This window comes from Onychomys torridus, chromosome 3, assembly GCF_903995425.1.
Source record: "Onychomys torridus chromosome 3, mOncTor1.1, whole genome shotgun sequence".
NCBI lineage: Eukaryota > Metazoa > Chordata > Mammalia > Rodentia > Cricetidae > Onychomys > Onychomys torridus.
The window spans coordinates 88,291,528-88,363,616 of NC_050445.1; the positions used below are offsets into that span (position 1 = coordinate 88,291,528).

The 72,089-nt window shown below is 40.5% G+C and overlaps 1 long non-coding RNA gene across 1 annotated transcript; it reads right to left on the reverse strand.

The window, feature by feature from the left end:
- Positions 1–4,986: 4,986 nt before the first annotated feature.
- Positions 4,987–25,208, reverse strand: LOC118579226. The gene is made up of 3 exons (XR_004944452.1): positions 24,991–25,208; positions 12,089–15,534; positions 4,987–6,456 (listed from the first exon to the last, which is right to left on the reverse strand). It is a non-coding gene; the product is annotated as an uncharacterized LOC118579226 (long non-coding RNA).
- Between the last annotated feature and the right edge of the window lie 46,881 nt (positions 25,209–72,089).

Here is a 72,089-nt window from a genome sequence, read left to right on the forward strand (position 1 = left end):
CAGTGTCTGATGGTAGGAGTGGGTTTTCAGCCCCTGTGGCATATGCCCTCAGAACGCTCGCTTTGCTCCCCCACCCCACCCCCACCCTCCAAAGGAAAGGGGTGGCGGGGGGTGGGGGGGACAACGACTGTAAAACACTTGGCACAGGTGCAAGAAAGCTGAAGACGTCTGGCGGAGCTCACAGGCGTCGTTTCCCACTAGGCACCAAATGTTTTACAGTCTTCATGAGCCCATATAGATTCTGGCTTCTGCCCAGTCGTTTGTTTGAAACTGTGGGCTCCGAGAAAAGGCTCCACACTGCAGCTGGCCTTTAAACCACATTTTATGGGGGAGAGTGTTCGGGGTACAGTTGGAATGAAGAGAGCTCGCCTTCGCGTTTGGACTTAAAAAAAATATAGAGATTGAAGCAGACGCTCAACAATTGTTGGTCAGTCTGTTTTCTCCAGTGAAGACTGCATTTTGGAAAGTTCACCCCCATCTCAATAATTTCATAGGATACTTTATAGTGAGCCTCTCCTCCCAACCTGCTCAAATATGACTTTAACCAATTTAGTTTAGTGTTATTCAAATACAAATCTGAGAATTCTTAGTAATGGGGACTACAGAGCCTTCTCTCCGAGGTTAAGTCTCTGGCTAATTTAAGGTAATGGTGGCTCAGCTCTCACCTACAGGCATGTTCATTATGAATGAACTGGTAATAGTCAATGCTTCTGCTTTCCTTCTCTTGGGAGCTCACCTGGTTCCCGTCATGCTCATGGCCCCCCGCTTCAAAGGATGAAGGACTGAGTAGATTTTGTTTTGGTTGTCCATTGTTCATCATGCCAAAGAGAATGGCATCAACTAGAAAGCTAATCAAAACTGAAATTTGAACTACTGAAAAGGCTCCCTTACCCCGACAGTTTAGAAAGAAGTGGGCACTTGAATTGTCCACTGACCTTTAGATTGAAGTAATGGCTGTCTGTAGAGGGTCAGAGGGTACATGCCTATAATCCCAGCACGAGAGAATGAGGGCACATGAGGCAGGAGAATCCTGGAGGCCAGCCTAAGCCACATAGTGAGACCCTATTTAAGAAACCAACGACAAAAACCATTCACGAAATGTGTTTCTACTGTGCTCTCTGCCTCTCCCTCCCCGCTTTGCCTGCCCCCTCTCTTGAGTCAGGATCTTGTGGCAGCCAAGGCTGTCCTAGAAATCACCATGTAATATAAACTGGACTCCAGATGGTCATCCTCCTGCCTCGGCTTCCAAGCACTGTGATTAGAGGTGTGCACTACAGCACCTGGCTCTCCTCTTCAATATAATTGAAGTTGGAATGTACTCTATGTTCCAGGGAAGGAAACTGAGGCTTAGAAATTATGACTTAGATGAAGAATTTATTATGAACATGCAGTATGATATTATTCTCTGTTTTCAGGAGCCACAAAGAACAAAACATCTCACAATTCCCAGAGCAGATGTTATTGCCACTTCTCTCCATGACTCCTGTGCAATATTTTATCCTGAAATGTAAAGATAATCCCAATACCCCACCCCAAGGAAAGAGAGGAGGCAAACAGTTCTTTGCATTGGGGGAAAAAGTCTCTTTTTTACACCGAGAAACCACTGACTTATCAAATGTAACCTTTGACTTAATGCATTTGTCAATATCTAAATTGGAAACTTTTTATTTATTTATTTATTTATTTTTATTTTTATTTTTTTACTTTGGGGCACAGCTTTGTTGGAAAGTGTTAGCCTCCAAGGGGTGCTTGGATTTTCACTTAAAAAAATAGCTTCAGGTTGAACTGTTACTCATCTCATACCCAGCATAATGTGATGCCCTCTCCCCAAATCTGGAACTACATTCCACCGCCAGGAGCAAATTCAACAAATAAGCAAGCACTTTCTCAGTTCCCAAATTGAAAGCAGCTAAGAGTAAAAAATAATGAGAGCACAAATACATATGTAGAGGAACAGTGAGACAGAGGAAAGAGACAGTAGCACACCATGGGATGGAGAGATTAGAGGGAGCATGTCACTCCTTCCCCATGGCACATTCACAGTCTTCTTTTGGATGTCATGTTGAAAAGATTCCCAGTCCTTGCTTCTGTGAGCTGAAGCAGATGGGTGCACCATGCTGGTGCAGTTTCTTATTGGAAGCAGTGTGGTTGGAAAGATGGGGTTTCGGTCATTTGGTTTTCTCTGAAAACTGTCTTGTGTAACTGTCTAAAAGAATTTATAATATCAAGTAAAGTGCATCAGCTAGGATGCTTTGGAAATGTTAAATAAATGCCGAAACCAATGTTTCAAATATGTTTGCCCAGATTAATAGACAGTGTTCTTTGGTTAGCATATGTTTGGAAAATGCTGAGTTAACACAAAAATGAGAGATTTTTTTTTTTTTTTCCCTTTCAACTACAGGACTTCTCAGAGCCTTTACTATACCATTTGGTCATAGAATGTGTTCTTCACAATGAGTCTGTCTGGGATAACTGTGCTGCCCAATACACTTAAGGAAATGATAAAAACAGCATTGCTTAATGAGTTACTCTTAAGCTCTATTTAGGGTGATTCTGTGTGAGTCTCCCCTACAGATTAGTTCATATATGAATATATTTTTAAAGAGAGGCAAATACCTCTCTTTAAGTTGTCTTTGGTTCCTTGTACTTACAGCACATAATTCCTGCGAGTTAATTAGATAATCATATAATAAGATGCGAAAGACTAAAATAGAAGTGTAAGGTAAAGCTGAATTCTGATGTCAAGCTCCCACTGAATACTTCAGTCATAAGCCTTGCTTGGGTAAGTACACCTGATGTCTGCTTGACGTCAAGGTCCCAAGAGGAAGCAGAAGTGGAGCCTAGCATACCATACCTCTTGCACCATTAGATAAGACCAGGGGGGTTGTGATGGTTACATTGACCCATCAATTTAATGGAATCTAGAATCACCTGAAAAATTGTCTGTATCAAGTCAGCCTGCAGGATGGCTATGATGGACGGTGTGGGAAAACCCACCCTGATATGGGTGGTATTGTTTCATGTTCTGGACCCTGGAATAAGGCAGAGCTGGGTGCTAGCATGTTTGCTTTCCTCTCTGTCCTGATTCTGTCCACATTCCTGATCATGTATGTATGTAAGCAGCTGCCCCAGGCATCGCTGCTATGGACTGTAACCTGGAGTTGTGAGTACAGTAGCCCTTTCTCCCCTGAGTTGCCTCTGTCAGGGTAATTTTTCTAAGTGACTGGAAAGGATAGTATACTATCTTAAGACACGATGCGCCAGGCTTGCTTCTGCCTTTCTTCCATAAGATAGAACTGTCTCCTCCAAGGAAAATTAGCATATGCAAATCTTCTGCTGGGGCCTTTTGGATCAGGTGCAAAATTGCTTGTGCTTTGGCATGGAGAATTCCATCAACTGTTTCCAGGGAAACTTACTTTATTATACCCCCCCAAAGTAGTAACTTCACCTTAAAGCTAGCGAACGTAAGTTTCAGGAACCCTCTTTTTCCTGGTTCCTTTTGACTTGTTAACATGGCTTTGTCACAGTGCAAAATTAAGGAAATTTGTGGTCTTACCTCTTAAGCATAGTCTTTCAAGTCCTAAGTGTTGGGATGAAACAAGAAGATTTAAATGTATGGTTTTCTTAACTTTGACCATATGTATATATGTATATGAAAATATATACCCAAATCCCCAAGAGAGTCTTAATTGGATTTTTCCACAGTGAGGAAGCCATTTAAACTTAAATCAAGGCACATGTCTTATCCATACACAACAATAAGAAACCCCAGAACTCATATTTTTGGTTGTGAGCCTAGCCACATATACACCATGGAGTATTGCTCACCTGTAAAAACCAATGACATCATGAAATTTGCAAGCAAATGGATAGAACTAGAAAATATCATCCTGAGTGAATTAACCCAGACTCAGAAAGACAAACATGGTATGTACTCACTCATAAGTGGATACTAGATGTAAAGCAAAGGATAATCAGACTGCAACCCACAGCTCCAGAGAAGCTAGGAAACAAGGAGGACCCACAGAGGGACACATGGGTCACCTTGGGAAGGAGAAACAGAGATCTCATTGGGTAAATTGGGTATGGGGGTGGCAATAGAGGGGAGGGGATAGGGGATGAGAACATGAGGGAACAGGATGGTCGAGCTAGGGGAGGACAGAGTGAGAGAGCAATGAAAGAGATACCTTAATAGAGGGAGACATTGTGGGGTAAGGGAGAAACCCAGTGCTAGGGAAACTCCTAGGAACCCACAAGAACAACTCCAGATTAGACTACTAGCAATAGTGGCGAGGGTGCCTGAACTGGCCTACCTGGTAATCAGACTGGTGAATGCCCTAACTGCCATCATAGAGCCTTCATCCAGTAACTGATGGAAGCACATGCAGAGATCCACAACTAAGTAACAGGCCAAGCTCCAGGAGTCCAGTCAAAGAGAGGGAAGAGGAATTCTATGAGCAAGGGGAGTCAAGATCATGATGGAGAGATCTTCAGAGACAACTGAACCAAGCTCATAGGAACTCACGAACTTTATACCAACAGGGGTAGAACCTGCATGGGACCAAACTAGACCCTCTGCGTACAGGAGACAGTTGTTTAGCTGAGTCTGTTTGAGGGCCCCCGGCAGTGAGATCAGGATCTATCCCTGGTTCATGAGCTGACTTTCTGGAGCCCATTACCTATGGTCAGACATCTTGCTCACCCTTGATACAGGGGAGAGGGGCTTGGTCTAGCTTCAACTGGATGTTCCAGGCTTAGCTCTCCCCCCATGGGAAAACTTACCCTTTTGGAGGAGGGGATGAAGGGTGATAGGAAAAGGCAGGAGTCGGGGAGTGGGAGGAGAGATGAGAGGGGGATCCGTGATTGGTATGTAAAATGGATTTAAAAAAAAAATGAAACGAAAACCCAGAACACTGTTCACTGGGAAATCTTCATACAAGTACTCAACACTGTCAGAGTAGCAGTTGTATCTTTATTTCCATCACACAACACAGTCCTATTGTCTCTGAGGCTAAACACTACCCAGTTACTGAATTTTCCCATGAGCTTCTAGGAAGATGCTTGCAAACTTTGCACAGACTATCTGAATGTTGCTAAGACCATGCACGACAACAAGGAGTCAATCTTGGGTTGTTACTATCCATTGCTTTCTGGAAACTCCTTTCTTATAGTGAGAGAACCAACCAATCAAACAAACACACAAATAAATAAATCAATACATAATATTACTTCCCAGCATGGCAAATCCAGAATGTACCCATAAGTCAACTTCTACCTTTTACTCAGCAGCCTCACAGACATTTAAAGTGATCATGGTTCTCTAGTCTTGGCCCACTCTTGCCAGGGGATTACAGTGTGTCCTATACAGACCTCCTTACCTGCTATTGCCTCACGGGCTGAGAGACCCTGTCTTTATTCCTATGCAATTCACTCTCAACTTTGCCTGCTCTTCCAAGAACCAGAAGATTTATTAACATGATGGCTTTTTAAACTTTGTATGACCATGTATGTATTCATCCATTCTCAGAAATCAAATCCTAATAATATTCTCTTTATTTTTAATCATGGAAGTTTTGTTTTCAAAGAAAGATTTGTTTTTAATTGTTAGGAGGGTTGGGGTTGATATTGTGAGTTGAGGAGTAGCTCAGGACCAAACTTCTCAGATGTCCTGTGTTTCCAAGGAGACCCTCCAAGAAACTTCCAAGAGACACATAAGTCAAGTGGATCTTGTTTAATTTTCTGCTTATTCCTATCAGTGACCCAGTAGGGTAGGATCCAAATATCACACTTCATAACAGTTCTGTGTTATTCCTTAGTAAATGGTGGTGTCAGGATTTGAAGACATTTATATGTATAGACTGTAACCTTCTTACCCTACTTTCTATAGTTAACTGGAAACCTTGGGTTAAAACATTCCCACAGAATAAGAAAACATTCTAGATCAGGAATCTCCTAACAGCTAAATAATACCAGAGACTGGAAGGGAGGGTATTTGGGACTGTGAACCTAGAGGATGCATCTTGGATCTAGAGTCCTGGGGAGTCATCTGCTTCATCTGCAGGAAAGTGCAACGTTGTAAGCATGATTTCAACACCTCTAGTTCCCCCAGTTCTTAGGAGGAATGGCATTCCTAATAATGACTGTGTTTACATTGGATAAAACCAGAAGAGTCAACATGGATGTTTCTGCATCAGAGTACTTTTTTACAGATGTTCTGCTTGCCTTTACAGTTTCACAGGCATCCTGACCATGAGGTAGCTGCCTGTCATGTGGAAAGACCCAGCAAGGGTGGAAAGATGAAACTGTTAGGCCTGAACAATAATATACACACAGTATTGTAGGCTGGAGTAAATGCTCAGGTTCGTTAGCTGAACAGCTGCTGATTATCCCTCTGGGATCTGTCTAGCTTTGGAGAAGCCATTTCCCTCTTCTTCACGCAACAGAACTTGATGGAGCCTGGAATACAATTGAAGAGCACAGTCAGATGGGATTTGCACTTTGTCCACCCCAGCAAAGTCATTCCTTGGCCATTACTTTTCACTCTATTGTAAATAGCAAGAGGCAGATGAAAAGGTAAAAAAAAAAAATATGTTGGTTGGAAGATACTTGTCCTTGCCTACCTAGGGTAATCAAGGGGAGACATCAGCTTTGGATTTGGTAGGTAATAACTCACATTTGACTTTAATATACCATGATAAACTTTGAGGAATATATCTTTTAAAACATAAAATGCTTTACCTCTGATTTAAAGTTTGGGGGATTGGTCCTGCACCATAGGCAGGTTAGATTTAGCATCTCTGGAAATTCCAGAGTAATTTTAAAATCCCCTTTTTGATCACTAGCTGCAGCTCCAGCTTTCAAAGAGAATGAGATGTTTTGGGAATGAATTGTGATGGACTTATATGAAAATTTATATGACCAAGAATTGGATTTGTTCCCCTGGAATATTATAGATTATGTTTTATGTTGGAATTACATCAGTGCTCAGAGCAGCAGAAGGCTGGCTTAATGTAGCTAAAAATATACCTTGGCTTTCCACTTGGAATAGAGGCCCCCGCCCTCCCCAATCCGTTTCTCCCCTAATGAAAATAATGCCTTCATGACTCATATATGTGATAGACAGTAGGGAATATTTGAGTCTTAAAATAAGAACTTTGAGAAAGGACTAATGGTCCTTTTCTAATTTCTTTCCCATCCATCTCTTCCCTTCTGTTTGCTCTGTCAGCTTCCTACTTCAGGCTTTCAGCACCCAGTGCCTTACGGTAATGGCTCCTTTCTCTGTCTCCGGTTTCCCTTGTTTTGATGTGTCCTGCACACCTCTGCATAGCCAGTCTTCCTTCTCTAGTATATTACTCTCTCTCTCTCTCTGCCATTCATTAGTGGTGTGTTATTGGCTCCCCAATAAATTGTAAATGTAGCATATGACTGCCATCTAAAACATGTTACCTAGAATTGGGCAGTAAGTTTCTTTAAAGGATCACATAATTGGCCTTGCTCTTGCTCTCTCTGTCTCTGTCTAGCTGTCTCACTGTATCTGTCTCATCTCTGTCTATGTCTCTCTCTCTGTCTGTCTGTCTGTCTGTCTGTCTCTGACTCTTGCTCTGTGTATGTGTCAGTGCATATGCGTGTGTGTGCATAAATTTGTAGTGGTGTATGCACACACATGTTTGTGCATTTGCATTCATATGTGTGGGTGTTTGTAGAGGCCAGAAGCCCACCTTGGATGTCTTTCCTAAAATGCTGTCCACCTTGCTTTATTGATTTGGAGCTCTCCAATTCACCTAGGCTGTCAGGCCAGTGAACCCCAGGGAGCCACCTTTCTGTGCCTCCCCAGTTCTGAGATTTCAAGAACTCTCTACCATGCCTGCTTTTGTTTGTTTATTTTTCTCTTTTGTGTGCAACTTGGGAATTGAACTAGAATTCTCAAAGCAATAATAGATGTATATGTAGTATTGTTTAAATGAAAGTTATTAAAGAAATGAGTTAAGTGATAACTTTGCAGGGTATGTGGATCTGTTGAGGGCTTTTAGAATATTGGAATCCAATTTCCATTTCCTCTTCCAGTGGACAGTTCCACAAACTCACCTTATGAGTCAGGGGTAGTTCTCTTATGCCCACATGGGAAACCATAGGACCATGACAAAACCATGGAGGTGACCCTGGCATTGTCCAGGCTTCTTGCCTTCTTAACAGTTGCAGGAACTAATGCCTTACATTGCAAAGCTATGCTGTCATTTGAAACATTAAAGTGTATCTCTGAAGAGCCTCAGTGACAAATGATGAGTAGCTTAGCTACTGAATCTTGTTCAATATCCTTATTTTATTTTTAAAAAAAATTTACGGGAACTTGCTATTAAGTGAGGATCCACTGGCAGAAAGTGCTGAAAGAAGAAACAAGGGGGATGTAGGGAGGGCTGAACCCAATGAAAGCTTTGTATCCACAAAATAAGTTGTGGCTTTGTAAATTCACTCTAAGTACATTTGAGGAACAATAAGCCATAAAAGATGTTGCCATGACCTTGGAATCTGCACAGCTTTGGAGATAAAAGGTCTAAGATTCAGAATACATTTGGTTGACCATAGTGTTGTTGACTGATTAAAATCCATTCATGATCCTAGAACCCTCCAGTGGAATGCTGATGAGGGATTGGCCTGGATGCAGTGTGCACAATGGAGTCTCCTGAAGCAGAGTTCAAAGTTATTTCGCGAAAATGGAACACTAAAAGGTATGTCTTCATAACCCTAGAGGAATGAGGCAAAGCTATGGCATGAGTATTAAATTGGAATACATTGACTTTGCATTTATTACTTATTGGGCACATATCAGAAAAGCATTTTGAAAACGCTCCAAGCTTTAATCTTTGCATAACATAACAACTTTTAAGTCATTTATTGTCAAGGAGTGTTTTTTTTCTTTTGAATAGAGAGTAATTATAATTATCTGATTGCTTACAAAGCAAGAATGGGAGCTTTGACTCAATTTCATCTTCTCTTTTATTTTTAATCCTGTAGAAATTGTAGGGTGAGTAATTACAATCATGGACTTTGGAAAGAGTAGGTTTGTGTTGAAACCACGACAATTGCTTTATGGGAAGTTAAGGAGTTTCTGTTGAGTCTCCCTAAAAGCATTGAAGATTTTTCAGATTAGAAAGTGTTTCACAGGGGCTGGTCAATGAAACTGATAGGATTGAGAAAATACTTCAGTATTTTCAATACTGCAGCATCTTCATATCCAAAATGAATCCTAATAAAATAATGAAGTAGGGAACAAAGAAAACCCACTGTTATAAAAGAAATACCCTATGAAGCTTAGATGTTCGCTGTTAGAACTGAACCCATGACCAGGAAGTGTCTCCATCTCATCTTCCCATCCAGTCCTCTTCACAGAGATATATGGAAAGAAACTAGGTAGATAGGGGAGAACATTCCCTCATAGCCATGCAAGCCACTCTCAAAATGGGTTTTCTGGTTCAACACTGACACAAAAAGCTAGTGTTAGACCTCAAGACTTGAGAACTCCAGTTTTTCCATTCGTTAGCTTTACATCACTATATACCTAAAATACTCAGCTTCTGAAAAGGATGGGTTTACACTGGTTTACAGTCTTTAAGACCCCAGCTCGTGATTGATCAAGTCTACTTCATTAGAAACTGTGGACAGACAGATAGGACATTTCCGGTGTAGCCCATGACAGAGCAAATCCTCTCACCTTAGGAAGGGAAACAGACTAGAGTCCAGCTACTGTGTGTGTGTGTGTGTGTGTGTGTGTGTGTGTGTGTGTGTGTGTGTGTGTGCATGCACATACACATAAGTATTCATGTACGTGTTGGCATGCATGTAGAGTCAAGAACACAACCTGAGGTTTTATTACTCATTTATAGTTACTTTGTCTGTGAGGTTAGGTCTCTCAGTGGCTGGATTTCACTGAATAGTCCAGGCTGCCTGGCCAGGGAGCTCAAGGGATCTGTCTCTACTCCCATAGCATTGGGCTAACAAGTATGTGCCTGCCACAACCGACTTGCTTTAAAAAAAAAAGTGTTTGTGAGATCAAATCAGGTCATCATGCTTACAAGCAAACACTTTACTGACTAAGCTGTCTCCTGGACACCCTCCCTTTCCCTTTTCTGAGGATATTTCCCTACTGACTCAAAGACCTCCTACTATGTGCTACCTCTTACACTCTACTAGCTTCAAGAGTATCATGCTGAGGAGCATGATTCTAATATAAGACCTTTTAAAGGAAACTTAATATCCAATCTATACTAGCTCCTCACTCCTTGAGTAAAGAAAGCCGTAGGCTGAGGTGCTTCGAAGTTAATGGTAGAGATGAAGAACAGAAACTATAGCTTGGTGACTTCTATCTAGGATAGTGGCCCTTTGGAGGCAGAAAATAAAACACAGAACTTCTTTAAACCAGAGTCCCATGATCATTCTTAATTACACAGAATAGAAGATATGACTCAGTGAATGACCTGGGATGGAACCAAAGCGATGACCAGTTCTTGTTCTTCTGGAAAAAGAGCTGGGAACAGGTCTCTCTCTAGAGCGAAGGACTTTTGAACCATTGTTCCAGATTTAATAATCATTTTTATTTAGTATAAATAGGTTACATACAGTAGTTTGTATATTCATACGAAGATATTTGAATTGTTCTAAAATTCAAAGTTAGCAAGGTATCCCGTGTTTTATTTGGCAACTCTGATTTTAGCAGTGTTTTGGGTGAAGATTATTAATTGAGATGGCCAAAAGCATCCTGAGCAGGGTCGCTTAAACTAGACAACTGACGTTTAGATATTTCTTTGTTTCAAGGGGGCTGTATTAGTTAATTTTCTAATTGTCATATCAAATATATGCCTAAAAAATAAAGGGAGAAGTACTTATTTTGGCTTATGGCTTCAGTCTGACATAATGAAGAAGTGTCGGTGCTGAGCTCAATCCTCTGTAATGGGGATGTGTTGCAGCTTCCTATTTTATGGCAGCTGCCTGGATGCCGATAACTAGGCTTAGTCTAGAACCTGCAAAAGCCAACCCTCACACCTCCCTTCCTAATGGTTTCACAACCCCCACCCCCTAAAAAATGTCATTCACTGGGGCTAAGTATTTAAATACCTGAGCCTGGGGGAAATATTCCACAGTACCACATAATGGGTTGCCATTGGATCTTCAACAGCGTGCCTGGCTTCTATCCCTTAGGTACCCAGACTCAGAACCTTCCTCTCTATTATTTGACAATAAATTATGCTTCCAAGCATTGCCACATGGGAAAAGGAGGGCAATTCACTCTCTTGGTTGGTAACCCTGATTCAGATAGTACCAAAAGTGAAAGCAGGGATGGTAGATCTAAGGTGGTGCTTTCATTTTAATAACACACGCTGTCCCCTGTTCCTCACTGGTCTCCACATCCTCTGCTCCTTCTTTATAATGGAAGGGGCTGTTTGGACTTCGCTCTGGACAGTAACAAGCACAGAGTTAATTTTATGTAGTTTCTAATTCCAAGGATAGCCTCCAATTCTCAGTTCCCTTCAACTTTTATGTTGTCCATCTGAAGGCAAATGGCAAATGCCAGGCCATTACTCATATTTGTTCTTCACAAAGTACCCAACAAATCCTTAATCCAAGTGTGCAAATTTCTTTGGAAGCCCTCAATCCACACAGTCTGAAGAAACTTCACAGTTGAGTGGCAATGCTCATGATTCCCTTAATTAAGTGCTGTCCCTGGGATCTTGAGTGATTTCCCAGCAGCCCAAGTGTGAGACTCTTTGTCCATATTGTGGCTGTCTTTGAGAAGTTGTATCTAGTGAAACGCCTCCTGGGCATTGGAAGCATGCTCTTGAAAGACATTGTGGGACCCAGTCCTTCCCTGAGTCTGCCTCCAGGCCATGCTCTGAACATATATGTGCTGCTATAAAGGATACTGAAACCCATAGAAATACAACTACCAAACTATTGAGCAGCACCTGCAGAACAACAAGCCATAATATACCTTTCTTTTGCTAATAAATGCAATAAATTACATATATATCATAGTGAGAAAGGCTATCACAGGACACATTTTTCTCCCTTCCCCTTTTGTAGAGGGAGACATTACCTGTCCTGAGTGATGAAATTCCTTCTTCAAACATCTTCTACCTGTGTGTTTATCCTTGAAAGCAATTCTGAAGGATCTCCTTGAGGATTCCTATTGGTAAAGTTTCCCTGCATGGATATGTTTTTTTGATCATCTTGGAAGAAAATCTGAAGTACTTTTCACTCTATTAACTTTGATTGTCCAGCATTGCAGTTAATTTTGTAGGCCTCTCAGCTCAGGTAGTGGGGTGATTTCATTAGCAAGTGAAATATAACTTCATTTCTTCATTGCTTTCCATATTTTGGTGGCTTTTTAGCAGAGTAATGGTTTTATAAAAATCCATGGAGCAAAGCAAAGACATTGTAACTGTATGGTTACAGGCCTGGGTGGGGGTATCTCTTTTCTCCATTCTCCAAAAAGGACTGTATGTATATTCAATAATCTCTTTGATTCTAGTGTGCTTCCTTAAAGTAGAATGCTGCATTCCCTAAGAAGGCCTACCTTGAAGTACAGCATTATCTCAATTTGTAATCACAGACCTTCATTATTGGTGTAGAATACCCATGCCTTCTCAGATCCTAATATTTGTGTTTAATCATTAACTGTGTTCGGCTTTGATATGGCTTACTGCTGCAATTGTGTTTTCCCAGCTGCCCATGTTTTATTGCGTAGGAATTCAATTGAAATCACCATTCAAGTTTGAAAAAAAAAGGATGATATTTTATTATTGGCTGTAAAGAAAAGAAATTTCACACTTTGTCTAACTGACCCTTTTTTGTTGAGCATGGTGAATTCTCAGAGTGAGGAACAAGTTAGCCAACTGTGGAAAGCAAGGCCGTGGGAGGGTTCTAAAGGGTTCTGACAGGGCTGTCAAGGAAGAGCTGCTGAAGTGTGTGTCTCGAAACAACAATCATTGAATTTATATGTGAAATGCACAGTCTTTTTTTAAATTGAAGGTATGTGGTTGAGAAAGAATGAGGGGCTGATGGCAAAACATTGAACACAAATATAACAGACTGAGCAATGAGACCAGATACATAAATAAGTACTGTTGGGGTGGAGTTCCAAAGACCTCTATGGGTCCTTCTTTGGTGACTAGGATGTGAGTTGAGAGCTGGGTGCTTGGAGAAGAGACAGAGTGTTGGGGGTTGGAAGCATAAGGGGTTCAAGGTTGTCATTGTTTGTCATCAGGGGGCAGTGTTCTAATGTTTTCGATGTTAATGAGTGAAGAACTGTCATGTAAGGAAGCAGAGTTAAACCCCGAGTTAGGATCCTGATCATGAACTCACCATGTTATCTTGGATCTACTCATTCATGGGGCTTGCTTTGTGTTTTCATAATTTTAATGACACTCTTTGTGTAGACCAGGTTGGTCTCCAACTTGCTACGTATCTGATGAGACATTGAATTTCTGATACCCCTGATTTGATTTTCCAAGTGCTGAAATTCAGGTGGGTACCACCATGCCCTTCCACATTATTTTTAATGATCTGTGAATTATATACACAGAGTTGAGAGTTGTAACTTTGAGCTTCTGAAAGGGAGAGAAAAAGAAATATTGGGGACTAGGGATGGCATAATCTTATTCTTTGTGGTCCATGAATAACACAACAGCCACACAAGAAGAAAGCCAGCATTAACCATAGATATACCCTGCTTTCAGGAGCAAGCCAAGAGGGGTTGAATACAATCTCAAGGCAGCTCAGCATCAGTTTTTAAGGATTAATTCTGTCCCATCTTTGAAAATTACTACAGAGTAGAAAAATCAGGGTGGTTTACTATACAGACATTGCTTCTGTCTAAAATTACCCAAAGCAGGAGAGCGAAACAATGTAAAAATCAAACAATTATTGGGGGGGCTGTCATAATGCTTATTCCTTCCACCCACATCAGTATCTCTCAGCCCCCACTTTCCATTGTCTGCTCTGTTTGTTTGCTGCTATGTCATGCTTTGTCTGTTCATATGAAACCCACTGTGTTCCATCAATGGTGATACATGCATGCATGCCTATGAACAAAGTCTTTCCCTCACTGGTCCCCACCTACAGAGTATGGAGACTTCCAAGTTACTTCAACCTAGATGTGCCTTTCCTGCCAGGTGTGTGTTTTGATTTATTTCATTTGAAAGTAACTTCATAGCACACAGCATGCCTTTTGCAGCAGTTTAAGGGTAAAGAGGTTTCAATGCAGTCATCAGTTACTTTATTAACAGAAAAATAAATACAAATTTGGTTTTAGAATTGTGGTTTCCAGGGCATGCATGCTGCGTTGGGCAGTGGGAGCTGAGCAAGTTTCTGCAGGTGTATTTATTTTAGGTGATAGTTTAGTAAAATGGACTGATTTCTTTTGAATATCCTGTTGCTTATTAAGCCTAACAAACAGAAGTGAGGAAAGTGAAGATATTATCATAGATCATATTCCTGAAACACATACACGGCTTCCATTTTTTGCTTATTATAATAAAGAAGCATGTTTATGTAACCAATTAAGAATATGCATGACCTCTTAAGATACAGTCACAGACATATAATGATATTGTCTAGAATTATAGGGCTCTCCTGAAGTCTACTAGATTCAAGATTCATTGGAGAGGTTTCAAAGACATCTGCTTTAATTATAGGAACATGGTTTCTGATTCATTTAATTCCCTTTCCTACCTAAGCTGTACATATAAGTGAATTTTAAGAGACTGTATAAATAAATTTTTAATTACAAAATGATGTTACACAATACATTATTAATAATAACCAATAATGCATAATGTTTATGCATGAGTCCATCAGAAAGATAACTAATGTGTGTTGAGCCTACAAGAAAGCACAATTTGTTCTGAATTCATGAATGAAGTTGGAGCCACAATGCAGGCTGCCGAGTCAAGAGCGCAGTGTGGTTTAGCATGCTATTTAACAGTCAAGAAACATCTTGTACCTATGGCATTTAAGAGATATTTGCAATTTGTTCATCATGTGTGTGATCAAGAATCATATTTTGCAGTGAGCCATGCGGTTGTGAAATTTGGAACAAGACCACTGAGTTGACAGTAGTAGCTTTCCCAGGCAGGTGCAGCATAAAATGGCCTAGAGCATCCAAGAAACATGTATGGTCCTTGCATTTGGGCACATGGAACTCTTATCTCAGATGCAATGTAATAGAATTCCCCACTGTGGCCAACAGGACCGACCGCCCACATGCTTCTCTCTCCTTGCATTAGCGGTAACAGATTTCTGATATCTCCATGGCCAGCTCCAGGCACTCACTAGTCTCGTGGCAGGATTCAAAGAGGCTACAGTCCACATCACAGGTCAAGTTGCAATCATTGCGTGGATGGTTCTCATCTGAGGCGGAGTAATACCTGTGAGAGGGGCAGCATAGGTTGATGCATACCGTTTCACACGTGTCAGGGAGCATGAGGAGGCAGTCCAAGAATTGGCAAAAGAGGCAGGTGAGGATCAGGGAGGCACACTCCTCTGTTTAAAGAAAGAGAAGATCAGTACATGTGAATCACTCAAAAAATGTAAATAGCGTTTGCGGTGACAGCATTGCTAACTGCCCTCACCTGATCATTCCAACTGCATATTACATAAACCCATTGGTTGTTCAGGTTGCACCACATATATGAACAATTAAAATAATAAGGTGCATGATGGGCAAGCTGGAGAGCCAGCCCAGTTGGTAAAGTGGTTACTGCATAAGCAGGAGGATATAGTTCCATCCCAGTACCAGCATATATGAACATGCACATACATACACACCATACACTTACTGTGACATGGGACAAAAATATAATAAAGATGGAAGAAAATTTAGTGTTAACACATATAGGAGTGTCACTCAAATATGGACAGATATGGAGATGTGTACTTGGTAACTGTACAGTCATCATGTTATTTGTATGTGTGTGTGCTTGCCTGTGCAGGCTGTTGTAGAAGCCAGAGACGACACTGGGATGTCTTCATCAATTGTTTCTCCACCTTATTTTCTGAGCTGGCATCTCTCACTGGAGCTGGAGAATGCTATTTTGGTGGTCTACGGAGCCCCTGGGATCCACATATCTCTGACCTTTGCCAGGACTAGGGTTACAGGTGTGACACCATGCCTGACTTTTTTGCTCAGGCCTGAGAATCTGAATCAGGTCCTTATGCTTGTACAGCAAGTACCTCATTCTATGAGCTGTGTCTCCAGCTATGCTTGGTGGTGTGCATAGCTTGTCAGCCCAGCGTCTCCCTCATTCTGCTACTCACTGTTTAAGTAATCACATTGTTAACTTCCCGAGCATTCACTATTGATTCTGCCTAATCGAGTTCCTTGAAATGTGCTGTCACTTTGCCTTGGACCTCTTGATTTAGTTTGCCTGTGAGGTGCTGGGAAGGCACTGGAGGAGCTACTTGTCTTTGCAACTCTTGGAATGACAACAGTCCTTTCTCAAGTGCACTGGCTCAGAAGCCGTTAGAGCTGGGGACAAGGAGAGACCACAGATGTTTGACTGCTTGTCACCAGGCTTAAAGATATGCTCGACATGGTCTCACATAAGTCCACCAAACCCATGTTCAAACATAAGGGAAAAGCACGGTTCCAAATTTTATTGAAATACCATTTAAAATAATCCCAGCTTTTTGGGTTGTGATTTATTTTAATTCCTGTCTCCATCTTCCTGTAGTTGTAGAAAGCCTTGATTTCATATTCGAGTTGTTTAAGTAGAGATCCTCGTCACCTCTTGCCTAAGAAGTTTTAAATCTTATCAGTTGCCTTTAAGAAAATTGGTTTAAAAATTTACTGTAAGGACTTGTTAAAAAATCTGGAAAGCATCTCTTAGGTATTGAAGGTAATTGGTAATTCCAGCCAAACAGCTGCAATGGGTTATAGATTATTATATATTTTTGCTCCATAAAGGGAGTTAGTTAGAATGATGTGGCAGTTCTCTTATTAAAATTATATTTTGTGTGTGTGTTTTAGAAGTCTCAAAAAATGTGAGTGGTTTTTTTTTTTTGTAAAAGCATAGGTAATAATTCATATAATCCAATTAATGAGTAATCTGAAGATTGTTGATGGTTGAATGTCACATTCCAGAATGAGTTGGGGGAAATTTCTCCTCCAGATGGATTTACCAGTCTATAAAGTTTGGGTTCCATAAGAATCCATTGTTTCAATAAGCATGTTAATAATTTTGTGGTTTTCTGACTGTAGCCTGTGACATCTGCACAGTCATGCAGAATAGACTTCCCTTAGCACTAGACAAGCTGAGGCAAAAGGACCAGAAGTCCAAGGCCAGCCGTACACACAGTCACATGCTCCCCAGCCTGTCATTTTCTTTTGATGTGGGTGCTGGGAATCCAAATTCCGGCCCTCATGCTTTTTTGGCAAGACCTTTACAGCTGGATCCATCTCCGAAGCACAGTTTTGCTCTTAATTGTTCAAAAACTGTGTACTTTCCGAAGGAAGGGAAAACTTAGAAACAGCCTCTTAAAAAGAGGAGCAAATATTTTAAAAAATGCGTGTTTGCACTGTTCTAAGTTCTAAAGCAAAATCCGAGTGTAGGTGCACAGCAATCTTCTGCTCTCCTGATCTTCCCACCTCCCCCTTTCTCTCTTTTCAGAAAGGTGGTGTTTAACACACACACACACACACACACACACACACACACACACACACACACACCATGACTTTTACGATGACTTTAACAGCCATGCCTCAGCATTTATAGTTCAGGCAGCCTGCTCCCTAATACCTCTGCAGCATGCATACTCATCTCTCTGCCAGGCTGGCTGTATTTTTATTCACTTAACACCAGCTTCTAGCATATGGCCAACTCACTCATCTCTCATAAGTCACCACAAACCACCCACAAAAATTCAGGATTAAGTTCTTAATAGTTCAGGGACTCTATTCTGCCTAAGCCTTTCTGAAGAGTATGTGTTAGTGATCCAGGATGTGTAGCACACAACCTCATTCGATTTCACCCATGCCGACTCTACCTTTATCAGCTCCTGGCAGAGAAATTATTCTCAGTAGAAAATACTCCAAGTCAACTCTAGACGCTATTCTTCAGACTGGGGCCTCAAAAATCTTACTTAAGGTTGTGACCCTACAAAAAATGACCCCTTTGAGTTCCTGCCTTTTATGTGTAAAGCTGAACATTTGGGTTGTGTGTGAGTGGAACAGGGTACAAGGTGACTATAATGTTTAAAGTTGGAGATTCTTACCAGAGTATGAAAAGCCTGCCTGCAAAATGGCTTTGTATTTTCAGGAGGGCATATGACCTTTTGATTCAGCTGCATTAGCCAGTGTCACCTCCAGCTGGCACTCTGGAGGCCTCTGCTTCTGGTGGATGCCATAGATTTTATTTACCCAAAAAGTTGGGGCTTAGTCCTTTGGCTAAGTTGGCATCTGTTTCCTTCCATCTTCTATTTTACACTTGAGAATAGAACCGCCCCCCCCAATCACACCCCTGGTTTTAAGTCGGTCCCATTTATTTGGTTATAAAAGGCAGAGCCTCTTGCTCGAGAAAACCACGGTAACATTAATGAATTGCAAACAGATTTTTCTGAACTTTCAAGTGTGCACCGTACTTTCCTAAAAGGCATATTAAAGAATACTACACCAGCAGGCTGAACTCTTTTGCATATGGCCATTTTGTTTGCACAAAAGTAATATAAGCAGTTCAGAAGAAATTTTATAACTGTTTGAGGAGTCCAGGACTTCCCGTTCTCCAGACTGAGTATATTTTTCTTTCCTTGTAGCTTCCTGGGCTGTAGTATTTAATAAACATGGTATCTGGAGGCGTAGCTCATGATTAATGTCCCTTCTTTTGGCCAGTCTGAAAGAGTGCATCATGTATCCAGCTGCCAATAGTCAGCTCTTAATGCAGGGTCTTCCAAACACACTGCTTCCTAAGGCCAGGTCCTATTTTGTACCATCCTCTTCTCCATGCCACACACCTGGCCCTTCCCAGTTTGCCCTTGTGGGTGGCAGCACCCTGAAGAAGTCACTAGAAACCTGGCATCATCATTGGCCATTGGACTTCTCCTACTCTCTCGATGCAGTTTTTAGTCAGTCTTGACTGCACCACAAGCTTCCTCAGCCACCTGCAGACTTCCTGCCCTGGTTGTACCTTCATTAGCTGTCTTCTGGTACACAGCCATAACCTCTCTCTGAAGGTGGTCTGCCACCACATGCACTGATTTTGAATCTGTGAACCCTTGTGACACTTGAATTCCTGGATGAAAAGAACTTATTCCCACTTCAAGTCCTAACCCTTGCCTTGGCAAGAAGCTCCTACAAGCCTCCTGCCACTCTCTCTCCCTTCTGGCTGTGTCTCACTCCTTACTCTCTCACTCTACTGAATCCCAGTATTCGAAAGGGACCTGCCTAGCAACCTTTGCCTATGGGATACTCTCTTCTTGCGTCATACTCCTGGTGGCAGCTTCACCCAAGTCATGCTCAAACCTTTAGATTCTTTGGGTGAAACATCTTCCCTCCAAATGACACTCTTGCGCAAACATGCACAGCATCACACCGTTTCCTTCACAGTGCTGCCCACAGGGTGAACTTAGCCCGCCATCTCTCACTGGACCAATCAGTGAATGAGTCTAAGTGAAAAAGACCAAAATTGAGAGAATATCACTGAAGGCCCCATGTCCTGCTGAAGGCTGATTCTAGATCTGAATTATGTACTTTGAATCCCCCTGTTCCATGTGTCCACATCTCACCGAAAGCCAGTTCACAGTCCTCTGTGTGTTAAATGAGTCTTAACCCTCAAGAAGACCCTGGATTGAATGCTCCTATCACCTCTGTTTATAGATGTGGCCCCCCAGGGTCAGAGAATTTAAAGTGCCATGATCCAGGAATGCCAGCAAGTGGGTTGGTTCTTATGTGAACTGAGGACTTTCCAGAGCTTTGAACTAGAGTTGGCTATGCTCTTCCATGCCTCTGCTTTCTGCTAGGTGCGAGCATTTTGGAGGACCCAGTCCTTCTCTGATTCCCAAGGCTGGCAATGGAGTTATTTCCATGACTACTAGCTAGTTTCAGCCAATGGGAAGCATCCACCAAAACCTAAGAGGCTGGGGGAGAAGGAAGGAATCTCTCTCTCTCTCTCTCTCTCTCTCTCTCTCTCTCTCTCTCTCTCTCTCTCCTCTCTCTCCCCCCTCTCTCTATCTCTCTCTTTCCCTCTGCCCCCTCCCCCTCCCCCCTCTCTCTCCACCTCTCCCTCTTCTACTCTCTTCAGCCCTCCTCCACATGGCTCTGAATAAAAAGCAGCTACTGTCTAGTACTGGTTAGTTGCTAGGGGTCTATGAATTCAGTGCAGTAGTGACAGTCTAGAGGATCTGGGGCAGATAGAGTCTTCTCATGGTGTGGATTTCTGGGTGACCTCACTGTTTGCTGCACTGGCCTTTTCAACTCTCTTTGCAACAAGTTCCTTGCACAGGAAATCCTCTCTATTGAACCACCTGGTACCCTGGCATTGCCTCTAATCACTGCTGTCAGAATGCCCATCCTGCCTCCTAAACCTGAAATAAAGGCAGTAGAAGATGATCCAAGATCTGCAGGCCAAGCTGCGACAGCTGTATTTAGGTGTGAGCAATAAGCCTTGGCAAATTCCTCTGAGGGCTGTCTCAAGTCCTTTCTATACCTCCAGGGTACTTTCAAGCTGGAATGTGCTAAGTGATGATACTCTAATAACACAGAAGAATTAAGGCAGCTTTGAGGTGCTAAACATTCTGCTGGGGATTGGCTAATTAAGAGGGAGAATGTGTCTCATTAGAAAGGCTCATGTTTAATTATAGTGGGAATGATAACAACCAAGAAGTTCCATGTGTGTACCTGGGGGTCAGCCTCATCACTGTTCCTTGACATTGCCCTCTCAGCTTTCTGTTTCACTCTATGATTTCCCCACATGAGAAGAATGGAGACCAGGGGCATCTCTTGTTGCCAATAATGGCTCCTGGGCCATTTTCACTTCAGTAACAGCCTCTTGTTTCCTTGTCAGTTATCAAGCAAAGTGTCCCAAGTGTAGTTCTTATAGAAGCAACCCAGAGAAACAACAACCTCACCCATTACTCTCCTAGAACAAAGTAGGATGAGAAATAGACCAGAAGAGTCTGGCTCCAGCCCAGCCCCTCAGAACAGCTGGGTGCTGCCATGGTCAGACTTGCAGCATAATAGCATCAATTGAGTACTGAAGGTTCTGGGTCCAGAAGCATTAAAAACTGATCACCCTCCCCCAGCATTAAGTTCTTTATAAATAAATGTCTGTAACGTAGAATTCGAGTAAATAAAGTGTGACTGAATGCCTTTCTCTGGAGGGGCTATCATTCCTGATGTCATCAATTTTAACAGCTCCTTAAATATGTCAAGATCTATTTAAGCTCAGACAAGCACAAATAACATCCACGTCACTCCTTTAGAAGTAGAATGACTAGATTTGGGTGATACTTGGTAAATTTGTGCTTATGTTTTTTTCTGAGCAAATGAACTGAAATAATTATAAAATTGAAATACTTTATAAGGTGACACCACTACATTTAATTGTGTGAAATTTACAGTGTAGAAAATGTAATCATTTTATTCAGTAGCCCATGGTGTAATTAAGACTATTCTTTGCAGGTATCCTGTATTTATGATTTTCTCCTTCCACCTGGATGAGATGTCTGAAATTCAAAATTATACATCAATTAGGCGTATTTCCAGGATTACTTTCCAAGGAGCATGCTATGAAGGTGATGTGTGGCCCTGGCTTCCTTTTCCATATGATGCTTTTGCAAGTAGAAGATTATGGATGTGGGGGCAGTTGCATGCAGTGTACCCTGGTGTGTTTTCCATTTCCTTCTGGAAAGAGACCACACATGATGAACCATAGCTACTGAGAAACTGCTGGAGTAGAGACTACGAGGTTCAGTAAAGATCCTTTTAAATTCTCATCAGAGCACACCCTGTGAACTCTGCTAATGTATGCAACACATTTTTATAAAATCTGCCTATGTGAGCTTTTTCCACCCTGTTTTAAGTGGAGGTGATGTATATAGATATTAGTAATTAAGCAAGCATTCCTGTGCACTCATTTATACTTTTCAAAATAAATTAACCACAAACTGCATGAAAGTGGACACAGTCTTCTCTGCTCCCTTCCTGTTTTCTCTGTGTTCCTAACAGACATTTCTGTATTCATCTCAGTTTGAACAGTGACCCCACTTCTCAATTTTGGCACCCTTAAATTACTATAAAAAATTCCCTAAAGTGAGGAGTGGCTGGCCTAACTGTCGATTTCCTTGCTGTTTTAGATAATGAGTGTTTTATGTTTTAAATTATGATTTGTGAGTCTTAGTGTAAGTCTTTTACTTCCTCTTTTATTTAGCTACCAAAAGCTCTAACTTCACTAGGGAGATTTATTTTTCTACAAAGGGAGCAAGGAAGGGTGGCTTATGACCTACATCTTCAGCTTAAAACCTGAGTTTTCTGGGTCCTCCTGGTCTCAGTCACCTCTTAAAATAAACAGTTTCACTCACACATCCTTCTGATCCCCCTTTGCTCTTTTGAACAGGAGAAATCTTACTTTTCTGCCATAAGGCTCTGGAGTATCACTGAGCATTTAAACAAAGTGGTCATTTTCCCCTTTCCCTGAGAACAGGAGTCAGCTGATCTCATGCTTCTCTCTGGGTTCCCAACTGGACAGAGGGGAATGCTCTGTGTAGGATATTATGTCTCTGAATGTGTATAGTGACAGTTCCTAATTCTGGGAACATTACCCTGGTGCACACAGGAGCAATATCCCTATTTCCCCAGTAAAACCCACTGAAACATTATTAGATGTTCTTCCCACTCCCTGCTTGTTTTCATGCCTTCCCTTCATCTTGACCAGAGTTAAACTCTAGTGGAAGCCCTAGTCAACAGATAAAGTGGACCCAAAGACACATAGAGATGCCTGTGTGCCAGAAAGTACATAGAAGTCATTATGCATATTAAAATAGTTAGAAGTTTCTTATTCTCTACATATTTTAGATCACTTTAAGATTTGACAACTCAGCTGGGCAGAGTGAGGCACCCCTTTAATCCCAGTACTTGGGAGGCAGAGGCAAGTGGATCTCTGTGAGTTCAAAGCCAGCCTGGTCTACAATATGAATTCTAGAACAGTCAGGGCTGCATAGTGAGATCCTGTTTCAAATTAAAATAAAATCTAGCAACTCTAAACCTATTGTTTCTCCAGATTTGAGTTGAGTAAAAGAAGTGACTCTATCTGTCTCTCCTACTGTCTGTCTATCAATCATCTATCTTTCTATCCAGCTATCTATTATCTATCTGTTTGTCTATCTGTCTATTATCTCTATTTCTCCCCTCCCTTTTTCTCTGAAGGCTGAAAAAATACCTTAGTTGTCATCCCTAGGAACATTGTCCACTTCCCTTAAGATAAGGTCTCGCTGTGACTTGGAGCTTACCAAGTGGCCTTGATTGGCTGAAGGTGAGCCCAGGGTACCCCTACCTCCTCAGTGCTGGTATTAGAAACCAACCTTCTTCACATGGGTTCTGGAGATCTAGCCTTGCAACTTTGTGATTGACAGACACAGCTGTCCTCTCAAAATGAGGTTTTAATGACCTTCAGCTGTGGTGTTCTTCAGTTTTGCGCTGTCCTCACTGTTCCCTCCAGCATTGGTAGTCACATTCTTTCCTGGCAATCTTAACCAAATCTCTAGTCTCTGCTTTTAAGTATCCATATCAACTTTTTCATAAGATAGCCCATTGACAACACATGGTAGAAGTCTCTCTCTTTCCTCTCAGAAACTGCAATAAGAAAAGCTCAAGTTGAATTTCTGTGTGCCAGCTTCGGCAGTAGAGGCTTTGTACACAGACTCCACTTGAGCCCCACACTGGCCAGTGGGTTGTTGCTAACCCTGGTATCTAACTAAGAGACTGAGGTTGGGATGTTAAAACAGAAAAGGCAAACCTCAAACCTGTCCTGTTTCAACCAATTAGTGAACTTCAGGAGCAGTAGTCAAATTAATGTGATGAGGGAGGGGGGAGTTTTTATACAAGCTTTAACCATGTTTCTTATTTTCAGTAATGAAATATGAGGTGCAGATGAGAAACAACACCTCCAAGAAGCCCAGGGATTATTTCAATGCCACCCTGAGTACGGACTCAGAATATCACAGAACTCTTGAGTGGCCGTTCCGAGAGTCAACCCTTGTCCAGAGATGGTTGATGGAAATACCTTGATATTTTATACGATCTTTTTCAATTGTGTTTGGGGTAGGGGTTGTATTATGTGTGTAGAGGTCAGAGGTCAACCTTGAGAGTCATCCCTCAGGTATTTTGCTTGGCTTTTGAGACAGTGTATCTCACTGACCTAGAATTCACCTACTTAGGCTAGACTGGCTAGCCAGCGAGGCCCAAGGATCTGCTGCTTACACCTCCCCAGTGGTGGGATTAAGATCGTACCACCACTGCAAGCTTCTTTATGTGGGTTCTGGGGATTGAACTCAGGTCCTCATTCTTATATAGCAAGCACATTACAAGCTGAGCCATCTTCCCATGTTTGTATGTCTGTTGTTTTGAGCATTTTATTATTTTTCCACTCTGTTCTCCCCTTGCCCCATATGCTTAAAGCCACAGACAGAATGGTCTCATTTCTGAGAAAAGACATTTTTATTTGATTTTACTCATTTTCCAGCCCCATCCAAGCATGCTGCTCTGGTCTGAGCTATTTAAAACGCATAGCCTTCAATTTCCAGCTCTGGGAGCAAACACTCTGCCAAGCACCTCCTAGCTACAAAGTGACCTTGACACATGTCATTCATCAGGGTTTTCAAATCAAAGTCATCCTGTTTAATATTCATAAAGACTTTTTTTCTCTTTCTAACAGCATATGTAGTGATTTTACAAGGGCTGGGGTTGGGAGCTTTATTTAGAAATGGGTTGTATTCTGAGAAACGTACCATCAGCATCTCTCTGATGAACTGAAGTATTAGTTTGGAGGTATGGAAATTTCGTTTGGCATTCTTCGAGGGAGGAGAGTGAAGTGCTCGATCCTGACAGGTTTTTCTCATTGGGGCTTTCCTGGGCTGGTCCATCTGTGATACTGAATTCGGATACTGAATTTATAATAATAGCATTAATAGGTTTCTCTTCTGCATGCTTTTCATTTGTAAGTTGCGTATCTAGATGAAAAAAAGAAAACACACATGCACAAACCCACTGTGATCTAAGAAAGGACATTTGCAGGAAAATTCACATTTTACACTTTAAAAGAATAAAGTCCTATGAAATGGAATAAAACACTACTGAACAAGATTATTTTGGGATAGAATTGAAAAGTACAATCACAAACTTTTATATACACTGTAAATTTCATACTAATTTGTAATGCATTTTCTACTATCAGTTTTTAGGATGGTGAGTGGGGAAAACCAAAGAATTCTTTCATATAGATCAACAAGATGTCACCGTGTAGTATTAGCATCACAGTGTATCATGGATACAAGAAGCCAGGTGATTCTGATACTTTCTGATGTCTCAATAAAATCCCTATTCATTTTTTTCTTGCTTTTGTTTCTACAAACATCACTTTCCTTCTATTTAGAAAAACAAGCCATGTGTAGATGAACAGTCTACAAGCTGGATCTTTCTCTGATGTCAGAAAAATCTCTAAAACACACACCCCTTTCATATATGGGATGTTTTGTTCTAGGCATTGGCATTTCATAGGTGCCTATTCAGGTGATAGCCTCTCTGGCTTTGGGGTTGTCTTCTGGGAAACATACCTTATCATGTGAAATTAACTGGGATAAGAGGGGATGTTCAGGAAACCCCTGGCAACGTCCTGGCCAAGACCCCAGTTTGAAAGGCAATGGGAAAGCTGAGAAGCTTGTGACCTCATTCTATGTAATAAAAGAGTTTATGATGGAGCCAACACTGAACCGAACATTGGGATTCAGTATGCCCACTAAAAGTACCCCACACTTTAGCAAATGGGAGTGTGTAGAGAAGTAGAATTCTACCCTGCTATATCAGAGGGAGGATGAAGCTAGAGGACAACTTAATATATAGCATACCTACAACTGTAAGCAAAGTCCTGAACGGAAAAAGAAGAAACATGGAAACACATTCTTAAACAAACCACCAGGTTGGTCCTAGGGACATCTTCAGGTAGCACTACTGAAAGATGGAAAATGTGTTCTATAATCACATTTTCTACAGCAAGCCCAGGGTTAGGCTGACTCCACAGTGATCGATGGATGACTAGAACGAGGCTCAAATAATTTGATAAGCACGTCAGTTTCCATGTAGGAAATCCACTCTTCCTAAGTCCATAGCTACGGCCTGTTTCAGAATTGCCTTTTGTTTTCTGGAAGAGCAATGTCTGCTTGTCCCTACCTCTGAGGAGTGTGAGTCCCTGACACTCCTACAGAGTCCAGTCAGCTGAGAAATCCAAAGTTTCTGAACTATTCGAAAGCTCAGATACCATTCTCCCCAGTCAACCAATTCAATCACCATCCCTTGGGGCCTTTACTGAAACTTCTCAGGTGATTCCAACATTCAGATAAGCCTGGGAATTCTAAGGAGTTCTGCTTTGGGGAAAGGAAGAAAGAGAAAGAACAACCCACAGACTTGTCAATCAGGGCCTCTCAAAACCCATCATGAGATGGTCTCTCTCTGAAGGCTTGAACTGGAAGCAGACCAAACAGTCTGCCACACACAGTCATCTTGGGCCATTTTTGTTTCCTTCCGATTTTCCAAACAGCCTTGGTTTTTGACAATGTTTAATTTTTATTCCCTTTCCCATATGCTGCTGGCTTTAAATCTCTTGGTGGTGGTTTAATCTACCCTAAAAAAGATTGGCAGAAGTAGGGGTTCGGGAAAAACATCTATTGTTGACAGCAATTAATGTAGTATTGAATACTGAATGTGGAAATAGAATTGGCACCACACATTGGCAAACTCTAGGCTTCCTCTAACTCAAGAAGTACTTGCCGTGTTAATAACACAATGATGATGGTGATGGTCATGGTGAAAATGAGAGTTGATTTTTCTTACTGGTAATGAGGGCATCCAATAATCAGTCAATTTTCCACTGAGATGGATATTCAAATAGTGCCTTTGATTTCTTGGCAGTGTCCAGGTTTTGAGCCAGACAATGGATATCAAGAGAGTATTCTCCTTATCTTCTACATAGGAGATGCCAGTAGTACTTTATCTCCCTAAGCTATGATAATAAAAAAAATTTACTGTTCACCTTGCCAGATTTCTCTCCTGGGACAAAATTGCTCAGGTTGAAAACCACTACTTTGTGTACAAAAGCCTGTGTATCTGTTCCTGCTTTATGCTTCAAGCTTTATGTTATTGTTTATATATCTTATCATGTTAAAATGCCTAGCTGAAAGAGTTTAGAAGATAGATAATGCTGTTGAGAAAAGTAACAGTTAGTATTACTAGGTGAATTATTAGAGTTAGAATTGAAATTAGTCGATGAATGAGAACACTCAGGCTTAGAACCTTAAGTTGCCCAAGGACTCCTCTGTAGTCAGCTGAGCTCAATCTAGGGCAGGTGTTCTCAACCTGTGGGGGTGCAACCCCTTTGGGGGTCACATATCAGATATTTACTTTATGATTAATAACAATAGCAATATTACAGTTATAACTTTAACGAAATAATCCTATGGCTGGGGATCACCACAACATGAAGAACTGTGTTAAAGGGTTGCAGCATTAGGAAAGTTGGGAGCACTAGGAGCTCCGAAGAAGCTCTGTTCTTAGCTTTGTTGTTCATAGTAATTATGTAAGTCCCTAATGTATTCTTTGCCTCTATCTCAAGTCATTGTCTTTTAGTGACTGAGGCTACAGTACACATCAGCAACAGCCTTTGTACCCTAAGACTTGAGATGCATTGATACCGTAAAGCCAGTCTTACAAATAACTGTTTGACAGCCTTCCTTTCTCTGCATGGTGAAGTACAAGTGATTTCTTGCACACTCAAGGAACTGCCTGTTCAGCTGCAGCGACTGTGTGTCGTCCATTCAGAGGCAGCTCAGGAAGGAGCTGGTAGCAAACCATGATGACTAGAGATTACAGCAGCTCTTGGCTTAACAGAATTAATTAACAATCAGTTCAAATTATCACGCACAGTCAGACTGCATGTAATTTAAATTGCTTTTGCACAAAGTAATTCGGTAACAACAACAAAAAAAGAGTTGGATAGAGGTTACTGGAATGTAAAAACATGCAGAGAGTACAGTTTACAGCCAAGTGGTATATGATTCTCTTTTTAATTTTGCGACAACTTTTTTAAGTACAGCATTTTTTAAGTATAGCATTTTGAATGTAAGTGGTTTGCTACATTAAGCAACCATTTGGAGCACACCAGGTTTGCACAGGGAGGATTTTCATGGAGAATTTAAACTGCCATTCATAAAGTTATTTTAACTCTATATCTCTGTTTATATTTTTATTTTTTTAATCCCCCAGTGGGAACTATCTGATGCTCATTAAAAAATCATCTGACATGCACATGATTCAGAGCCCAGTCTGTTCAACCCAGAATTCTGACATCTGAAGTGAGTCAATTTTTTTTTTGGGGGGGGGAGTGAATGTTACTGACAGCTTCCATTTTTTTATAGCTGGAATGCTAACAATAATTCCCCCAGATTTCTTCCTTTACAGTGTTATTTGACATTGTCTCTAAAGTATTAAAAAGCAGCATGGGCTAAAATGAGGAACACAGGGAAAAGTGGCATCATATCCTCTCACGGGATGGTATTTTAGAATTAAATAAGGAACCCATGAAACTATATTTGGGATGTTATACATAGTTCTTGACATTAACTCAGAGAAAATAATCTTTTTCAACCTCAAAAATACAAACTAAAATTGGGACAAAAATTAGGAGCGTCTCTATAGTTCTTAGAAAAAAAATTAAAGTGAGTCTTGAAAGTCACTGTAATAGAAAAATCCCTATTTGGGGTAGAAGTAATTGCAAGAATCAGTGGACATAAACTAAGCAACAGCAAGACAGACAGTTAATTAATTTTTTATTACTGCTGAGTAAATGTTATTAATTTAATTCAATTAACATTTATTGAGCACCCACATGCAATAGATGAATCAATGTGACAGCAGCTATTCTTTTATTTACTTTAAGTTATTAAGGAAGCATTTCAATGGTTTCCATTTTTTCCTCACAAAATGTGACTTGATAATTTCTGTGTCCATGTATTTTCTAAGTCTATAATATAGTTGTTAGAAGTATGAGTAACATCTCTTCCTGCCTGGAGCCTCACTCTATTCTTAAAATTTTTTTCCTTTTATCTTTCCTGTTTCCTTCTCCTCCCTCCCTGTCTTTCTTCTCTGCCTCTTCTTTTCTATTTATTTCTCTGGCTTATCATTCTTGTCTCATTTATTCATTTCCTTTTACTTCCAGATCTGCTAATGTATTTATTCCTTAAGACTTAATCCTCTCCCTCCCTCCCTTCCTCCCTCCCTCCTCTCCCTTCTTCCTCCTCTTCCTCCATTCCTCCCTTCCTTCCCCTCCCTTCCTTTCTTCTTTCCTTCCTCCCCTTCCTACTTTCTTCCCTCCTCTCTCCCTCCTTCCTCTCTCCCTCCTTCCTCTCTCCCTCCTTCCTCTCTCCCTCCTTCTTCTCTCCCTCCTTCTTCTCTCCCTTCCCTCCTCCTTTTCTCTCTCTCCCTTCCTTCCTCTTCCTCCCTTCTTCCCTTCCTCTCCCCTCCCTCCTTCTCTCCCTTTCTTCCTCCATTCCTTCTCCCCCATCCCTCCTTCCCTCCTCTCTTTCCTTCCTATTCCCTTCTTTCTAAGGTGGCATTTGCTCACTCTCATAACTTAGTGTTGGTTTTGTGCAACTTGCCTCTACATATATACTGCCAGTCCATCCCGAGCCAGTTTATACTGCATTTGCTGAGTATAAATTAAATTCCAATAGTATGTTCATTGCTGGAGAATTCAGAGAAAAACAACAGTATATCAGTTCCTTAAGGGCCTGTGGTCACCACAAATTACACTCTCAAGATTGCAACCAACTTTCAGATATTTTATTTAGGCTACCAGTCACATCTTTTCAATTTGATGCCCTGTTTTACTAAGCCCTTCATTTCTCTGAAGTGGGTAAGCTCAACCTAGCCCCAGAAAATCCATGGCTGGATTTCTTTTCCTTGTGTGGCCATTATTCCAGTTATTTAGACTTGAAACTCTTCTTTTTCTGGTTCCATCCTTCCATTGATAATTTAGAAGTTCTCACTCATTCCTCTTTCAAAATAACTCTCAAATGACCTTTTCATTCCCATCACTGCTTGCACCTTCCAATCTGTGTGGTTCTCTTTAAATGGTAGTTTGGTTTGCTTGGGTCTAATGCAGGGCCTTGCACACACTAAGCAAATGTTCTGCCACTAAGCTGCATTTGCAGTCCTTGATTTTCTTTGCACAGGCTCACTATGCAGTTCAGAGTGGCATTGAACTAGCCATCCTTATGCCTCTGCTTGCCAGATGTTGAGTTTTCAGGTGTGAATCACTGCTTGGCTGAAGAAAGTTTGCATGCCATTATCAAAACTATGTTTTAAACTCTGCCTTCTCATCACAATGTTCATTTAAAAAACAAAACAACACGCACAAAAGCCAGGCAACCCCCTTCCATACACAGAAGAGCTCGTGGCTTACTGTTGCCTGAATACTTTTCAATTCTCTTAGTCTCAATTGACTTTCCCATTCTGTTGCCAGGCTGCCATTTGAAACAGGCAGTACCTTACTAACATTTTCATGTGAGTGGCCAACTCCTGAAGCCTATCTGAGAATTTTAAGATAAGCCTTTAAGGTAGACTGATTTTAATTTTATTTCTAGATCAAAACACTTAGAGTGTGCATTTCAAATGCAAGGACCAGTTTTTAAGCTGTAACTGAATTATATTTTCCCTTGGACTTGAACTATGGCTTAGAATTTAGTAGTGTAATTATGTGTGGGTGAAATCAGATCAAGGTAGACGGGTGACATTTCAAGGCATAAGCCACCAAACCGTTCACAAATTATGTTGGTTAGGGAAAGTAGTTCATTCAAGTGACCCTGTAGAGGAAAAATTAATTTAGCTGAGCACTGTGGTGCATGCCTTATAACCCCAGAACTTGGGAGGCAATACAAGAAGAGTGTGTGATAAAGAACACATACACAACCCTGTCCCCAACCCACCAACCAACCAACCAACAGACCAATATAGAGGTATATAATATATATGTTATATTTTATGTATTTTTATATATTTATATTCTTGTGAATATGAAAAATTTTATAATGTCTATAGTAATGTTGGAATTGGGGGGGCATTGTTAGGCTATATGACTATATTTTCCACGACTTGGTCAGTAAAACTGGTAAAAATGATTAGAATCTGAATATCTGTGTTTTTACGTTTACATTTTCTTTGTGTACCCCCTAAATAGTTGAGGCAGGGTCTCTCTCTGTAACCTCGCCTGGCCTCAAATCTGAAATCCATTAGCCCCAGCATCCCCAGCAGCTGGGATTACAGGTGTGTGCCAACACACATGATGTTCTTATTCTCATAGTCACACTGGAAAACTGAATGATTTTATAGGGAACAAAGAAAAATGGAGACGCCACACTTCATCCCCCCACATTAACAAAAGGTGATGGACATTCAGAGAAAGCACATTTTCCAGAAAACAAAACAAAACAAAACAAAACAACGTTTTTGTTTTTGATTGTGGGCCTGAGGGACAAGGTGCTTCCTATAGAAGTCCCCCCTGTTTGGAGGGAATGAGAGTAAGCAATTATTTGAAGGCTCATCGGCTGCTGGGTTGGGTAAGTCAAGCCTTGGGTTCAGTCAATCTAACTTTGGGGCAGGATAAGAGAGACACGTGTAGCTGACTTATTTTTCCCTCTGTAATTTTCTCACAGCCTTGAAAGACTTTGCAGTAAAAGCAGCGGTTTTCTACACTGTTGCTTTCGATTGTCTTCCCCAGTGTCTCAGCCCCAGAGTCGTAAGATGACATGTTTATCAAGGGCCCTGACGAGATGACATTTTAAGTCCTTTCAATCAGCCTTAGTGAATCTTGTTGAAAATGTGAGGGAAAAAAAACCAGACGTTTATTATTTCCCCAGAAATAATAGCAGTGACTGTTCAAGGTGAACGGGATTAAGAGTTGAGAGAGAGGGGAGCAGAGAAGGTTGCAATGGCGCCTTCCTGGGCTCTCCCGACAATTGCAAACTTCCAGCTTGGGGACTCTGTCCTTTTGCAGTTGCTGTTGTCTGTGGCTTCACTTCTTTTTCTGTCTAACTGCCACAGGCAGTTCCCCCGGTTTTCTGCTCACTACCACACGTTGCCCTGCAGGCAGACCTTGGCTACATGATATACTTTTATAGCCAGGTTCTGAGCCAGTAACAAGGAGCAATGCAGACCTAAGAGGCGTTTGAATCTTCTTCTGACATGAAAACAGTTTGCAATTATGAGTCCCCATTTCATTTTTATGCACTTACCTTCAGTTTAATGTTTTAAAGAAGTGTCTCAGGAAATAAAGATGATGTTACCCAAGGAAAAAAAAACACAGTGAGCAGCTTTTATAGATCCATGTACTAGGTGGCTAATGAGTTTAGGGCTCTGAAAAAAATGAATCAAGTCAATCAGGCTATAAACTCAAGCATGAGCAGTGTATCATCTACAGTTGGGTTTCTCACTATTAGTGTTTAATATAAATGTTAAACGATCAAGCTCTGCCGAAAACATCCTCTACTATGTTAAAGCTGTGTCAGCTTACTTACCCCAAGTACTTGATTGTGGGTTAAGGTTTCTCAGGTACACTATCACATGTCCAGCTCACAGCAGTCTGGTAGAGGGCTGTCACTCACTGCCTGGGCATGAGGAGGCTGGTGAAGGTACTAGTGGGTCCTCCCAGGTACACAGCTAGGGAAAGGCAGAGCTGCAGCCTGCACCTTCTATGCCTCTATTCCCCATAGTCACCCAGCCTTGCTTTCCAAACTATAGTCCCCAGATATGCTGATCAGAAGTTGGACTGTCTTGCGGAATGACTCTTTTTGTCCCTGCAGACTCTTCAAGGTAGCTGATCTTGTTGGAATGTGGTTAGGACACACCTTAGATGTCTGTTTAAGGCTAGCTAGATAACTAATGATTGGCTTTTGCAAATGCAAGCCTAGTTTGGGAAGCTGCCCCGCACCTGCTGTCCAATCCCAATGGAAACTCTAAAAAGTTGAGTTGAATTCCTCATTGTAGTTCTTTTTGAGTTCCTGGTGCTATGATTATCATGGATGATTCCTCTTCCCTTTCTGTGGTGATTCCTGAGGGATGCATGTGCACACTCCTTTGATAGGGAGTGTTCCAGCATAGTGTCTAGCAGCAAGCAAGCATCACCTGCTTTTCAGTGAATTGAACAGCTAAGTAACAAAGTAAAGTGGGTCTCTCAACTTTCAGGTAACAATAGACTCATCCCTAAAGGAGGTATTCTAAACTTAACCCTCTTGTCTTTGTCATCCACTCAGTATCCAAGCTGATCTTTGTTGGTGTTCATATAGTTCTTTTGGGCCAAAATACGTTCTGATTTTTACTTTTAACTCAAAGCAAAATTTGTATTGGTATGTAAAAATGTAAGGAATATAGGAAGACACAAAGTTGATAAAATGCTCTCTGATGCTTACCATTTTATATCTGTTGCTGCTCTTTGTTTCCTCAAGGTAGAAATATCTTATGGGCATATATATACATCTATGTATGTATGTGTATATATGTGTGTGTTTACAGGTACATTAATTAGATTTTAAATATATACTATATTTTCAAATTTTTACATATTAGAATTCCTTCTATATTCTACCTGGGTAATGATTATTATATGTTTATTAGATTATAATTACAATACTAATATATTAATGTATATTTGAAGAGCCAGTTAGTATTATATTTTCTGACTTAAGTTAACATATGAATATAAATAAAAACCCATTATTCTGAGATTGTTGCCTAAAGTATTTCATCTCATGCTCCCCCAAGCCCTGTGATGGGTACTATGAATAGCACCCCCAACTTCCCCATGACTATACTGGCACACTGCTACAGAGAACTTATCTAAGTTGCCATTAGTCAGTAATATAGTTGGGCTTTTAACCAAGGAATCCAGGCTTCAAGGCAAGGCTTCTAACCAATGTGCTACACTGCCTGTCTCAGCCGACATTCAATGGATATGTATTGTGACATTAATAAATATGACTCTCAAGTTACCATTGTCCTACATACATTTCCCTATACCCTAAAGATTACTAAAATCTTCCTCAAATTTTTGCTCAACTGTCATCTCCTCAAAGAAATCTTTCATTTTGCCCAGAGCCAGATCTTGTCATCATTCCCTCAAGGGTCTTCTGGAAATGTAAGCGTTGATTGTCATGCCCAGGATCGGTCTCACTAACATTACATGGTTAAAAGTCAAGGAGGCTGTCAAACATTGCACTGTGTATCGGAGCTCCCTTATTTCCCACCTGAAACCTACAGACTGTGCCTTTAGGGATCAAAAGTGCCAAGGCTGAAAAACTCTTGTAGGAAATAATCCAGTAGACTCCGCAATCAGTCATTTTTATTGTGTCAGTGTTTAAGTTTCCACATTTGCTTATTTGTTTACTTGCTTATGGGATGCATGTCTTTCCACATTTAAGGTGCTGCCTTTCTGAGACCCTATCCGTTAATTAATGACTACATCCTCGACCTAGGATGCAAAGAGTACTCAGAATGGGGAAACAAAGATTGCATACTGTTACTAGTGTGGCATACCTCGAACTACAATTCTCCAGCCAATAAAATGTGGGTTGCTTCTATTTTTGCTGTTATAAATACTCTTGAAATAAACATCATGCATGTGAGTCCTAGCTCATATTTGTTAGTTTCTATAGTTTGAGACTATAGGAAAAGATTGATACAATTTGCTTTCCAGAAAAATTCAGTCCATTTTGGCTCATACCAAGAATAAAAGGGAAGAATTTCTCTCTTGTTCTGTAGCCAATTCTAGATTTTACCATTATAATAATTTATTTTTATCAATTTGAAGGGGACTTGGATTTGAGTGTGCAGTTTCCAGCCGCTGAATAAACAGTCTTGCACCGCTGCAGGGGGAGGAAGGATTTGTTTTCACACCCACTGCTTTTCTGGGGAATGGTCTTCTACAACTAGATCCTAGGTGATTTAGAAAACTATTAAGTTACATGGGATTGGGCATTTAGAAATACTCATTATGTATTTATAGATCAATAAATTTTTGTTTTAAGTATTTATTGGATGGATGCTAATTGGGTTATTTAAACGAAAACCTGGCTCTTGGGAGGTGGCAAACATACCCACTGGGGGCTTGGATGACTTCTTATTGATTTCTAAGCCTTCATAGAATCATCGTTCACCTATGCTGGACTCATATAAGCATAAAGTAGACATAAGATCTACACAGTGGCCCTTGAGACACCGGAAGTCAAGCCACACTGACAAAAGATGAAGAGATAGGACACAGAAAAGCAAACCACATGCTCAGCCATAGCTTCTGCGCCTGCTGTGCACTCAGGTGAGCTGCTGAATCTATGAAAAGGCTCAACAAAGGGTTTAAAACCTATATTCTTAATGACCTTCCTGTAGAAATTTATCCCAGTGGTCTCCAAAGTGTTAAAAGTGTGCCTACAGGGAGGCACAAGCCTGTCTAATGAAGATTAGAGAGTATCACTCCCTGTATATGTATATTTATTTTATATAGTAAGTCTTTCTATACTTTATGGTATATTCAAGTTAATATGGAAGTGTCTGTGTCCATAGACACACAGTCTCTCTCTCTTTCTCTCTCTCTTTCTCTCTCTCTCTCTCTCTCTCCCTCTCCATTCCTCTCTCTCCTCTTTATCTCTCTTCTCTCTCTCCTTTCTTTCTCTCCTCTTTCTCTCTCATCCCTCTCTCTCCTTTCTCTCTCTCTTCTCTTTCTCCTTTCTCTCTCTCTCCTCTCCCCCTCCTTTCTGTACATAAGTACTACTTAGGCTTGGTATTCATCCCATCCCCTGCTATTTTTTCACTAAAGATTTACAAGATTCCCCAGTAAAATGTTTGGAGACCATGGCCTTAAAAAAAGACCAAGGTCAACAGCGTATATCCTCTCCTACCTAAGGAATTTTCCTGTGCTTCCTTTGGGTGCTCAGGGTATGGTTGCTGGAACATGGACAGCCACAGCAGCTGCAGTAGTGGCCTGGGTAGACTTTTCCTCCGAGTTTCTATAGTGGTAACAGGATTAACAGGCTCTATTCTGGAAGAACTTGGGTGGCATAACACCTCCCAGTAGAACTATTCCTGACAAGGATGTGCAGATGGAAATGCATATTTATGTCACTTAAAGCCTACAAGAGACACAAGGATTTGAGCTATAACAATAAATAGAAAAAAATCTTCAGCATTTTTTGGTAACCCATACTCAAGTGCATTGAGTGTGTTTGGTGAAAGACCTACAGTCTGCTCTTTGTCCAAGCATGAAATATTCAGCATCCAAGAGTGTCGAGGTGAACCCTGCTGCATAGATTTTAGAGTGTTAAAACATGCTACCATGAAGTTAGTCTAAAATTTTAGGTCTTAAAAATAACAGGACAATTTTATGAAGTGTTTGGGCAATTTCAGGTGTGTGTGTGTGTGTGGTTCTACTTTTAAATAGAATGTCCATTTGTTCTATTTATTACTAATGACATGTTTCTGGAAGATTATTTCCATAGCCCGCATAGTCATTGTAGTCAAGGCTTCCAAATGGAAGGTATTGTCTATGAGTCTCTGATATAGTTTCTCCTGTTTTTATTTCAAAACACTCGTGAAAGCACAAGAAAAGAAGAATGCCCACATACATAAATATGGGATGGACACCCTAGGTAAAGATTCACACAAAATCCAGTCCACTGGAACTGAAGAAAGCTGTCAATCTGGCACTTGTGCTGGCTCAAGTGAGGGGAAGACAAAACACCTGTTTTTTGCTTGTCCTGTCAGGAGCCATAGTTTGGCTCAATCAGAGAGCTGGGTGGCCATCTTCTTTCCAAAGGAAATGTCACTTCTTGATATGCCCAAGGGATATCTATAGCTTTTGTTTTTCTAGCCAACCTGAAGACTGTTTGTAGTAGCTGAAAGAGTGAATTTTCTCAGATTTATACACAATTCCCACTAGGCTACAAGGAGGAAGTTTGTAAAGAAAAAGAGGATTAGTTAACCATGAAACCATGGAGATGAAAAACAATCCAGAGGGGGCATTCTTGAAATAAGGAGGATGCAAAGAGGTCAATGGTCTGGCTACAGAATTAAAATCTGCTTTAGAGTCAGTGAAACACAACACAATACAACACAACAAAACAAAACCAACCAGGAGCAACACTACAGAAGATAGCAGTAGTAACGTAAAGAGCACATATGAAAAATAAAAATCTCCTGGAAGTTAAAAGTAAAGGATAAATAGTTAAAGTTGACATAGTGACCCTGAATGTTTGCCTTGGGGGATTTTTAAAATGTGCACCCTGGTGCATAAAGTTTGGTAAAATGATACCCATAACCCTAGAAAATATTTTGAATTACAAAAATAAATTTTAAAACAATTTAATCAAGGAACCAAGAAAACAACCAGATTGTATAAGAAATAACTGTCCTCAAATCATTCTTGCACAATACCCTGAAGGCAGGGAGATAAGATATTGAGATTTTTGGAAGAAGATAACGTCCTATTAGTTTTATCCTTGATCAGCTTATCTTTTCTATGAATAAATATAATGATTTCAACCTATGTTACTAGAAAAAATTTTCCACCATCATAAGCGTGTTTATTTTTAAAAGCACATTTATTTTATTTTTATTTATGTTTGTGTGTCTCTCTGTGTGTATGCACACCTTTGTGCAAGTGTCTGTGGAGGCCAGTAGAGGGCATCAGATCCCCTGGAACCTTAGTTACAAGTGGCTGTAAGCCCCAAGACATGGGTGCTGGGAATAGAATTCAGATCTTCTGCAAGTGCAAGAACCAATTTTAAAGGCTGAGCTATTCCTCCAGCCCCATAAATAAGTTTTTTGAAAAGATTATTTAAATTCTTACTTTCATTGATAGAAAACCTAGGAAGTTATGTCTCCTAGTAACATCAGATGCTATATCCAGAATGTCTCACCAACATGATTGCCCAAATGTAAACTGAACAAGGACAACCAATGGACATGCCAAAGTGGATAGAGAAAGGCTCGTGAGGCTTCAGTCCCACACAAAGAACTACAAGCAACTGAGGGGAACCAGGAGCAGGGAGAGGTGTCCTTCCCCAGGGAAGATCACATCAATAGGTTGCCCATTGCCAAACAATCACATATGAAAACATACATAAAGGTAATATTATACAGACTGGTCAGCTTGTATTTAGGAATATATATGTATATACAGTACATAGATGGATGCAATAACAATTAGTGAAAAAAAGACATAAATTTGAAGGTAAGCAGAGAAAGATATCTATCTATCTATCTATCTATCTATCTATATATATACATATATATGAAAGGGATTTAGAAATTTTGTAGTTATAATTGCAAAAATAAAATTTAAGAAAATAAAGCAGCTGTGACAAGAAATGAAGCCTCAATTGGTACAAACTGAACTTAAAGATTCTATAGCAGAGCCTGGCACACTCAGTTGAGGCAGGTCCAAGCCTCTCCCACCTGCAACAGACATTGATTTGGAAACTGTGGGCATGGGGGTGGGTGGGTTGGGGGGAAGGCTGGGGAGTGGGAAGAGGGGAGATCTGTGATTGGTATGTAAAGTGAATAGAAAATTTCTTAATAAAAATATGGGGAAAAAAAGGTTCTATGGCAAATCTCAATACACGACTTTCACCATGATTAGGCTCAGCTCAGGTACCTGGAGGTATATAGAGGTCTGGTACTAGAATGGTGTGTGGATGTATATATAAACATAACTTTGAATTAATTTTTATTCTTCATTGTAGAAGTAGCCTAGAAACTATAAGCTGAATGAGCTCTCTACCCACAAACATGTTTTCTGCATTATTCAAATGCTGCCAGGCATGTTTAATATGCTTTTAGTTTTCCATTTTCCAAAACTTCCAATTTTCTCTTTTAAAAAATTGCTTTATTTTATGTGTATGAGTGTTTTGTCTGCATGTATGTATGTATGCCATGTGCATGCCTGCTGCTCACGGAGGCCAGAACTGGAGTTGTGTACATTTTTGAGCCACCATGTGGGTGCTGGGAATGGAACCCAGGACATCTGCAAAGGCAGCCAGTGCTCTTAATTGCTGAGCAATTTTCCAGTCCCCAAGTTTTCAAATTTTCTTAATAGTCATTTCAATGCAAAATGTTTTCAATAAAACCCAAGAAAATATTCTTTCACTGAATATTCTGTTACAAAATGACATACAATTGAAATACTTTTGGAACAGTAATATTTAGAAATGTTTGCTGAATACATGCTTGGAAACACTTCTAGGCAGGGTTCTTTCAGAGTGCTACATTGATGGTATAGATGAGAAAGCGAGACAGACAAATTGGGTGGTCATTGCACACTGAATGACTCACTCTTTAGAAGATGTCTTGTTTCTTTTATTAGACAAAATACACACACACACCAGATTAATACTGATGATGTCTATGTTTTTCTGATTCAGAAAAAAAATCTGTCTTCAAAAAGAATTAAGGAAGAGAAAATTAAAGCATTTGAGAAGAAGACTCTGGAAGTGTAACTTTGATGAGAAAACTATTTTAGAGTCACAGAAGATGTCAACACCATCAAAGTGAGGAAGCAGCCAGCATAGTAATCATATAGGATTACAGCATGATCAATCCCCACAATGCTTACATAACCATGGTCCAATCTGTCTGCAGTCCATCCCGACAGCACAGCACATACAGGCATACTTGCATTGCCTGATATGCAAATTTCCATTACATTCTCTCTGATTACAATGACCTGTTCTTTTATCAGCTTACTAAAGTCCTAATGGTCCTTAAAGGACTTTGTTGGGCTAGGTATGCGGTGCACACCTATAACTCCAGTACTTGGGAGGTAGGGGCTGTTGGTTCACTTCAAGTTCAAGGCCAACTTTGGGTACATTGTTATCAGGTGGTATTTCTTTTAGTGTGTTGTTGTGGTACTATGTTCCCCAAAATATTGTGCACTCTAATAAACTTATCTGTGGTCAGAGAACAGAACACCCACATAAAACATAGAGGTTAGATAGTGGTAGCACACACCTTTAATCTTAGCATTCCAGAGGCAGAGATCCAGGTGGATCTCTGTGAGTTCAAGGCCACATTGGAAACAGTCAAACATGATGACACATGCCTTTAATCCCAGGAAGTAATGGCAGGAGGCAGAAAGGTATTTAAGGCAAGAGGACGAGTAACTAGAGCCTGGTTAAGCTTTGAGGCTTTTGAGCAGCAGTTCAGCTGAGACCCATTCAGATGAGGACACAGAGGTTTCCAGTCTGAGGAAACAGGATCAGCTGAGGAACTGGTGGAGGTGCAGCTTATTCTGCTTCTCTGATCTTCCAGTGTTCACCCCAATACCTGGCTCCAGGTTTGTTTTTATTAATAAGACCTTCTAAGATTCCTACTACATTGCGTGTACATGTGCATGTGTGTGTGTTACATGTACATGATCATATGGATGGGTATACATGCCTGTATGGTTTTATGTGCATCTGTGGCTCAAACATGGAGGAAGTTTGATGATGTTGTATATCTTTCTTCACTGATATTCATCTTGGGTTTTTTTGAGACAGGGTCTCTCACTGAACCTAGACCTCCTTGCTTTCGTGAGGCTGGCTGACTCATAAGCTCCCAGGAATCTGCCTATCTCTGTGCCATCAGCACTGGGATTAGACTGGCATTGCCACTCTCAGCTTTTTATCTGGATACTGGAGACCCAAATTCAGGCCCTCATGCTTGAACAGCAGATACTAGCTCTGGGGTCATCTCCCTGCCCCATGCACTCTTGTGTCTGAACTTGCTAGAGTGTCCAACATAAGGATTGAATGCCAGTGGATGCCTGTCTGCTTACCATCAGAGAGTAAGAAGAACTGAAGCTGTGAGTCCCGGTTCTCAGGCCTGTAGCCCATCTCCTAGATTATATTGTCCCCCAAACAGGCACAGTAATAGTCGGCATAGCATTGCTAATAAAACACTTTCAGATGTAAAGTGTTTAGCCATGAAATTCTTTGGAAATTGAACAGAATTGTAGTATTTTAGAAGTGCAATGAACTCTAAATGCTAGGTTCTTTCTTCTCCCCCACACCCACCTAACTTTCTATTCATTCAGCTCTTTCAAATCTGTTATAATAATAAAAAATAATGATAGCCAGCTCACACTTCACACTATGAGGGGCTTTGGCAAAGCACGTTAAGTGAATTCTCATTGAATCTTCACAATAACATAATGAGGAAGTTATTATGGACTCCATTTCCCTAGTGAGGAAAATGCATCATGGGGAGTAGGCTTCCAAGCTTTATTCATTGCTGGTTCCTAAACTAGTGCAGGTTTGAGGAACAATCTTAATTTTGGCATTTGGAGGCCACTATTTCCCTTCTCACCTGCTAGGATATATACAGGCAATACAAAGATGAATGACTGACTTTAGGGACATCTTGGGCTATTTAAAACTGGCCAACACATCCACAGATCATACTGCTCATAGGCATGCCTTTCATGCCACCTCTGCCCTAATTTTTGTCAACCAATATAATTCTCCTTCATGGCTAATACCTGATCTGAATTCCCCACTGAGGCCCATTCAAATGAAAGGGTAGAGAGGACAGTCAGATAGATCTTATATGATGAGAGTTAAGTAGGTTTGGCTGTTGTCCCAATCCTTGGGACTATGATGCATATGGTTATGTCTATCTCTCTTTATTAAGGCTATTTTCTGATGGTACATACAGGGCACTTCAAAATTAGATGATAGCTGTTGGGCTTCTTCCCATCAGCTGGGTAGATGACTCACCTGATTCCCCCCTAAGACTCTCAATCAGGCTGGCATATAAAGGAACAAAGGAAGCTGGCTGAACTTCCAGAACCTGGTGGTGAGAACTCAGACTCTAGCCTGCTTTGAAAGAAACAACAGGTGATGCTAGCAGCATCATTACCCTGCCCTCTTTGCTTTAGACTTCTTCTGTTTGGTCTTTAGACTTTGCTTATTCTGTCTCCCTCACTCCAGGAAGTCCTGGCTGCTGATTCCTCTGCAAATCTAATGTAGGAGAAGTGCAGGTTTGGATAAAACCCTGTGGAGCTGCTCTTGGCAACTGGAGACTCTTGGGAAGTCTAAGTATTCATCTGAAATTGGCTATTGCTGTAGAGGTTGAGCTAGTGGACTTGACTTCACCATTGAGCTTGTCACTACTTTAAATTTTCTGAAATGCATTAAGTGAAAATGAAGCATTTAAAGTCAGTTTAGGTAACCAATCCATGTGGTTTTGCTGGTGTCTGTGTGCTTCTGGTTTAGGACTTCGGAGGGTAGCACTTCAGTCAGACCATGCTTTACGACTGCTCAGTATGGATTGATTTCACTTTAGCACAATGCCAAATGCCTTTGCAGATGCTCAAAAGGCTGAGAACAGTAACGGGAACTTTGAAGGAATGATACTGCAGGATTTCCTGGGCTACCCAAACTTCCTTGTCACTTAGCGAATGGGATCTTTAAACCTGAATCTAGCCAGCAATGTGTTTTTGGTTGTTCCCTGATGAGACAAACTAGTAGAAATGAAGACCATACACTGATGACTCATTTCTGTAGTTTGTTGCAAAGAAATATGAACACACTAGATGACACTTACTTAATCATGGTAGATGGAGACAGTATCATTTTGCTCTCTCTTAGACAGTGGGTAAGTTGTCAGAAAGCACTGTTCTTAGGTAATTGGCTTTGCTGTTGTCAAGTTCACTCTGGGAGGCACCCCATCCCAGGTGATTGAAGGTGAGTCTCAGTGGCATGTCGCAGCTTTTAGACATCACACTGGCATGGGCCAACCAGGCTCTTAGTCTTCAACGCCTAGAGCAGGGTCTCTCAAACTGTAGATCCACTCGAATGACAAAGCGTATCTGTTGAAACAGATCACTGCATCTAGATTACTGTGCTATGCTTTTGGATGAGTTTCTGACTCCATAAAAATGGAGTTGGTGTAGCCTTCAGGTATTGAGGACATTAAACAGTCAAGAATACCTGGCAAGCTTTCCAGCCAAGCCTCAGCCACCTGTTTCCATTTTCAGCAAGAGGTCAATAAGTGGAAGCAACCTTTCTGCTAAAAGTTTTCATTCTCCATGCTCCTATTTGAAGCCACAAGGAAACTGGAACTCAGATAAAGCAGCCTGCTCAAGGATTCACAGACAAGATTCAAACCTCGTCTGTTTTGACTTCAGAGTCCTGGCTCTTAGTCCACCCATTTCTGCACAGGGCCCTTGAAATAAACTAGGAGTCTGAGTTTGATTTGAGGATGTTTCCATCCTCCCTGAATGATAAAGCTTTCTAGATTTCAGTGAAGAAGTGCAGTACCTCAATTTTTAAAAATGGTTTCTTCCTCCTCCTCCTCCTCCTACAAGATGAGGAATTGTGGACAAGGTATATTGCTTTGGGTTGTTGAAGTGACTTTACAGGTTGTTTTTAGGTGCCCTGTCACAGGCTTAGCTCCCAAACAGAAGCCTGGGAAACTTTATTGTATTGGCTGTCACCGGATTTTAAGAGTGTCCCAGGACAGGGTTAGCAGCATCATTCACATACCACTTCACTGCATGTTATTCGGGTGATTTCAATGGTGTTTTTCAGAGAAGGATTTCTCTCTAGTAGGTCCTTTAGGCCACTCCTCCACCCTTAACTGGCTTCTTTCTCTGGATCTGCTTCATTGATCTCACTTTTCCAGGGTTTTACCAGTGTTGCAGTTCAAACCCAGGGTCATCACGTCTCTGCCACTAATCTGTATCACTAGCTAGTTGTAAGTTTCTTTTCTAACAGTCTTGTTAAGTTGTCCAGGCTAGCTTTAAACTTTGAATCTTCCTGCCTCAACCTCCCCATCTTAGGCTTCCCTGGACCCAGTATTGGATGTGTGTCTATCCTCGTGCTCTGTGTGGACCACAGTTGATTTCAAGGGCTCTGTGCAGAGATAGGTGCATCAGGAGCTGTGACTGAGGTCAGAACAAACTAGATTTGACTCTTGGCTGTGAATCCTTGAGCAAGCTCAAGAATTTGGGTTTGCCTTCATGCCTAGCCTTCAGTCTGACTTTCCATGTTCTTTTCCCACTTCCCCTCTAACTGGGGTTCTCTTTCCCTTTTCACTGTAACCTGATAAGCTGTCTACAGTGGGAATGGGATCTTCACGTTTTTTGGTCCTGTGTATTAATCTTTGTTCTTTATGAGAGTAAACATTGTGGGAAAGGCGAGACATCCATAAAAAACAAAACCGCAATCTTGATTGTGCACACACTGCCACAGAGGACACGTAGACCCAGCATTGTGGTGAAGATGGTGGCTTGGTCAGCTAATGATGCCATCTGCCTGTGTTCCTTCATCTCTTCTGTTAATCCTGGTGGAAGTGGGCTCCATTTTCCATGAAAGGTACTGCTAATGGCTGGGGAGATAGCTCAGTAGGTAAAGCACTTGCCACCAGCAGTGTGATGACTTAAGTTTAAATCCCCAGAACCTATGGAAAGCTGGGCGTAGTCTGCATCTGTCATCCTCGGACACATACAGGGAGACCTGGGGCAGAGGCACATGCATCCCAGAAGGCTATGTATGAGTCTGGACCTCATTCCTGGCATATGCTACAGAAAACAAAGAGACTCTGTCTAAACCAAAAGGTGTAGAGAGAACTGACACTCTTGGTTCTGACTTCTACTCCTGTATCACATCATGTGTGTACCTGTACACACAAATGTCATACACCCACACATGTGTCATACACAACACACAAGATTTTTAAAAGGTGCTACAAGAGAGAGAAAGACAGAGAGAGAGAGAGAGAGAGAGAGAGAGAGAGAGAGAGAGAGATGCAACCCCTATATTATTTCATCGAAGCACTTTAAGACTGTGTTATCTGAAGACAAGAAAGCTCCCTACAGAAGATGCATTTAACACAACACTATAATTTCCGTGTTACTCGCTAAGTGTCTCACTCTGTAGCTGCCCTTTTGCTACCCTGAGTGCCAGAGGCAGTAATGGGGTCAGTTAGAACACTTCCTCAGCATGCAGAAATCCACCCTCTGAGACCAGTGGAGTTAAACATCAACCAAACCCACCCTTTGTGTTCTGTCCATTTCTATGTTCACCTAGAAGAACGCTGCTTCCAGTTTCAGTCTTGATTAAAAGCATGCTCTTGACAACATCTCTATAATTATTTCCTTTCACCCCCATGCTTAACCATCCAAAAAAGAAAGGAGATGGCTGAAATATGTGAAATGAAAACATGGCATTGTATCTTCTTTTACTTTTGCAAAGGATAGGGAAACAGATCTGTGTTTTGACTAAGTATCAGGTTTCCACGGGGGTGGGTGGGTGATTTTTCAATAGATGACAGACAATGCTGATGGGTTCACTGAAGACAATGGAGGGCAAAGCTGTTTGGAAACTAGAGTTTGCTATTTCTGGGGTGCTGGAAGAGTTACAGAATAAACACAAGATAGGCTTTTTTTAAAATGTAAGAAAAGGATTTTCAAAGCAGGTATCTTTTTTTTTTTTTAAATGTACACCTTTTTGTACAATGATAATAGCCTATAAAAGAGAATTCTGTTTTTTAGTTTAATAAGAGAAAGTAATTTATAATACTGATATGTTAATATGTTTTTCAATAAACTTTCCCCCAGATTCTCTTGAGTTCTCATCGGTGTGTAAGAATTATAATTATCTGTCTTCCTCCCACCTTGAAAGCAGTGTAAGGGACTCATTTTCAGAGTTCTGCTGCTGGAGATGTCACTAGAATAGGGATGTCATGACTCAGTTAACAATGCATTGTTACTCACACCCATCTTTCCTACAATTTTCTTTATCTCCCCAACACTGTAAATCAGATATCTACCGCCCAGACTTTTGTTCCTCTGCAAAGTTTTTATTCTTTGAGTCAGTGTGTACTGTTTTGGTGCTTCCTATCTGCTGCAAAATCCTCTTCTCTGTGAAAGTGAAAGCTCTCTGGGCAAAGCACATGCTGTGCAAGCATGAGGACCCCCATTCAGATTTCAAGAACCCTCATAAAGGCAAGCCACAGATGTGTGTGACTGGAACCCCAGGGCCTGGGGTTTGGGGCATGGGCAGAGATGCACAAATCTCAGTGGGTGTCACCCTGGTGGGCAAATTTAGAGGATACAGGAAGTTCTAGGTCAGAGAGAGACCCTGACTTAGACAATAAGTTGGGAAAGATGGGGTAGCTTAGGTTGCCACCTAGTATGGTTTCTATAGAAAGCTGGCCCTGGCTGTGAGCATCTGTAACCCCAAGGGACAGAGATAAGCAGATCCCAGGAGCTTACTGGCTGACTGCCCTAGTCAATATGGACTTATTCAGCAAAGAGATTCTGACTCAACACACTAAAGAAAATATCCTGAAGTTGAACTCTATTCTCCACAGGTGCACAGAAGGGCACAAGCTCTTGCACACATGTACACATATAGAGAGATGTACAGTGCATACTCCATACAATAACAACATCAGGGTGGAGAGTCATTAGAGGAAAATATCTCATATCCACTTCTGGGCCCCACATACATATACCTAGGCAGTGCAGTGATATATCTGTGCACATATACATGTAAGACATAAATGCACAAAAAGTGACAGAAACGTAACTTGTAAGTTTGTCTTTTTGAACTTTATTTATTTAGTGTGTGTGTGTGTGTGTGTGTGTGTGTGTGTGTGTGTGTGTGCATGCAGGTGTGTGAACCCATGCTCTATGTTCATGTTGGAGGTCACAGGACACCTTTGTGGAGTAACTTCTCTTCTTCCTTCTTTATTCTGGCTACTGGGGATTTAGCTCATCATCAGGCTAGATCAGCAAGTGTCTTTTCCCTGCTGAGCCACCTCATTGGCCTTCATTCTAAGTGTTCTGTACAACATTTGAAAAAGAAAAATGTTTTCCCTCTGGATAAAAAGAAGCTTAATGTATCTTGAACCAAGAAGGTGAAGTAATGGAGTGAAAATATATTTTAGTGCTAAGAACACAAGCACTTTAGATTTATTTTCCTTACAAGTTCTATTCTTCAGTTTAAAATAGACACTAGTATTGTTGAAATAAATTTTTTTAATTCTTTTTTTAACTTTTTTTTATTATATTTGTATTTTAATTTCACACATCAGCCATGGGTTCCCCTGTCCTCCCCACTCCCGCCCCAGCCCCACCTTCCCCCCATCCCCTCCCCTCCATTCCCATCTCCTCCAGGGACAAGACTCCCCTGGGGATTCATTTAAACCTGATGGATTCAGTACAGGCAGGTCCAGTCCCCTCTTTCCAGGCTGAGCAAAGTATCCCTGTGTAAGCCCGAGGTTCCAAACAGCCAGCTCATGCACTCGGGACAGGTCCCAGTCCCACAGCCTGAATGCCTCCCAAACAGTTGAAGCTATTCAATTGTCTCACTTATCCAGAGGGCCTGATCCAGCTGGGGGCTCCACAGCCTTTGGTTCATAATTCATGTGCTTCCATTCGTTTGGCTATTTGTCCCTGTGCCTCTCCAATCTTGGTCTCAATCCCAGCTGGATCAAGAACAGAAAGGGAGAACAAGGAATAACAGACCATGATAAATGATGACCACATGAGACCAGGAATAGGCAGAGTGCTGGAGAGGTCCCCAGAAATCCGCAATGATACATCTTCTGTAGACTGCTGGCAATGGTCGAGAGAAAGCCTGATCTGACCTAGTCTGGTGATCAGATGGCCAAACACCCTAACAGTCATGCTGGAACTCTCATCCAATAACTGATGGAAGTGGATGCAGAGATCCTCAGCCAGGTCCCAAGTGGAGCTCCAGGAGTCTAATTGTCAAGAAAGAGGAGGGACTGTAAGAGCATGAATTGTTGAAATCAATTTTAATGAGCTCCATTTAGACAAATATTGCTAGTGGAAAGAGTGCTGACCTGCTAGTATTTGAAAATCTTGGTATCAAAGATATGATCCCTCACCATCCAGCACTGTGTCTTTGGGTGTGATGTTTATAAGATTAAAAGGAATATGGAGAGAGGAAAGCCAACCACCCTACTCTTCATCTCCATATTGGAAAATATGATAGACATGCTTTAGGACTGATGAAAGTTCACTTCTTAAGAAATGAACCACTGTGGGCTGGGGAGACAGCTTGGTGAGTAAAAGTGTCAGGTATTCGAGTCTGATGGTCTAAAATTGGTAGCTGGGACTCACATAAAGAGCTGCATGTGGTGGTAGTATGCATTCACAATCCCAGAATGCCTCTTGAGAGATGGGTGGCTGAGGAAGGAGAATTGGCTGGAAGACCCCGACCAGCTCCACTGGAATGTGCAGTGTGTTAAGGAGAGAACCAACACCTAAATAGTTGTCTTGTGACCTGCACACACGCACTGTGGCACTCACTCATTTACCTCCACCCCCAACTTACACAAAAATGCACTCTCTGTTTCCCTCCCTCTCCTTCTCCCTTCCCTCCCTCCCTCCTCCTCTCTAAAATAACAGTTGTTCCTATCCATCAGTTGCAGCACCCCACCTAACAGAGAAGTTTGAAGAAAGACAGCTGTCAATAGTTCACCTACTATTTCATGAAATAGTTACAGACAACTACATCCAAATTCTTTGCTCCCTATTTAGATGCCCAAATAGAAGCTTTAAGCAGTAATAAATCAGGGTCTTAGGAAATCCACTCTGGGGCAGGGTTAGAGAGTGAAGTAGAGTGGACAGCATCATTTTACTTAACTGTCCTTATTTCCAAATTGATCTGTAGGCCAATCACAGACTTTACTGGATACTATTTTTACCTCTCACAGACTGCTGTTATATCAGACTGTCTCTTTTGCTTATTATCTTTGTTTCTTGCCTATTCTTACCCAAAGAACTGAGTGGCTTTGGGGATGGAAAATAAGCCATTGAATATAGCAATGCAGAGGTATGGATGGCTTTTGCTAGAATGATTCCAGTAGAATGCAAGACTAAAAGACAGAGCTGGATGGATAGGGAAAAAAACAGATATAAGGGAATGGAAATGTGGACCCTCAGCACTCTTCCAGAGTGTAATATTAGTTAGACATCAGGGTTCTACAGCTTTCTATCATGTGTACAAAACTCTGTGGTCTGAAGATAATTGCTATCCTCACTTGACAAATGGCACAGACAGAAAGGAAATCTTAGCTGCCAAGGAATAGATGTTAACAACAATGGTAAAAGAGTAACATGGTTAATACTTTACAAATGAGAAACTTTAATAATTTCATATTTGAATAGGTTGTTGTTACCCTTCAACTATCTTGTGCTAGCCATGAATATCATGTACTGAATATTTCAATAGTTAGAACTGAGAAAGGGGTTAACTGTGGCCTTCATTACTCTTCACTAAGATGCTTTAATATTAACAAAGACAATGCAATAGTGCCCAAAGCTGGGGAAAACATGTCATCACTCTATTTTATATCTCATTGTAAGTGGAAAATCTTGAGCAGAACAAACAAAGATTAATTTTAAAATTAACCTGTCCTATCCTCTTCATTATAAGTATTCTTTTCTAACACTCCTAGGAACTGCATGTCCCATGACTAATTCTAAGCTACTAAAAGATTGTCCTCTGTGCATAGAGTTTTCAATATATTTTTTATTTATTTAATTTTCAAGATTTCCTTATTTTTATTTTATGTATTTATGTCTTTTACCTACATATATATGTGTGCACCACATGTGTGCGGTGCCCTTGGAAGCCCGAGGAAGGTCCCAAATTCTTTTGGAACTGTAGTTACAGAGGGTTGTGAACTACTATATTGGTGCCGGGAATTGAACCTCTGTCGTGTACAGCAGCAGCAAGTGCTCTTAACTGCTGAGCCATCACTCCAGCCTAGACAGGTTTTTAAACATAGCGCAAAAGTTATGGAAAGGATTCCCTGCACAATTGTTAGAAGTTCTCTATCCTTTCTTTGCCTTATGTATAATGTAAGTGAAAAAAAAATTCCAATCTCTTGTTACTGAAATCAAGTGAAAGGTTGAAGGCTCCTTAACCTTGTTTTTCTAGGTATGATGCTCAATGTTGAAAACTGAAAACAAAATCAAGCACAATAAGAAAAAAAAAAAGCAGGAACTATTACTAAGGAAAACATACATTTCTTTCATGATATTTTTAATTGCTGGTTTAAAAGTTTCATTGATGTTCAGGCTTTCTCTACATTCTAAAATGTGCAGTTTGGATTCTAACTCAAAATTCCTTAATATCTTTGGTCCATGATATTGAGTGTTGACTACTGTATTAGCAGAAACTGCTCTATGTAAGAAGAAATGCAAATATATGACAAGTGAGTTTTGAAATAGTGTCTATTCAGTAGCAGAATCCAGGGAAGAGATACTGGGAATTCTGGATAATAAATGTGATAACTGAGGTTGTGGGGTCCCCTGTAGAAAACCCAGACATGCTAAAGTAGAAAGAAGATGTTTTAAAATGCATTAACATTTTAAAACTTTTATTTTATTGTAAAATTCTTCCAAGGAGGTGAGTGGGTTAATAATCTCATGGCCAAACAGTGTTAAGAACAATGCATGTGCAGAGACATGCCTAGTGAGTACATGGATATAGCCAATATTTCAAGTATATAGAAAAGAAGTACTCATAACTCTGATATATTTTTCTCACAGAGACTGGCTGTGCATGTACCTAGCTGAGACCATTTCCCCCTCTAGCCACATGCCTAAACAACAGATTCCAGATTTCTTGCACTGTACTGAGACATGCAAGTTGCTCTGGCCCAAAGGATGTGGCAAGCATGATATATATCATTCTATGCTGGGTCTTACACAGTGTCACATAGTTCCTTACATTTTGTTCTGTATTTGATGGCCACCTGACAGCAGAGCATACAGAGAAAACTGAGGAGGACTCTAGAGATGCCAGGGCCACTGGAAACAAAAGCCTGGGTCTCTAAGTACCTGGGAATTGGGAGTCACCTAGGACTTCCAATTGCATGGAGTTTTCTGTAGTTAGACATTAGCTTTTTTTAAAAGTAAGTTAGTAAAATTCAGGAGTTATTATTTATCACAGCCACTGTCAATCACTCAGGATGATTACATGTTTATTTTGACTATTTAATTATGCATTAATCAAGGATGTATATTGGGTATTCATTATAGAACTATAATGAAATATTTAATACTTACATGATGTGTTTTATACTAGAGGAAATGATCTATGGTAAATGCTATCATTGTCAGCCACTTTTAATGGTTAAAAAGTTGGACCTCTTGGAGTTGGTGACATTTACTTAATACAGAATTAAAAATGATGAGGCTAGGGTTGGAATCTGTGCTTTCAGGCACAAAAGCTGCTCACTAGGCTGACTTTGTCTTACATTCATGGATGCTATGGACTCAGTTGGATGAAGACTATTTCACTTTTAAGAAATTAAACATAGTTCAACAAAACCCAATATCATTCTTTTCATTCTATAGGCTAATGTATAAGATCTTTGCCACTCTTAGCATAGCAATAAAAATACTTTTCACAAAAATGTGTATGTATAAATTGATGTCGAACCCATCTTATTGACCACAGTTCTACACTATGGTTCCCATTAGATTAAATAGTAGAAGAATCAGGTGTATTATGTACTCACTGCAACCTTGCCAACTGGATATCTGAATAACAGTGATTGCCCTTGGAGTGGGTAGACAGAAGCTGTGGGTTTATTCTTTATTATTTAATACCCAGTTTCATTTAATCAATGTAAAAGAGTATGGGCTCTGTTAAGAGCAAGCCATGGTTTCCTAGTCAAGGATTCAAGCATTTCATTTTCAAAATTGTGATTTGCCTATGCAATTCTTTACCTCTTCTGTTATCCCTGTGACACCAAGCCAAATGTGAATGAAACACGTTACTTGCCCTCCTCTCCTCTCCTCTTGCACTTTCCTCTTCCTAGTCTTTACCCTATAGTAAAGACTAAAACTGTAACCTTGAATTTGAATCCAAAGATCCAAACACACTGGCTTCCCACCTCGTTGATCCTCCTCTTGTGACCCTTGAAGTAGGGTATGGGGTCTCACCATCACTCCACATTTGCAGACATTATTTTCCAGACCAAACAGACCTATTGCTACCGCCTTCAAATGTCTTTAAACACACCATGGTATTTTAGTACACGTGTCATGCGGGAGACATAGTATTGTCTGAAAGGCACAAATTGGCAAGGGGAAAGAGGTTTTGTTGAAGGAAACAGCACCAGCAAACCATAAGCATGGCAAGAAAAGCTAATCGCAAGACTGGTTCATGATCCCCTAAGACGTGGGCTGCTGGTTCTGTGGCTTACATACACAGAGGACCTAGTTAGTGAGGCAGCCAAGCCCCACAAAGCTCTTTCTAGACTGTCAGTACCAACTGAGATTCTCCCCTCCTTCCCTCTCTCTCTCTGTCTCTGCCTCTCTCTGTCTGTCTCTGCCTCTCTCTCTCTCTCTCTCTCTCTCTCTCTCTCTCTCTCTCTCCCTCTCTCTCTCTGAGTTGAGCCCCACCCCTAGAGCTCCAAAAACCAGCCAGAGTCAAGGTTGGGAGGGAGCCCATGCCTAAGTACACCCCAGGTGTAGTCAGTCCATCACAAGTATATTGCTATTATCTTCAAAATGTGCAAGAGAAGGTGCAAACTCTGAAGTGTGTGGATGACTTGTGAGTTGTCTTGGAAGATTGCGTCTGATGGCCTGAGGAGCTCTCTGGCCCAGCTTGGGTGCCCCTGACCTAATCGTGTTCAAGGTCCTTGCCAACTTAGTTGCTAAATCAGTTCACTTTTTTGTCAGTGAAGCACACACTAATATGAGATGAAGGGAGCAAATTAGTGGCAATGAAATAACTCGAGTCAGAAGTCACAAAAATAAGTTCTTATGCTATTCTATGTGTGAGCATGAATGTGCCCATATACCCATGTGTATGTTTATTTATGTGTGTGTATGTGACTTTTTCCTTCCAGGGCTGATGCTCTGTCTACAGAAGTCATGTTTTCATGATGGCTATTTAGTGTTGTAACTCCCCAGAGCAGTATTGTCTGTTTCTTCTGCCCAGCTCCTGCCTCACTACTAATGAATGTGTTTGACAGGCAAGGGTCACTTTATTATTGTGACATAATGAATTGGGAGATGTGATTTCCAAGTTCTGAGGCTATTGCAGTGACACTGGCAGGGTGATGTTTTCACCCTGAGGTGCCCCAATTGTATACTCGACATACTTGAAAGAATAAATATTGATCTGCTCTGGGCGGACGTGCACAGTGTGAAATGTTAATGCTTTCAAAGGGCGTTGGATGCACAACATAGCTATTATTATGACTGTTATTATAAGGTATAAAATTGCAGCCAGTGTCTCATCTGTACCCCTGTTGTCATGATTACCCCCACATGTTGCTTGTTGCTGTGTTCACACCACTACTCATGAGATTGGGAACCTTGCTGAGGAGCTAAGCCAAAAGCATTGATCTTGAGACTTCCCACAAGGGAGAAGAGGAAAATAATATCAAAGCATCAAGACCTGTGATCTTGAGGCTGGGGATTTGCTCAGTGGGTGGAGCTCTTGTTTAGCATGAGTGAAACCCAGAGCACTTCGGAAACCGAGCACACTTGTAATTTTGGCGCTTGGGAGGTAAAAACAGTGGAAGCAGAAGTTCAAGGTCATACTTGACTACATTGTGAGTTTGGGGCCTCTATGGATATATGAGACACTGCTGCAAAACTCTTGAAGATTGCCAGTCTATCTCATGACCTCTCCTCCAGTTATTGAACTGGATCTTTTCCACTTCCTGTGTGATTTATTCTTTGGTGTAAATTGTTCTAGGGGCTGGAAAAATGGCTTAGTGGTTTCAAGTACTGAGTCTACTTCCAGATACCCTGGTTCATCCAGCAGCTTGAAATCATCTGTAATTCTACTTTCAGGAGATCAGATGTCCTCTTCTGAACTTCACCAGGCATATATGAAGTCCACTTACATATGTGTAGGCAAAACACTTATGCACATAAAAATAACACATGGTAAGTTCTGAAAGCATATATACAGGTAACATACAAACTGAACAGGTTGTATTTAGGGGACATATAGACATGTATGCATGCAATAACAATTAGTGAAAAAAGAGGCCATGAAGGAGAATGGGAAGGGATATGGAAAGATTTGAAGGGAGGAAAGAAAAGGGAGAAATATTATAATTCTATTATAATATCAAAAATAATAAAACATTAAAATTTATTTCAAAATACACTTGCCATGCAAGTATGCAGCACTGAGTTTGAATTCCCAGAACCCACATAAATCAGTTTCTAGTCTCCTACTGTGAGATGGACAACAGAGTCAGGCTTCCTAGAAGATGTGGGCCAGCTAGCCTGGTATACACGGCAGGAAATAATTGGAGACCCTCTCTCAAGCAAAGTAGAAAATGAGAATGAGAGCCAGAGGTCCTCCCTCAGCACTTACCTCCACACTTATCCTGTAGCAAATATACAGTCATACTCACCTGTAAGGCCATAAACAAACACCTTGTACACACCAATTAATAGATTCCATTTGGAGTCATCCAGCATTGACCATGAATGTTTAAGTTCTTTTAAAAAATTTTTATTTATTAATTTTTTAAAATTTATTTTACATCCAGACCACAGTTTCCCCTCCCTCCTCACCTCCTGTTCCCTCCCCCTGCCTCTCCTCTGCCCCAGCCCCAATCCACTCCTTGTCAGTCTCAGCTCTCTGCTCAAAGGAGCAGGCCTCCACATGGGACAACAAAGCGTGGCAAGTTGAGGCAGAACCAAGCTCCTCCCCCTGCATCAAGGCTGGGTGAGGTAATCCAGCGTGGGGAACAGGTTCCCAAAAGCCAGCTCAAGCACCAAGGACAGGTCCTGATCCCACTGCTAGGAACCCCATAAACAGACCAAGCTACACAACTGTCACACACATATGGAGGACCTAGCTCAGTCCCATGCAAGCTCCCCAGGTATAGGTCCAGAGTCATGAGCTCCCAGGAGCTCAGGTGAGCTGTCTCTGTGGGTTCCCTGTCATGACCTTGACCCCCTGGTTCCTACAATCCCTTCTCCCTCTCTTCAACAGAACTCCTGGAGATTTGGCCCAGTGCTGTAGATCTCTGAACTTGCTTCCATCAGTTACTGGATAAAGGATCATTGATAGCAATTAGGGTAGACAGCAAACTGATTACAGGATATGGCCAGTTAGGCACCCCCTCCACTATTGCTAGGAGTCTTAGCTGGGATCATCCTTATGGATTCCTGGGAGTTTCCCTGGCATCAGGTTTCTCCCTAAGCCCAAAATGTCCCCCATCAAGACATCTCTTTCATTACTCTGCCCCTCTGCCCTGGCCCCAACACTCCCAATCCCACATGTTCCCATCTCCCCATCCTCACCTCTACCCCAGTTTACCCAGGAGATCTCATCTATTTCTCCTTCCCAGAGAAATCCATTTGTCCTTCTTAGGGTCCTCCTTATTACCTAGCCTCTCTGGAGCTGTGGATTGTAACCTCATTATCCTTTGTTTCATACTTAATATCCACTTATGAGTGAGTGCCAAAAGGGGTTAGTATCTGTCTTTAGCTTTGGCCACATATTTTCTAGATGGGGACAGATAAGGCAGTGTTTCTCAACCTTCCTAATGCTGCCAATCCCTTAATACAGTTTCTCAGTTGTGGTAACCCCCCAACCATAAGATTATTTTGTTGAAGTCGTAACTGTAAATTTGCTACTGTTATGAATTGTCCTGTAAACATCTATTGTTTCCAATGGTCTTAGGTGACCCCAGTGAAAAGGTTGTTTGACACCTAGAGGGGTTGAGACCCACAGGTTGAGGGCTACTGGAATAAGGGCATCAAATCTTGTGATTCTCTTTCATGCAGTGTGCCTGGGCATCTTCATCCTGAGGAAACCTGTGGGTTTGCTGCTCTATTTGGTCAGTTTATGCATACTGGGCATCATGATTTAGAAATGTGGGGTGCCTCTGAGGCAGAGCCAATTGGGGGTTGGGAGCTAATTGTCCCCTGTGCTGGAGTCTCATGGCTATAGCTTCCTGTCATGCCACTCATAAAAAGAGTTGAATTTCTTTGTACTCTTGGATGGATAGAATTTCTTCCTTCCATCATTTTCAGAAGAGCAGAGCATCCCCCTTAAAGGTGAACCTTCACTCATGGTTTACTCACCATCTCTTTGATCTACTATTAGATATTTTCATCATCCATTATTTACCCACCCCAAACCAGCAGCCTCTCTCTTGACTCCCTACTCCCTCTAGATGCACAGTCTAAAGATCATTATAGGACGACACTTTTACTGTGACATCCTCAGAGGAGTCATTTCACACCTTCTATTTTATTTCAGTATACACTTGATCTTGAAGCCTTCACAACTGGCCTTCCTTTCCACCCAAATGAAACTGATCTCCCAAAACTTTGAAGCTAATACATGACAGGTATTTAACAAGTGTTGAAGAAATGAATCAATGATTACATGGCTCTGATTACTCAAATCAGTGATTTTTTTAAACCAATTTTCATCTTTTAGGACATGGCCAGTGAGTGACCCCTTTTCCTTATCTGTATTATGAAAGGTCTTCCTCCCCTTCTAGATACTTCTCTAGCCACTTTATAGAGGCCATGTTGGCACCCAAATACAATGCTTGACCTTCCTAAATGGTATTGTCTCAGTGAGCCTCCTTTATTCATATATAATACTTTTCTGCTGATACGATAAATATCGGACAAAACAAGGGAGGAAGAGCTTATTTTGGCTCGCAGTTCTCAGGTGCGACAAGAGTCGAGGCAGCAGACTCTTCAAGCCATGAGTGCCATTGTATCCACAGTCAAGAAGCAGAGAGCCATGACTGCTGGTGCTCAGCTTGCTTCTCCTTTGTCTTTACTCCAGGACACCATCCCATGACATCATGCCACTCAAAGTTATGTTGAGTCATGTCACTTTAATTAATTCAACCTAGAGTCCCCCAAAGCACACCTAACCTAAAGGAGTCCCTCACAAGGATGCCCAGAGTTTCATCTCTTAAGTGATTCTGGATCCTGCCAATGTGATCATATTAACCATCCCAATCCAATAAAAAGAAAAGTATTATTTTAAAGGTTATGTATTACTTGCAAAGCCAACGGTTGCTCAGTACATATAAACACTCCAAAAGATCTCAAGTCCCTGTGAAAATTTGCCACACCAGCCATTTCTCCCCATCAGCTACAATGACAAAAACCAGTAAGATTTGAATTTGAGGAAGTCCATGCTCCTCGCCATTCCAGTCATTTGACCTGTGCCTTAAGACATAATTTGTATTTATGCAAAATGTACTTTTGGTCATGAAGGCAGCAGGCAGATGCATTTTTGTGTGTATATCAAATAACAATACCTCCACTCCCCCCTTCTTTTTTTTTAAAACATTTTTTTAAATTTTTAAATTTATTTTATTTATTGTGTATACAGTGTTCTGTCTGCATGTGTCCTTGCCAGAAGAGGGCACCAGATCTCATTACAGGTGGTTGTGAGCCACCATGTGGTTGCTGGGGATTGAACTCAGGACCTCTCAAAGAGCAGTCAGTGCTTTTAATCACTGAGTCATCTCTCCAGCCCCCCTTCTTCAGAGCCATCTGTCTGGAAGATGGCTTTGGTATTAGTTTGGGCCAAGCTTTCCCAGACCTTCTATATGCATCCAAGAAAGCATGTATCTCTTACTGCTTGATGTAACTGAGGCCATGCTATACTTATTCCTGTGAAACTTGGTTATCCCTCATTAATATGTCCTTCAACTATGCCTATACATGTATATACATATATATGTCTCATCTTTTAGAACTATTTACTGCTGAACAATATTCCATAGTACAGTGCACCAGTGTATATACATTCAGAGCTATATTGATGAGTGCTCTGGCCTAGCCATGTTCATATCTGTACTCCCTCACATTCAATGTTGGAACCAAATTAAAATCATAATGCAAAATTTTCTGACATGGTCTCTCTCTACTAACCATTCTTTCTCATTCTTTCTAGTGAGACTTTTACTCAGTCTGTGAGGCTTTCCTACCTATGGAACCCTCTGCTGTGTTACATTGATCATTTATACTTCTTCCTCTTTCATCCCTTGGGGACAGACACTGAGGATAATTACTCCCACTGAACTGAACCTAATGTATTTGTGTATTAGGCTTTGTATCTATGTATAGCAAAAATTAGTGAGACAATATTTTGTTGTTTAAAATATCCATACATGTAGACTGGAAGAGGCTCAAAGGTCAAAGCATAGCCTAGTGTTGCACGAATCCTAAATGGCCTTATAATAAAAACCCAGAACCAGATGATAGGGTAAATAAATGCTGAAAGATCAGAGGAAACAAGCCACAGCCACTTCTCTCCTCACCAACTCCTCAGCAGAAAAGGGAAGACCCTGTCTCCATGAATCCTCAGACTGAATGCCTCTGAGTCCTCAGCTGAAAGGCTCGATAATTCCTGTCTCCTCACACCTTATATGCCTTTCTCTGCCCAGCCATTTTACTTCCTATCTCCACCTTCCTAGTGCTGGGATTAATGGTGCATGTGCTTCCCAAATACTGGGGTTAAAGGTGTGCGCCACCACTGTTTGGCTCTGTTTTTCTTCTAGACTGGATCAATCTCATATAGCCCGGTGTGGCCTTGAACTCACAGAGATCCACATGGATCTCTGCCTCCTGAGTGCTAGGATTAAAGGTGTGTATGCCACCACTGCCGGACCTCTATGTTTAACTCTGTGGCTGGCTCTGTCCTCTGATCTTCAGACAAGCTTTATGTCTTAGATTACAAATATCACCACAGCCTACTGTGCTTTGAATCATATACATTGGTTATCATTTGTATGCTGGTAGTATTGCAGCCTTTTTGTTAGACCTGGGCATAGGTAGAGAGTTCTTCCCTTACCAGGATGTACCCTTTGGTTAGAAAAAAATGGATGAACTCATTAAAATCAATAGGAGGACTTGCAATGGTACTTTATAATCCTGAAACAATGGGAAAAAACAGTTGAGTGGCTGTCTGTTGTTGTTTTGTATTTAATTGTTCCTTGTTTGAAGTAGAATCTTGTCTGATTCTGGAGTCTACAATTTACCTGTTTATCTAAATGGGGTGAATGTAGGTAACTTCCCTTGGAAAAAGACAAAACTGCATAGGAGGTTTAATCTTAATTAGTTTCCCTTACTCCCTTTTCTTCCTGTATGTTTTATGCTTATTGAATTCTGTAAATTTAATTATTTAGCTTTTGCTTTCTGACTCCTAAAATATCCAGAAGAGAAATGTTTAGTTTTGTGAAGGTATGCCAGAAACAAACTGCAAAGATGCCTCAAAATTAGAAGCTGAATATATGATCAGAATGCATAGAGAGGACTAAATCAGCTGAAATGTGGCCTGGGTTGATCTGTCTGTTGACTTTGATCAGTTCCCTTCAGTGTGCCATAGAGACAAGAGAGTACAGGTGTTGAGTCCCTGTTAAGTATGACATCTCATGAAACTTACTCCTGTCCTGTAGCCATCCTAGTCCGTATCTGGAAAATAGTCCCATGAGTTTGACAGTCTGTTATTGCCCAGGCTCCTCAAGATTTTGGTATAGCTCGGGCAAGATATAAGCCCAGGCATGGCTTCTTACTGCCTCATCTCCCTCATACAGGATGCCATGTGTATAGGTTGCGTATCAATTTGATTTCTGTTCTCAAAGGAGTGTGTCCAGCTTTATTCCATAGTCATGAAGTTTCTGTCTTGATCATCAGTGTTGACGTTGTATGTCTGTGATGGTTCTTTTTTTTTCTTGTTGTAATTGAATACTTGACAAGAAGAAACTTTAGAGATGAAAGGTTATTTTCTGCTTACAGTTCAAGAGGACATAATACATCATGCATGGTAGGAGGCTTGACAGCAAGAGTGAAAACCTCAAGGCTCATCCCTGGTGAATCACTACTTCCAGTGAAACCCTTCCTCTAAAAGACCCACAACCTTCCAAAGAGCACCACCAGCTGGGGTCTAAGTGTTTGAACACATTGGCCTACTGGAAACATTTCATATTCAAACCTCCATCTCAAAATGGATTGTTTTCTAAGGAGAAGCACATTGCATTACAGAGATCATGAGATTCATGTACAGGACTCAAACTCTGGTCCTTTTATTTTCCATTAAAGGGCTATATAAATGTAAAGCATGCATTTTTTTTTTGGTCCAAATTTTCTCCTTAGTCAATAAAAGGCATGAAGGATGACCATTTCAGAAGATCAAGACTCAAATCTCCAGTGGACTTAGCACTCTCACATTGCTCAGGGGTTCCCCACTATTCTGCCATCCCCTTACCAGAGATATATGCTGATGTTTTCTTCAACTCACTCAAACCTTTACAAGCCCAATGCCTGGGAAATAACCAATCATCTATAAATACATTTCCAATAAATAAATGAAGGAGTCAATGAAATCAATTTACTCTTGCATAAGAATATTACTTTTTTCCATTTGTTTCTTTTAATGAGCAAATTATCTATCTTCATGATATCAGAAAACATCTCTGAGGCATAAAAACAAGGACATGGTAGGGTTTGAGCAGTTACTGTGCTCCAGCCATGGATTTGAATTTAAAGAGGACTTCTCTTTTGTGAGATGCTCAAGGTAGGCACAGTTAGCACAATTTCTTTGAAAGCAGAAACTTTATTTTAATATAGAAGCTGCTCACTCTAGATGGCCACTGGGATTCAGCCTTCAAGGCTTGGTGAGGGAGCCATCTTGGTGAGCATTCCCTATGAATGAAACCTTCCTTAACTGGCTTTTCCTATCTTTTGTCATTGTGGGAAAGTGACAAGCAGTAGCTAAACCAGCAGCAAGCAGGAAAACAGGAAAAAAAACACCAAGTGAAGTCTGCGGCCAAAGCAACAGAATTACTTTTTCCCCCCATTCCTTCACTTGTACTTGTGAAAGGGAAGTAGTAAGCAATGTGGATTTTTGTCTTTGTTTAGACATTGGACAATAAAAATCAGAAGAACATATATTTTTGACTTCCTATTTTTTGGGTATTCTTTGGAATTTGGACGCTAATTAAAAAATGTGTGTTTCCTAGCCCCTCTTGCTGTGAAAATCCTTGGCAATATAAACAGATGCATGGGTTGGATTTTCATTCTGACACCAGACTGTCTGAAATAATGGCTGGAAAGAAGTGTGAATTCTTTCGTTCCTCAAGTTTCAATTATAAGTACTTAATTTGTTTCTCTTTCTACTGCTGATTGGAGTCCCAATCTGGTTTATTTTTCATCTGGCTAAAGTGTGGTAGTTTCAGAAGCCTTTCATTTTGAAAAATTTATTTAGTACAGAGTGAGAGAAACAACCACTAAGTAAGAATTATTATCACATGCCAGGGCTCACCACTGGGATGTAACAATTAAGATATTAAGCAGTGTTCCAAAGTGTCAATGACCTAGGCTGTTGGATAATAATAACAGACTATGGATCTTTGAGAAATGGTTTGAAAGCACTTCCAAGTTCTCATGCAAGCTGACTTGTCATTCAATGAACGATCCACGTTCATAGCTCACTAACTCATCATGACCTCTCATAGTCAAATAGATTTCTTCTTTAAGGAGGTTGTCTATTACTTTTTTGCAGCTAAGAACCCAACGGCTAACATGTTGTTTCTAGCCTATGATGTGTCTTTGGTCACCATGATGTGGACTTAGATGAGGTACCACTGGTAACACATTAACCAAGTGCTAATGACATCAGTTCCTGAGAGTGGGAGAGTGGAATAATGTTTCATGCTTCTCCAGAGGTTTTTCTCAAATACACCTCTCTATGCATTTAAGTTTCAAAATAAATTGTTTTTGTGCCAAACACTAAAAAAGTGTATGGCACACTTGTAAATATGATGGAAGGCATGAGAAAGACTATAGTGCAGTGGGTTGTAGGGCAGCAATTTTAAGCCTTTTTCTTCACCATAATCCCAAATGTGTTGTAATTGGTGCCATCTGATTTTCAAGATTAGGAAGGTAAGGTTTACTGGTGTTAAATAATCTACATAAATTCAGAGTAAAGAAGTGACAGAGGGAAGTGTTTGAACCAGGAAGAACAGAGAAGTCCAGTCCTAGCCTCACCATTCCCAGCTACAGCGGTTCTTGTGAACTGACTTTTTACATTTAAACTTCCCTAGAATCAATTTGTGTTGGAAATATTGTACCCATTTAATTGACAGAAAAACTGTTACTAATAATTTTCTCTTTCTCATATAGTTCATAAATAACAGAGATGGCTTTAGGAGCAAACTCTTCTGATTTCAATAACTTTGTTCTTGCTGTGTCCATCCTAGACTTCATAAGAGCATACGTATACTCAGAGCTGGAATTCAGTATCTAAACATATTAGACGATACCAACATTGTTCCTTGGTGTGGAGCGGCTGGATGTACTATCTCTGCTGGTGGAGAGAGTTCAGATAATTTCCTGCTCATTGACATTCCTGTGATTGACATGTTTACAGTAACAAGGGAAAGGAGTCTTAGGGTACACAGTTCCTGATGGAAAAGTGCTTGGTGGGACCTGGCTTCCTGGGGTCCCTCCCTCCCTCCCTCCCTCCCTTCTTTTAGACAACACACCGATATGTTGGCCTCTAATTGATCTCAATGTGGTTGCAATAATTCTTCAGAAATGGTAGAAACAACAGTACAGCAATATTATTGATTTATTTGCAGAAGTGCATTTTCAATTCTGTCCATTTTTAAATGTTCCCCCCTCATTTGTAGTACAGTTGTTTTGTGGTGAAATTTGAAATCTCGATGCCATGTGACCAGGCTTTGAGGCAGAAGCTTAGAAAAGCATGCCTGCTTCTAAGTTGTTTCCTGTTTTTCTTGGCCTCATTGCAAGCCTTGCCAAAACTTGCCTCCTTCTCTGCTGCATTAGTAATGCAGAATGAAATTCATTGTGCCCATTATATCTGTTAAATGGTTTCCATTTTAACTCGAGAAAAATGTATTGACGTTCATGTGTTTGGCATGGGAACTGTGTATATCTATCGAGGATAGCAACTTGTCTGTTGGAATTACAGTGCATTATGTATAATGCTGCTTTTAGCTGTGCATGTACATTTCCTGGAATCTTATTGTGTCAGGGCTCAGAAAGTTTACACAAGCATTGGTAATCTAATTTTTGTCTGGTGGGTGGCTGGCTGTGGAAATATGGAGTATTTGACATAGCAAATGTCTTGGCCATCTGTGCCAGGAAGGGGATGGCTGGTAGAGTGTCTAGTCAGGTAGATTAAAAAACAAACCCATCAAAATAACAGATTGGAAAAATATTGCCCCAGGCCTACCCTAAATATTAGTTTTCCAAAAGCATGAAGATATAACCGTCATTGTGATTTTTGTTTGTTTGTTTTATTTTTGCTTTTTGGTTTTGTTTTTGTTTTTGGCATGGAACCTGTTTTAACTTTCTCTTGCTTCTTACCCATAATCCTCCTCTATGCTGTATGATTCCCCTCTGTCCTTTGTCCTCTGCTGGCACCTGACTTTCTCTCATGAAGGTCTTGCTAAAGTCCCTTGAGGATTAGTGGCTCTGACACACTTTTTTGCTGAGTCTTTTCCTTGAGGATTTTCTTCTGCTTTGTCTCAAAGATCTTTGAAATATCTCCTATCAAATCATGAGCTTCATTTCCCTTTGTTCCCTTCAAAATTAGGACTGCATTTGGCTCAATGGTTCCAGGAATCTAGATAATGTACTGTGTTCTTTAGCAGGTAAGAGGAAGCTGCTGTGTGCTACTCTCTGTCTCTTGAAGTAGCTTAAATCCTGCTCACTGAGCTGCTGGTCACCTGCAATATACTGTTTTAATTTACCTCTAGATATACTTCAGACACCTACTGAGTTTTCTTAATGTGGCCATTGTCAGCATTTGGGGCTCGAGAAATTTTGTCATGGGTTGAGTAGCAGTTTCCAGAGCCTCTTTTTACCTGCTAGATGCCAACAATACTTCTTCCTGTGTCTCCAGTTACTCCTGATGTCCCTTGGTACAGCATGATATTGTATTGTATGGCATAGTATGGTATGGTACGGTATGGTATGGTGTATGGCTGTTTGTGCATATATGTGTGTTTGTGTGTAAACTTATCCCCAGTTGGAAATCACTGACCTAAAGCCAAGTTGAAAGACACAGCTATACAGGAACTTCCATAAGAAACACAGAAGTCAAGCACTGTATTAAAAGTGCTGAGATGGCTTTGTGTCTTACAGGATGCATGAAGGCTCTGCATCACACTTCCCAGAAGAAAACACTGTGATAATTGTCTGTGCTTTCTTGTAGGCTGAGTAACAGAGGTGGGGAAGGTCACCTTTTAACTGCTCTATTCTGATCAGATAATTATCCCCTTGCCCTGTGATACCTTTTTTCTCTCATCCTGCACCCTGACTCACACAAGGAAGATTCCAGTTCTTCTCAGACTCACCAGTCTAACTACTTTCTCAGCCAACTGCTGCACTCTGTGTCCACACTTGTTTCCATTGACTTGAATGGAAACAAGTTGTGCATTTATTTCTTTAATCCCCTTCACCACCAACAAGGAGTAGTCTGTTGAATGCATTGAAAAGGATGCATTCCTCTTCTAGAATTCACCACAGTCAAGAACTAACATTTATCATGATGAATATTTGGGTTTCTAGTCTGGCAAGCCCAGATGCTCCCAACCACTGCAGTGTAGACTGGTTGTTCATGGTTAGTTCTTTCTTAGTGCCTCCTTGAGTGATTTCCATTTATTATATTTAATGGCAGTCCCATGGGCCTGTCAAAAGGGCATTCTGTTTGCTACTGAAATAGTAATTAATATAACATGCAAACGAATGAGGTGATGCATTTGATAACATGAAGATGATTACCTTTTTCAGTGCCATGAAAGCCAGGGAAAGATGCTAACAAATCTATCTGATCAATATATGGGATGTAAAAAAGGAAGAGGAGACAAGATTGACTGGTGAGTGAAACAGAACGGACACCAACAGGCTGACAGCCAGCTGTGAGTCTCTTTAGGGCAAATGCAATTAACTTAGAATAATAGACTCAAATTTGATGGTTAGAAATGCATTTTTATTAACAATCACAGGCTGAATCATTATGCTCTTATGGATAAAATGGTCCTTATATTTTGTGCATGTGTGTGTATGCATATATGAACACACACACACATACACACACACACACACACACACACACACACACACACACACACACAGGTCCCTGCATATGTACCCAGGTCTCTCACATTCCTATGTGCTCTGCTTACAATTTGGGTGGAACAGTTGATTTTTAAAATAATGGACTTTCAAAAGGAAATTCATTCATAAATTGTCTCCAGGACTATAAATTCTGAATATTCTCCCAAATTACATATATAAAAATCATGCTACTTATCTGGAGCTATTAAACACAAAGCCAGTGAGCCTCGGTCCCAGCACTGCTGGTCCTTCGGGGATTTGGCACTGCAATCAGGGATTTACAGATTTCGTTCTGAAGAGGAGAAGTCATTACTAGAAACCTAAGCTCATTTCCTCTCCTTTAATAGCTATTTTAAATCATTCATTTAGAAAATACATTAACTATTTAGGGTACTAGCAATGTATTTCTCTTGGCGTCAAGTCTGCATTTTTAGTGTTTTTTCTTTCTTTCTTTCTTTTTTTCTTCCAAACTTATTTCCAAAGAAGATGGAGACTCAGGGAGGGAGGAGACCCAATAAAATTTTGGTTGTATAAAATTATTTTGGCCAGCATTTTCTTCCCTCATCTTTTAAGACAAAACAGCTTAAAACTTTAATAAAATACTTGAAAATTAGTCAAGTCTTTTAATGTCTTAATGCTGGTAGATGGAAAGCACAGTGTCCTAAGAAAATTCACAGCTGGACTTTGAGTGTAATTAAGGAATACCAATGTTCTCTATAAATGAATTTGTTAATAATTCAAATAGAAAACAGTTTAAATTCCAAACTACTTAATATTGATACCAACCTTACCAAGCGAATGGGTAATAAGAGGGGGAAAAAAAGATGAGAGTTAAAAATAAGTACTGAATTTCTGCAAAGACTTTAGGAGACAGAGTCTTGCGTAACACTTTGCAAACTGCAATATATATATATATATATATGTTTTCAAATGCAAAATAAGGTTCCTCGAGTTATGTAATTGCTATTCTTCCAAAGGACAGCATAAAGGTTGACAGTTGAAACTGTGTTCTCCCTGACAGCAGCCAGTGTGTTTGCAGCACTTTGTCTCTTGATGATGTTTAAAAAAACCTCTGTAGGAGAAGGCTGCCAACCACCATGCAGGACACTAACTCGCTTATCAGCGCAGGCATATTAGATCATCCTCTTGCTCTTCCTGGCTGCTTTGTTCTTTTGATATGACAGCGAACTGCAATTGACAATAGCCTCCCTTTATGTAACAATAATGTCCATTGTTAAATACATTATGTGTAGATAGATAGAGAGTGAGCTCTTCTATTCCCCAGAGATATCAAGTTCACTATACACTAAAAAAAAAACAAAAACAAAAAAACAAAACAAAAAAAAACAAAAAAAAAAAACCCCACACCAGGAGTGTAGGAAGATGTTCTGGGAGTAGGGGGAACACAGCAACTATTTAAAAGTATTGAGAGCTCCAAGAGTCTTAGAAAAGGTCATCATTGTTTCCACATTTTGACACTTTTCTACTTTTAAGGAAATTCTCGAAGTAGAAAAGATAAAGGTCATATTGTTGCTTGCATGGCAAAGCCGAAGCAGTTTGGTAGGTGAGGCTGCTCAGTGTCTTGGTGTTTCATTTATTACTCAATTCATTAGAACAACACATGATGAAGGCAAAGTGGAAAGTCTCAAGATGGGGTCGGCATGAAATCCAAGTGCAGAGTACACCACTGAGTTTGAACTTTCTCTTAATAACAAGGAGGTTTTCAGTATAAAGATGCCCCATGCCATGTGTAGGACTTAATAACACAATTACTAACAATCTAGGTTTATGTAACAACATATAGAGCACACTTGATGCTAAGCATGTATGCACTATTTTTTTAATTTACATAAAGCTGAATATTTTGTGTTTAAACTGGTGAGCCAGACTCTAAAAACATGGTGGTGTACCTGTTTAAAAATTTGACTATGGTGCTGGTCAATCCTTGTTGCTGTTGGATTCATTTTCTCTTCTTCTTTCTAACATCTGCCACCCTTCCCTTCTCCAGACATGACAATGCTTCATCTGTGACTTCATTTCAATTTTGATGCATATTTCAGCATGTACAGAGTGAGAATTTGACACTTATCAGTAAGGTAGAGGCAAGGTTTCTCAGGCAAATGTTTCTTACAAGGATGGGAACAGAGTGTGGCCAGTGTAATTGCATCCCCTGTGTAGAATTAGTGAAGTGTTTTTTCTAAGCCCACTATAAAAGTTATGCTCAAGAAATTTAAATATACTCTTGAATACTTTGTATGTGTTCTTTATTGTGTGGTATATATGCTCTATTATTTGAGTTACACATTGTCTAGAAAGTATAGAATCTTTTACCTTGGGCTTCATATCAACTTTTATATTACAAACCCAAGCTATAGTTCCATTGTATTAGGAAATAATATATGACAGCACATTTCCTTTAAAACTCAGAATTGATGACCTGGTGTTTCCCTCCCCCAGTGATCATTATTGTTGGCTTTGTTGTGACTGTGTTTGTGCTGTGTAGAACTTGCATCTAAAATGATCAAAATAAGAGTGTAAACAAGTCAAAGTACTCTGTGTTCTTATTATTTAAAAGCTAGGAAGGTAAATGGTAAAGAAAATGGGCTGATATGTAAGGACCTATTCAACTTAAGCACAAGGTACAGTATTCTAAGCCATAAGATTTGATTTACAGTTTTCAGCTTAGAATCAGATGAAAGAGACACACAAGCAAGCAAATGATTGCACATTATAATAAGATATCACATGATTCTCTAGTATAAAAGCATAATATCATGTATCAACATAATACATTGGAAGATAATTCAGAACAGCTTAATTTGGCTTGAGTTTAAGACTCCAAGTGAAAATAATTTCAGGAAATAAAACTTGAGAAATAGGTGCATCTTAGCACTTCAAGACTTGTAAGTCACTGCAAGAAGAATTCAAAGAAGGAAAATGCTTGGTCAAATTAAGCATGAGCATTCTGGTAGCACCGAAGAATGGGATTAGAAAGAAAAATTACTGTTAGGAATCTTGCAATCAATCATTCAACCAAAAGATAATGAAGAGACATAAACAGGGTGTTAATTAGTAATTAGAAATTGGTAGAATATAAGATTTTCAAGAGTAGAGAGCTAAAGAAGTCAGTGGCTCAACATATTGGGGAATATCAGTAAGTCTGGTAGTTAAAAGAGGACAGAGGCTGGAGATGATGCTCAATGGTAGACTGCTTACATGTGCAAGGGTCTGCACCACTAAACATGATGAAACTACAAGGCAAACAACAAGGCAGTGTCAAGTGGGGTGACTCCACAGGACATTTGCTGAAGGTGACCCATGTGACTCCAGGGAAAGGACCTGGAGAGTGGAAATGAATTGACTGGCCAGGAAATGGTCCAGGTAGCTTTTCAGACATTATTCCAAGTGACATATTCACTTCACCTTTTCCACTTAATTGCTTTTGATCTGAAGGAGCTTAGAGATACTAAATTTCATAGAGCTAGGAGATGGTAGAGCAGAAGTTCTTAATCAAGTTCTTCTAACCATAGAATCCTTCATGCTGCACAATCTGTGGCTGGCTTCATACCCTGTGAATGTGTATGTGTTTGGATCAAGGTCATTTCTATATCTGAGATGCATCAAGGAGTTTATCTAGTGGCATGGTGTGGTTAAAGAGCTTTTGTGTCTTTAATATTTTCTAATGAGTTTCAAGAACCAAAACAAATTGTTGCATTTAACCTTAGTGACTTCTTGTTGTAGTTATAATACAGAGGTAATTCTAAAAGGGGCAATGTGTGAGATGGAACACACGCATATATGGGCATCAGTTTGGATGCAACTGAAGAGACAATGGACGGATGTTGCCATTGCTGTCACTGCTACAGGAGAACAGAATTTAATTTCTATCCCCTCCCCACATCGTCCTTATTTCAATCCTCCGTTTTTTGCCCTTCCTTCATACTTATCCCATGGTTCTAAGTGAACTTCCTTTTCACAGGTGCCTTTGCTGTAGAAATGGAAAGTAATGTGCTGTGCTGGGGCAGTGGAATGCTGCCAATCAATGGAAGTCATCCTCCATTAACTCCCTTCTCCCTCTTTCTGTTTTTGGATGCTGATGAGATATTAGTATGGCATGAAGTCTGTTTGCTCTTTGCTATATTTATTTTGTTAAGATTAGAGTTGCTAAGATACGGTAGTTATTCCAAATTGTAGCCACCAATGCCAGTAGTCATAAAACAAAGTACTAAAATTTCTTTATTTGCTAACACTAATAAAAAAATTCTTGAGGGGGTGAGGGAGTTTTCTGGCAAAAAATGAGCAGTACGCCAAGTAGCCTATGCTAGAGAGCATGTAATTGGATCCACACATCTAGCTGATGCTTGTAATTTTGCTTTAAAATCTAGAGAGATGTTTTGATTCTAGACTGTAAATGAACTTACTGTTTTTAAACAAAAGGAGTGATCAGGTTATATAATTTTTATGTCTCCTCTTGTATTTAGTGGTTTAATCTAGGTTATTTCTTTTCTTTTTGGTTTGGTCTTTGCTATTTTTTCCCATTGAATAAACATTTTGTTGAATAATTTGGAGATTTAATGTGGTCTTCCAACTACTTGACTTCAAGCATTTGATTCTCCTAATCAGATACAGCTAAAGCAAGAAATTTGTATATCACTTTACTCTCAGTTACATAATGGGTAAATTAATTCTAACACCACTGTCATTAATGGCATTTTTAGATAATTAAAAAGAAGCCATACCTGTGTTTTAGCTTTGTTGTGATTAACATTTTTACTAATTTTATTTTTCTTCCTAATGAATCATGTTTTAGACTCAGAACTTTTTGCAAACCAAATTTTAATAAACTCCAGGACATTTCTTTGAGCTTGTAAGTAAATATTTTTAACTAATACTTAAAAGAAAAACCATTAAGTGATTTGGGTAGGAAAATAGCTCCTAAGCAGCCAGCTTGGCAAGGGTCTGCTGAGTGAATGTGTGTAATTTCAAATTACTGTATGTTTTTATTCCACAAAAAATTCCAACTTCCCCACAACACTTCAAACACTAATATCCAGACTTTCCACTGGCGATTTCTTTGTTTGTTCTGGAAGCATCTTACAATTTGGGACCAAGAAAATATTGTGTTCCTTTTGGATTTATAGACACAAACATATGTATTTCTTCCTTAGTACACAGTTCTTTTCAGGGAAAACCAGGTTTAATGGGCAGATTTTCAACTAATAAGGTTCCATCAAAAGGAGGCAGGGCATTCTGCTGAGGAAAAAAAAAGTAGTCCCCAATAAAACTTAATCTATGTACCCAAAGATGGGCTATGAAACAATGGCATGCAGTGTGATTTGATTAAAAGTAATATCCTGTGAAATCATCATTGAAATGCTTGTCTAGAGGGACTCCGAGTATATGCTGTGCACTGTGAAATTGTATTCATTAAGCCAAACTTGCAATGCCCAGTGGAGTCTTTCTCCACAATAAGCCAGTAGTTAATTGTTATTCCATTAGACAAATTGCAGAAAGGTGGTTTCTCCCCACGTCATTGGAGACAAAGTGGCTCCTCGTGTTCTGTGGTTATGACTGCCTCTGCTTTTCAGATGCCAGGGCTTTCTAGTTTCATTTCTGACATCTGAGTTCTGGGAACTTAAGGTCTACAAGGTGAAGTGATTGGCTCTGCTCTTCAGTTTTCATAGTCTATGAAAGTTGTTCATCTATGCTATAGCATAAGGATTTTATCTGACTAGGCATTGCAAGGTCTGAGATTATAAGTAGGCCAGGTCTCTTTCATTTTACCCAGTAGGTACAATTTGATTTATCAGCCTTAACTTTTCCCTCTTTAAAATAGTATTATGCAAGTATATTCTTGCTCTGGTCTCATGGTGGTAAAGTGTGTACATCCATATTTCTTTTAGGAGGAATTAAACGGTTTGACCTGGCAAAGACAGAGACAAGAACAGTTGTTTCTGCCTCTTGCACTAAAAGACACATATTGGTCCAAGGGAGATGGACATTTAAAAGCAATACACATACAGAACTGTTCTAAATCCTATTGAACATGACCCACGTTAGCAAAACTGTAGTTACCCACTCCACAGATGTGCAAGCAAGAAACAAATAAATATTTTCATTTCCCATTGATGTGCAGGCAATATCTAACTGATATAGATTGCTTAATTGTAGTTACTTAACTAATAGTATTTGTAGTTTTGTCTCTCAAAATGTGAGTAGAAACCACCTTTTGTATTGTCTCTGCTGGAATTTCAGTTATCTGAAGGATGGAGTAGGATAATGTTTCACAGATAAGGAAGTGAAGGGCATTATCTATTATTGTTTATCTTTTGGGGCATAGTAGTTTGAATAAGAATGGCTCCCTTTGGCTCATTTATTTGAATGCTTGGTCTCCAGTTGGTGGAACTATTTGGGTTAGGAGGTGTGGCTTTGCTGGAGATGTGTCACTGAAAGAGGGCTTTGAGGTTTCTAAAATCCCACACCATTCCCAGTTATCTTACCTTGCCTCAAGCTTGTGGTGGATCAAGATGTGAGCTCTCAGATACTTCCGTGCCATGCTTGCCTGCCTGCTGCCATGCTCCATCTATGATGGTCATGGACTCTAACCTTCTGGAACTGTTAGCTCCAAAGTAGATGCTTTCCTTTATAAGTTTGTCT